The sequence below is a fragment of the Mustela lutreola genome, chromosome 15 (assembly GCF_030435805.1).
Source record: "Mustela lutreola isolate mMusLut2 chromosome 15, mMusLut2.pri, whole genome shotgun sequence".
NCBI classification, from domain to species: domain Eukaryota; kingdom Metazoa; phylum Chordata; class Mammalia; order Carnivora; family Mustelidae; genus Mustela; species Mustela lutreola.
The window spans coordinates 65,377,158-65,449,246 of record NC_081304.1 but is presented as its reverse complement, the minus strand read 5'-3'; the positions used below and the strand labels follow the sequence as shown (position 1 = coordinate 65,449,246).

Sequence of the window (72,089 nt, the reverse complement as noted above, 5' to 3'; positions counted from 1 at the left end):
TAGAGATAGGTTCAGGCTCCCATTCAGTGTCAGGGTTAATGTTAGGTTCAGGGTCAGGGTCATTGTTAGGGTCAGGGTTAGGTTTCTGGTCTTTGCCTGGGTCTGGGTCAGGGTGAAGTCTAGGGCCAGTGTCAGGTTTACGGTCAGGATCAGGTATTGGTTTAAAGTCCACATTCGGGTCAGGGACAAGGTTATGTAGTGGTCATTGTTAGGGTCATGGTTAGGTTTAGGGTCAGGGCCAGGGTCAGGTTTAGGGTCCGGGTCTGGTATAGGCAAAGTTCAGGGTTAGGGTTATGATCATAGTCAGGTATAGGGTCAGGGTTATTGTTAATGTTTAGGGTTAGTTCTACGTTTAGCGTTAGGTTGACGGTTAGGGTGAGAACTTGTTAGGGTCAGGGTCCGTGGTAGGTTTAGGGCTTAGCGTTAGGGTTAGGTTCAGAGATAGGATTCGGGGGAGGGCCCATGTTAGTGTCAGGGTCAGGGTTACATTTAGGGTCAGAGTTAGGTTCAGTCTCACAGTCAGGGTCAGGTTTAGTGTTCAGTTGATTGTCGGGGTCACTGTAAGGGTCAGGGTTAGGTTATCGTCATGGTCTGGGTCAGGGTCAGGGTGAAGTTTAGCACCAGTGTCCTTTTTAGGGTCAGGTTCAGGTATTGGTTTAAAGTCCACATTCGGGTCAGGGACAGGGCTCTGTACTGGTCAGAGTTCGTGTCAAGGTTAGGATTAGGTTCAGAGTCAGGGTCAGGTAAAGGTCAGGGCCAGGGTCACGTTCAGGGTCAGGCTTTGGTATAGGGTCAATGTTCGGTTCAGTGTCACAGTTATGTTTTGGCGGTAGGGTTTGGGATTGGGGTTTGGGTTAGAGTTAGAAGTAGGGTTATGGTGAGGGTTAGGGTTAGGGTTAGACAGCGTAAGGTCAGGGTTAGGGTTTGGTTTAGGGTCGGGGTTAGTGTTAGGTTCAGGGTCAGCATGAGGTGTAGGTTCAGGGTCCTTATTAGGGTCATGGTTAGAGTTACCATTAGATTTAGGGTTAGGGTCAAGCACACTGTCACGGTCAGGGGTGGCGTTAGGGTCCGGGTTAGGTTTGAGTCATGGTTACGGTAATGTCAGAGTTAGGTTTAGGTTCAGGGTCCACATCAGGGTCAGTGTCAGGCTTAGGTTTAGGTTTAGGGTTCAGGTCAGGATCACAGTCAGGGTCAGGTTCAGGGTCAGGGTCAGGGCTTGGGTCAGGTTTTGGGGCAGGCTCACAGTCAGTGTCAGGGTCAGGGTCAGGGTTAATGGTTTCTGTTAGGGTTAGCCCCGCTCCTGGGTCATAGACCCATCCGTTCAGGGTCTCAGGATAAACCCTGGGCAGAAGGGTGTAGACCCTACACCCGATCCCACTTAAGCAGCCTTAAACTGGGGTGTGAACATGACTTGCCCACCAGATATCTAAACCCTCATCAGCCTGATCCTGCTTGGGGCATCTCCACCCAAGATGGCATGGCAAGGTCCTCTTTACACACAGTCACACAGACACCCAGAGGCACTCGCACACACACACACACACACACAGAGACAGGGAGGAGACCTAGGGCTACACAATTGGAAAAGATGTGTGGGACTCTCTGACTCTGAGCCCCCTGGCGTCACCTTTTAATTTTATTAGCCAAAGGGCCTGCGGCGTTGGGGAAACCTGATATGACCTGCCAGGGAGGGGACGTGTCTGGCGGGCGAGCTCTCTTTTCCCTGCATCCTCTCGGCTTTAGTACAGCAGAGAACATGTCGCTTCCTTTAGGATGTGCCTAGAAATGAGCTGGGCACGGCGGTTTTCTCTGTAATGGGGTGCATGGATACGTGGGTTCCCATTCAGTTGGGCTCTGTCGTCAAGGAAGTGAGGTCACCACTGCGTGGGGGCTCCTTACCAAACTTCCTGCACCACCGGAGCTCCCTGAGCCGCCGGTCCCCAAGCTGCTCAAGGCCCACACTCCACTCAATGCAGAGCCCATCCAGTGACCCCCATACAGCCTCCCCCCAGGCCCTGTTGTTCCCGCTGGAGGGAACAGAGCTGGGTTTAGACCAGGTTAGTGTTAGGGTTAGGGTTAAGAATGACTTATGGTCAGGGAGGCCTGGGTGGCTCAGTTGGTTAAGAATGACTTAGGGTCAGGGTTTGGGTAAGACGTATTTGGGGTCAGGGTTAGCGTAAGGTTTAGGGTGGGGTCAGGGTTAGGGATAGGTTCATGGTTAGGTTTAGGGTCAGGATCACTGTAGGTTCAGGGTTAGCATTACGGTCAGAGTCAGGCTCAGGGTCAGTGTTAGGCTGATGCTTAGGTTTAGGGTCAGGTTCAGGGTCATGGTCAGTTTTAGGGTCAGGTTCAAGTTTTGGTTTGGGGGCAGGTCATGTCAGGGTCAGGGTTAGGTTTGGGACAGGTTTAGTGTCAGGGTTAGGGTCACGGTCAGTGTTAGGTTCATGGTCATGGTAAGGTCAGCTTTATGTTTAGGTTCTGTTTCATGAGTAGGTTCAGGATCGGGGTTAGCTTTAGGTTTACTAATCTGTTCAGGACCACGGATTGGGTCAGAGTTAGGTTTACAGTCAGGGTTAGGGTCAGTATTAAGGTCAAGGCCAGGGTCAGGTTTAAGGTTAAGTTCTGACATAGGCAAAGTTCAGAGTTAGGGTTATGATCAGGGTCAGGGAGTGGGTCAGGATTATTGTTAAAGTGGGGTTAGGTTTAGGGTTAGAGGTAGGTTGCGGGTTAGGGTTCGACCGGGGTAGGGTCAGTGTCAGGGATAATGTTAGGGGTTAGTTTTAGGGTTAGGTTCAGCATTAGGTTTCGGGTCAGGGCCCGTGTTAGTGTCAGGGTCAGGGTTACGTTTAGGGTTAGAGATAGGTTCAGGCTCCCATTCAGTGTCAGGGTTAGTGTTAGGTTCAGGGTCAGGGTCACTGTTAGGGTCAGGGTTAGGTTTCTGGTCTTTGCCTGGGTCTGGGTCAGGGTGAAGTCTAGGGCCAGTGTCAGGTTTACGGTCAGGATCAGGTATTGGTTTAAAGTCCACATTCGGGTCAGGGACAAGGTTATGTAGTGGTCATTGTTAGGGTCATGGTTAGGTTTAGGGTCAGGGCCAGGGTCAGGTTTAGGGTCCGGGTCTGGTATAGGCAAAGTTCAGGGTTAGGGTTATGATCATAGTCAGGTATAGGGTCAGGGTTATTGTTAATGTTTAGGGTTAGTTCTACGTTTAGCGTTAGGTTGACGGTTAGGGTGAGAACTTGTTAGGGTCAGGGTCCGTGGTAGGGTTAGGGCTTAGTGTTAGGGTTAGGTTCAGAGATAGGATTCGGGGGAGGGCCCATGTTAGTGTCAGGGTCAGGGTTACATTTAGGGTCAGAGTTAGGTTCAGTCTCACAGTCAGGGTCAGGTTTAGTGTTCAGTTGATTGTCGGGGTCACTGTAAGGGTCAGGGTTAGGTTATCGTCATGGTCTGGGTCAGGGTCAGGGTGAAGTTTAGCACCAGTGTCCTTTTTAGGGTCAGGTTCAGGTATTGGTTTAAAGTCCACATTCGGGTCAGGGACAGGGCTCTGTACTGGTCAGAGTTCGTGTCAAGGTTAGGATTAGGTTCAGAGTCAGGGTCAGGTAAAGGTCAGGGCCAGGGTCAGGTTCAGGGTCAGGCTTTGAAATAGGGTCAATGTTCGGTTCAGTGTCACAGTTATGTTTTGGCGGTAGGGTTTGGGATTGGGGTTTGGGTTAGAGTTAGAAGTAGGGTTATGGTGAGGGTTAGGGTTAGGGTTAGACAGCGTAAGGTCAGGGTTAGGGTTTGGTTTAGGGTCGGGGTTAGTGTTAGGTTCAGGGTCAGCATGAGGTGTAGGTTCAGGGTCCTTATTAGGGTCATGGTTAGAGTTACCATTAGGTTTAGGGTTAGGGTCAAGCACACTGTCACGGTCAGGGGTGGGGTTAGGGTCCGGGTTAGGTTTGAGTCATGGTTACGGTAATGTCAGAGTTAGGTTTAGGTTCAGGGTCCACATCAGGGTCAGTGTCAGGCTTAGGTTTAGGTTTAGGGTTCAGGTCAGGATCACAGTCAGGGTCAGGTTCAGGGTCAGGGTCAGGGCTTGGGTCAGGTTTTGGGGCAGGCTCACAGTCAGTGTCAGGGTCAGGGTCAGGGTTAATGGTTTCTGTTAGGGTTAGCCCCGCTCCTGGGTCATAGACCCATCCGTTCAGGGTCTCAGGATAAACCCTGGGCAGAAGGGTGTAGACCCTTCACCCGATCCCACTTAAGCAGCCTTAAACTGGGGTGTGAACATGACTTGCCCACCAGATATCTAAACCCTCATCAGCCTGATCCTGCTTGGGGCATCTCCACCCAAGATGGCATGGCAAGGTCCTCTTTACACACAGTCACACAGACACCCAGAGGCACTCGCACACACACACACACACACACACAGAGACAGGGAGGAGACCTAGGGCTACACAATTGGAAAAGATGTGTGGGACTCTCTGACTCTGAGCCCCCTGGCGTCACCTTTTAATTTTATTAGCCAAAGGGCCTGCGGCGTTGGGGAAACCTGATATGACCTGCCAGGGAGGGGACGTGTCTGGCGGGCGAGCTCTCTTTTCCCTGCATCCTCTCGGCTTTAGTACAGCAGAGAACATGTCGCTTCCTTTAGGATGTGCCTAGAAATGAGCTGGGCACGGCGGTTTTCTCTGTAATGGGGTGCATGGATACGTGGGTTCCCATTCAGTTGGGCTCTGTCGTCAAGGAAGTGAGGTCACCACTGCGTGGGGGCTCCTTACCAAACTTCCTGCTCCACCGGAGCTCCCTGAGCCGCCGGTCCCCAAGCTGCTCAAGGCTCACACTCCACTCAATGCAGTGCCCATCCTGTGACCCCCATACAGCCTCCCCCCTGCCCCTGGGAGGCCTGGGTGCAGCTGTGTCCCCGCTGGAGGGAACGGAGCTGGGTTTAGACCAGGTTAGTGTTAGGGTTAGGGTTAAGAATGACTTAGGGTCAGGGTTAGGGTTAGACGTCTTTGGGGTAAGGTTAGCGTAAGGTTTAGGGTGGGGTCAGGGTTAGGGTTAGGTTCATGGTTAGGTTTAGGGTCAGGATCACAGTAGGTTCAGGATTAGCGTTACGGTCAGAGTCAGGCTCAGGGTCAGTGTTAGGCTGATGGTTAGGTTTAGGGTCAGGTTCAGGTTCATGGTCATATTTAGGGTCAGGTTCAAGTTTTGGTTTGGGGGCAAGGTCATGTCAGGGTCAGGGTTAGGTTTGGGACAGGTTTAGTGTCAGGGTTAGGGTCAGGGTCATGGTTAGGTTCATGGTTATGTTTAGGTTCTGTTTTATGAGTAGGTTCATGATCAGGGTTAGCTTTGGGTTTACTACTCTGTTCAGGATCACGGATTGGGTCAGAATAAGGTTTACAGTCAGGTTTAGGGTCAGTATTAAGGTCAAGGCCAGGGTCAGGTTTAAGGTTAAGTTCTGACAGGCAAAGTTCAGAGTTAGGGTTATGATCAGGGTCAGGGAGTGGGTCAGGATTATTGTTAAAGTGGGGTTAGGTTTAGGGTTAGAGGTAGGTTGCGGGTTAGGGTTCGACCGGGGTAGGGTCAGTGTCAGGGATAATGTTAGGGGTTAGTTTTAGGGTTAGGTTCAGCGTTAGGTTTCGGATCAGGGCCCATGTTAGTGTCAGGGTCAGGGTTACGTTTAGGGTTAGAGTTAGGTTCAGGCTCACATTCAGTGTCAGGGTTAGTTCTAGTGTCAGGGTTAGACCAGCATCAGGGTTAGGATTAGGGCCAGGTTCTGGATCATTGTTAGGTATTAGTCATATTTATGGTAATGTCAGAGTTAGGATTAGGTTCAGGGTCCATATCAGGGTCCTTGACAGGCTTAGGTTTTGTTTTGGGTTCAGGTAAGGATCACAGTCAGGGTCAGGGTCAGAGTCAGGGTCAGGGCTTGGTTTAGGGTTTGGGGCGCCAATCCTAACAAAGGTGATAGGCTAGGTCAAATATCTACTAAAAGGTAAGTTGTAATTCAGTTGGTCCACTAGCGTCACTGTGCAGCTTTCTCTGTGTGTTTCAATATCATTGGCCACCTGTGCATGACCACGCCCAACCACATGGCCTATGTCCTTAAAAGCTAGTCCGTAAAGGAGAGAGGGGTTGACTTCTCTGTAAGAAAAGCAGCCCTGGCTGGTCAGTTTGATTCTTGATGCTTGGTGCGAAATAAAGCTTTGTTTGACCTTCGCTTTGTATCAGTCTCGCTCTTTTAATCATCGTCCCATTATTGGGGCATAACAGGTGGGACAGTGGAGCACGTACATAGCGGAGGGGACAGCCCACTGTGGGTATCCACCATTCCTTGCCTCCTCATTTGCATGTACTGCTCGCCCTGCCCAGTGAGCACAGCATGGAAATGGACACCTCATGAGTGGTGGTCAACGAGACTCGCTGACCACGTGACCAAGTCAACCGGAGCTCGCCTTCCCTACAGACCAGAGCTTGCTCTGAGCACCGGCAGGAGGCGGTGGCCTCTTGTGAGCAGCCCAGAACCCTGTCTTGTCCTTTCTCACTCATGTCAACTCCCTGTGTTAGCCAAGCCTTGGAAGTGGTGACTTAGGAGGGAAGGGAAAGAAAGGCAGCCCCCGGCTCCTGATCCTGTCAAGTTCCTTACTCATCAGGAAGCCGAGGGAGGCAGGGTCGGTGGAACATGTGTGAGTCCCCAGGTGAGGTAAAGATGGCAGAGCTGGTCTTGTTCAGGATTTCCACGGTTCTGATGAGAAGAGGGCACGTGGGTGTGCCCCAGCTGTGGAATCCCTGCGTGTATTATTTAACACTGACATTGCACCCTGCGAAGATGAATGGCAAGAATCATGCCCATAATCACATTTTAAAATTTTTATTTGCTTGGAATGACATTAAATGCAAATAGAAAACAGCAGCCATGCCCCTTCAGAAGACAGACCATGGAGGAAATGAGCTTTCTATTTTAGTACCTTTAACAAACACTTCCTCCCTGTTTTTGCCCAAAGGGCCCTATATCTTCATTTTGCATGGGGCTTGTAAATTATGTAGCCAACCCTGGGGACAGCTGTGCAGTGTCTCAATGACCCAGTGCAGGGAATGGCAGGAGCCTCCCTCCTTGATACAGTAGTATTACACAAGCCCCTGAAGCTGAAACAGAACTTCAGGATAAAGTCTGGGGGGGGGAGGTCCTCAAATTTCTGAGTCATGGGCTGTCGTAAACAAAATATCAACAGTCAGGTGGCTTAGGCAACATGCAATTTATTTTCTCATGGTTCTGGGCGCTGGAAGTCCAAGATCAAGGTGGCAGTAGGGTTTGATTCCTCAAACGTCTCTCCTTGGCTTGCAGATAGCTGTGTTCTCCACTCTGTTTTCAAACGATTGTCCTTCAGTCTGTACTGTCTGTGTCCTAATCTCTTCTTCCTGTAAGCACAACAGTCCTGTTGGCTTGATGCCCACCCCCAGTGTGCTCGTTTTCCCTTTATCACCTCTTTAAAAATCCTGTCTCTGAATACTGCCACATTCTGAGATGCTGGGTGTTAGGACGTCAATGTAGGAATCTGGGGGCATCCAACTAAGCCCATAACAATAGTCAAAACTGGATCCGAAACTGAAATTTTGACACATTTTAAAATGCTAAAAGTGTATATATATATATATATAATTTTTGTGGTAGGCCTGAGATGGTTGGTAGGCTGAGATGTATTTGTAACCTTTGAGGGAAACATCCTTTGGAATGATCAAAGAGAGCTTCTGTGTAATTCCATACACCCACAATTAAACCCCAGAGCTTTCTAATTTGGAATTTGGCTGTTTTGTGCTTGGTGGCAACCAAAACCAGCCTAGGGCTTTTCTTTTGTTCTGACAGAAAAGTAGGAGGCAGAGGACTTGAGCATTTAGACATCTTGCTGCTCTTTGGTTTAATCATACTCTACTGAGTTGCCTGAAACTAATTAAGCTCTTGGCTCTGTAGAGGAGAGATGATGTTCATTACATGTCATTGGCCACATTGTTCCTTTTTTTAATTGTTGTTAACATTTGTGTTATTTTTCAGTATAAGAGGCAAGCTTTATCTTAGTTTGGGCTGATGTAACAAGAGCACCATAAACTAGGTGCTTTAAAGACATAATTTCTCTCAGTTCTGGAAGCTGGGAAGTCTACGATCAAGACCCTGGAAGATTCCGTGTCTGTTCAAGTGCCCACTTCCTGGGTCACAGATGACCATCTTCTCCCTATAACCTCCAAGGTGGAGGAGGCGAGGGATCTCTGTGGGGTCTCTCTTATGGAGACACTAATCTCGCCCATGAGGACTCCACCCTCATGACCTAAACATCTCCCAAGGACCCCATCTCCTAGTTATGTCCCTTTGGACATTGAGTTTTCAACTTATGAATCCTGGAGGGATACACTGTCTACAGTGAGCTTCGTCAAACATCTTTTATGTTCAAGGCACTGTTTTTTGGCAAAATTAATCATTTCCTACACATCCTTTGAAGCAAGAGTATTCCTGCACTTTGCCTTCCTTTAGAACCTTTCTCTAGAGAGGATCCTAAAAAGTTCAGAAAAGACGCAGAAGAAACCTGCTGGTTAGCTAGTTTTTCACAGTAGAGTAGAATTCATTTTGAAGTAGGTTAATCTTAGAAATCCAGGCAAAGACACTTCGCTTGAAAATCATCTCAAATGATCAGTTTTGTTACTATGAGTAATAGTAACTATAAGATCAATAGAACAACTTTTTGTTCTACTATGGGCCTACTGTGTGCTGGGTACCTCGGAGCATCTGAGTCGAACCATCTCGTGATCCTTTCAACAGCCCACTGAGGGTCACACTGTCTTCTCCTCCATGTTATGGATGAGCCTTAAGTCTGGGCCAGAAATGACACAACTTTCCCAAAGCCATATTGCTACTGAGGGGCCAGCTGGGATCTACGCCCACTCTGTTGCCAGAGCCTGTGATTGCAAACGTGGGCTGCACTAGCTGTTCAGAACAAAGGACTGTTCGTGGAGGTGACACAGCTAACCCATGAGACGCACCACCCTTTTCCCTAGGGTCATCCCGGTACAGCCTGCAGTGATGGCCCGCGTTAAGCATTCAAACTTGGTGCTGCAGAGGGCGTGTTTTAGGGACAAGATTGGTGTTAAGGGGGTCCAATGAAGCCCAGAGGGAATGGGAGGAAACAGGACTTGGGGAAATATCTGGGTCCCTGGAGCAGTGATCTCCTTTTATTACTGTGCACCTCTCTTTCACAAAAATAAATACGTAAATACATACATACATACATACAAAAATATTTGTGTACATACCACCAATTTAAGCAAATTTTTGATAAATTATAGACTCTACTAAATTATTATGCACATTATAAATGACATGCAAAAGCTAAACAGTTAAATGGATGACATGAAATATGAATAAAACTTATAATATTTTCTTCCAGCCCCTTACTGGACTATTTCTCAAACTCCCTTTGGAGAAGACTTTTTAAAGATTTGTTTGTTTATTTATTTATTGAGAGAGAGAGAGAGAAGCACGTGTGTGCACATGTGAGTAGGGAGGTGGGGCAAAGGGAAAAGGAGAGAAGCAGACTCCCCATTGAGCACAGAGGCCTCACTAGGGCTCAATCCCATGACCCTGAGATCATGACTTGAGCCAAAATTTTGAGTCAGACATTTAATCAACTGAGACACCCAGGTGCGCTGAAGTAGACTTTTTAAGAAAGGGATAGGACACTTGGAATTATAGCAATAATTCCTAGAATTAATCTTTAAAAGTGGGAAGATAGAAATGGTTTTTTTTAATTTTTTAAAAGATTTTCTTTTTTTATTCATAAGAGATGGGAGGCAGAGGCAGAAGCAGGCTTCCCGCAGAGCAGGAAGTCCAGAGTGGGACTTGATCCCAGGACCTGGGATCATGACCCTAGCTGGAGATAGACGCTGGAGATACTGATAAACCAAACTTTAGGGAAAAATACTGAACTTTACTGGGAAGATGAAGCAGAACAACAGCATATGGCAGCAACATGAGTTTTAGATAGCTGTTGGTCACCCAGAAGGCTTAAGGTGGAGAGAAAAACAAAAGGCTGTAGTGACCCAAAATTGTCCGAGTTGTGTAATTTGACCCAGGAACTTCCGGGTGACATAAAGATTTGTTTATTTATTTCGCGGACAGCGCCATGTGGGGACAGAGCGAGGGGGAATGAGGATTCCATACAAACGTGTGAGTGGCTCTTCTCCCATCTCCAGGGGGGAAGGAAGAGATTGGGTTTACTCCAGTAAGCATGGTGATGAGTTGGTGAGGTAGGTTGACTAGATGTCTGGACACCTGAAAAAGCCAGCTAAGTCTGGCTTCCTGGCCATCTTGTCAGTGTCTTATTGAAAGCTTGTCATGTGCAAGACTTTCTTTTAATAGGTTGCCAGGTGAATCAGACTACCGGCTGCCATGTGTCATTGCTCAGGTGGTCCATGACACAATGTCCTGCAACTAAGGGGATGCACTTAGCATTACAGACATCGTTCTGTCTTTGATATTTTGAAATTTAGAAAATATCTTATTAATTTGTTCACTCCAAAGAGGCAATTTATTGCTTACTATGACAGTCTTTTGGTAGAAGACACAAAACTGCTTTCTTTGTTATGAAAATCAATGTGTTACACCAATTTTCTGAAAGATGGAAATGAAGTGCCTCCTTCCAGCTGGGTCAGGACATAACTGTACCCTATGTATTGGTTTTTCAATAGAGTCCATTTACAGAATGTACATGTCTCTCAATACAGAAGACATTTGCTCACATTTATGTGTAGAACATTCCCGAACCTGGTCCAGGTTGCGGATGAAACCGTCACTCTGACTGGCAAGGCATAACGAAGTAGAGTTTTCCTGTAAACAATATGTGGTCATGGAAGGAATCAGCACTGCAATTCGTGGCTGATTCCAAAAGCTCTAAGAGGTGGTAGATGCACAGGCAAAGTGGTGACTTTTGCAGAGGAAGCAGGCTGGGGAGAGATAGCAAAACAGAAGTTTGAGAGGGCCCTAAAATCTCCTCCTGTAGGATTATTGGCCATTGAGCTTGAGAAAGGCTATGGGGAAAACTTGAAAGAGCATCAGATCAAACCCTTGGCCACTGGAGGTTGAAACTGACATGAGCAGCACTATCTCTATTCTTGACCCAAGGCCACAGGATGACAAGCTTTGCTTTTTCAATGTGGTCTCATGTCTCTATACTGCCCTATAAAGAAATTAATACAAATAAATGCTGAGAGTGTAAAGTGTAAGCAGAGCTCCCCTTGGCCATTTCCTAAGTTTTGTCCACTCCGAAGTGAGTATCACTTTGGTGAGTGCATTGCCGGAAATGGCCTTAATGATCAATGGCAGACCTCCACTCCAGAGTGACATAAAAAGCAATCTGCACCTCCTTCCTGATTTGTCTGTAATGAAACTTGCTTTCCTCAGGTCCCAGCATTCGAGGCAGATAAATATGTTCCCTTTTGTTGGCTCTTACTCATACTTCAGCAAGATTTCCCATGTGCTTTCCTTGGCTGGCTGGGAAACTGGACCACAATTTATGGCATCTTAGGGGACAGGCGCATAGAATTCCAGTGGGATCCCAGAACAGAACCTAATTGGAGATTAGAGACCATTGCGGTGCGAAGCTTTTCTTTGAGATTGAAAGAGGTGCATGTTATGCAAATATTAGCAAGTGTAAGTTCACACTGTCTATTGAAAATTTATAGACCCATTATGGTCAAGAAGGCTGGAAGATAAGTAGATTTTGGGAAAGATGCAGGTAAATTCAGGGAGGTGGCAAATTACCCCAGGGAAAGTAGAATGGCTAAAGAGTATGGCCCAAGCTTTTTAAAAAGATTTTATTCACTTATTTGACACACAGAGCCAGAAAGCACAAGTGGGGGGAATGGCAGAGGGAGGAGAAGCAGGCTCCCTGCTGAGCAGAGAGGCAAATGTGTGGGACTCCATCCCAGGACCCTGGGATCATGACCTGAGCTGAAGGCAGACACTTAACCGACTGAGCCACCTAGGCGCCCCCTGGCTCCAACTTCCAAAGATGGTGTATGAGATACCTTTGGTGGGAAGGAATGAAGATCAGCAACTGTCCTTGATTCTGCTTCTCAGGAAGGCATTGTGATGTGGTGCCCAGGACTTTGGAGACAGACACACGCTTGGTGCCCTCCGGCTCTGCCGCAAAAGCAACACCTTCCAGAGGGCAGCTGCAGGCACCGGGGGGCGTCACACAGGGTCAGACCCGGGAGGCACTCAGCCACGTACCCATTCCACCATCCTGCTGGGTTTGGAAGAGCGCAATCAAAGTCCCTGCTGCCGAAGGACCATCCAGAGTGACATGTCCCATGGGGCACGCCGGCATTCCTTTACCCCTTCAGGTTATTGGCAGCAAGGCTGGAAATTTTTTTAATTGCCTGGGAAAATGATAGCAAATGGCTCCAAAAAGGAGTTTCAAAACGCAGACTTCATACTATGTTTTGAGTACACTTCATTCATTTGGCAGGTACTGACAGGGTGCTTAAGTGCCAGGTGCTGCTGCATTAGAAACGGACTTGAGGAGTTAACAGGAGGGGGCTCCAGCCCTCAATCAGCACAAAGTCGATCAATGGATGCATGTGACAGACAGAGCACTGTGACGGGGAGTACTAGGTGCTCTCATAAGAAGGGTGTGCTAGAGGGGCGCCTGGGTGGCTCAGTGGGTTAAGCCGCTGCTTTCGGCTCAGGTCATGATCTCGGAGTCCTGGGATCGAGTCCCGCATCGGGCTCTCTGCTCAGCAGGGAGCCTGCTTCCTCCTCTCTGCCTGCCTCTCTGCCTGCTTGTGATCTCTCTCTGTCAAATAAATAAATAAAATCTTAAAAAAAAAAAAAAAAAAGAAGGGTGTGCTAGGAGTTAAGGGAACACTCAGGGAGAGCTGTGGGAAATATGATGGATGCAGATGGCTCCAGGGGAAACCAGAGAACTGCTCCGATCCCTGCTTCTTAACAGCTCCAAGTGCCCGCTGCTTCAGAGTGGGGGCTGGGCGAGCAGGGAGCTGGGGTGGGCGCAGCGATGCCTGATTTCCGACCTCCAGCCCCTGCGCTGTTTCACCTGTCCCTTTAGGAGTACAATGACATAGGATTTCACCAACGGAGGATCTACCCCTGCATCATGGTACTGGAAAAGCACGCGAGGGCTGTGGAACTGAAAGAGTTGGTAGTTCCAGTAATGTGTGCAGGGTTTTAAAAAACTATATACGGGAAAATATCCGGTCTTATTTGCATGTGTTTGTATCATGCACAATTTTTAACTGCAATCCTCCTTTTACCTTCTTCCCTGTTGTTAAGACTCTCCTCTCCTCACCGCTGCCTTTGTCCCTATAATACCTGTTGACAGCCTGGTGCTCATCCATGAGCTCATTCGCCTCTATCCACGCACGCATGGGGCTCTGTCACTGTTTGACAAATATGGGCTCATTTTATCTACCTCTTGATCTAGTGCTTCCCGGTTAATAATCCCTCCTGCATAACGTCCTTCTGTTTTTATCTTCATTTTTATAAAGAATGGCTGCTCACCTTTTATCAGGTGCCTTTATTTTTTTATCAAATGCATTTATTGCTATGGTCTTAAGAGTTTTTTCACAGTTAATTTAGTGATGAGGTAAATCTTATTGATTTTCTGGTCTTGAGCTCCCTTTATTTTCCTGGAATGAATCCAAGTTGGTCTCAGGATATAGTCCTTTGATAGATGCCTGACTTCTGTTATTTGCTAACATTAGTTCAGTTTCTGTTAACTAATCTGTCCTAAGCCAGATTTGTTAATAGCTTCCCCGTTCCTCCCTCTCAGGTTTGGGTATTAAAATTGTGCTCAGCGTCATCAAGTGAATTGACTTATTATTGTTTAATTGCCTGTTGCCATTTAACAGTAGAATGACAGTTATCCAGCTGCAAACCTGTCTGATCTTGGAACTCATCTTCTGAATTTTCCATTCTTGAATCATTTGGATGATTTTGTTTTCCTAGGAAATCATCGTTTCTTCTAGGTTATCAAATTGATTAGTATAAAGTGCCTCGCAGTTTAGTGATTCCTTTTTATTATGCATTTGCTTTTATATCTCTGTTCCCAACCCTTATCTGTTTTGCAACTCTCTCTCTCTCTCTGTCCCCTCCTCCCTGAAACCCCCCTTTCCCCATCCCCCTTCCCTCTCTCCCCACCTCCTCCCACACCCCATCTTCCCCCTCTCTTATCCTTAATAGGGCTTGTGAAGTTTTTTTTATTATTATTTCATTAGTCTTTCATAAAAACAACTTTGAGTTTATGTGCCCCTCATATTTTTTATTAGTTAAAATATTTATCTTTATTATAATTACTTCCTTTCTTTTGATTGAGCTGCCCTTTTCTGATGGGTTTAAATGAGTAGTTTCTTTTATTCAAAAAAATGTTTGAAATTGGAGACATTTGACACTAAAGTCTCCTTAGAGTATAACCTCTGGTGTCTTCTGTAAGTTTTGGTATGAAATAGTCTCCTTTCCATTGCTTTCAAGATTTTCTTCAGTCGTCTTATGATTTCTTCTTTGACTGAAGACTGTATTTCTTCACTTGTATGTAGTTTCAATTTTTTGTTACCAGGTTATCTAATTCTGATTCTACTGGATTGTGATCAAAGAACTGTTCTTTAAATCTTTAATTTGGAAGGCTTGTAAAGGTTTCCTTTGTTGCCTAGTATGCAATTCATCTTTACAAATATGGCTTTCCTTAGGTGTAAGAAAGAAATGTTTTCTGAGGGAAATAAGGATGTCTATTTTCTTTTTTTTTTTAAAGATTTTATTTATTTATTTGACAGACAGAGATCACAAGTAGGCAGAGAGGCAGGCAGAGAGTGAGAGAGAGGAGGAAGCAGGCTCCCCACGGAGCAGAGAGCCTGATGTGGGGCTTGATCCTAGGACCCTGGGATCATGACCTGAGCTGAAGGCAGAGGCTTTAACCCACTGAGCCACCCAGGCGCCCCAGGATGTCTATTTTCTGTGTGTCCTTGTTTTTCCCTCCTTCTAGTAGATACTTCCATTTGAAAAGCTAAAATTTTACCTTGTTATTGCATTTTTAGAGTCTTTAGGTATTATGTTGTTAGATGTATACCTGCTTATACCTATTACATCTTCTTTCCAAACTCTGCCTTTAAAAATGTCCCTCTTCATCTTAGTACCTATAACTTTAGACCCAACTTGTCTGCGATGAATTTTGCCATTCCGGCTTGCTCTTTTGCATGGTATCTCCTCACCTGATACATTCTCAATCCCTTTTGCATTTTAAGTATGTTTCTTGAACAGCGTGGATCTGTAACCCCCTGATAGGTGCTTTAATAGAAAAAGTCAGTCTGTACACATTTAAATTAATGATAAACAGTCATGACTTTATTCCTCCCATCTTATTTTGTTTGTTTTTATTTTCCCCATTTTTGATGTTTTTAATCAAGTTCATTCTTTTTCTACTTGATAAATATAGAAGTTCTTTGCATTTTTCGATGACAGCTTAATTGAGATATAATTCACAGGCCATACCACTCACCATCTAATGTGGACAATTTAATGGCTTTCACTATAGTTAACTATACTATACTGAACTACCTACACATTTTCATCATCCTCAAAAGAAAACTTTAGCCATCACCACCAGTCTTAGGCAACCGCTAATCTACTTTCGGTCTCTGTAGATTTAGCTATTCTGGAAATTCCATATAAATCAAATTATGCAGTATGTGGTCTTCTGTGACTGACTTCTCTCAATCAGCAGAATGTTTTCAAGGCTCCTGTGTGTCGTGGCACATATCAAAATTCTATTCCTTTTCAAGGCTGAATAATATTCCACTGGCTGGGTGGATCACTTTTTATTTATCTCTTCATCAGTTGATGAACATCTGGGTTGTTCTCACCTTTTCGCTATTACGAATAAACCCTAAACCTTCATGCACAAGTTTTTGTGTGGGCATAGTTTTTTTCTTGGCTCTATACACATGAGTGATATTGGTGTGTCATATGGCAACTCTGTGTTCTGCATTTTGAGGAGCTACTAAACCATTTCTAATGTGGCTGCGCTATTTTCCAAGCCCACCAGCAATTTACAGGTTCCAGCTCTTCACATCGTTCCAACACCTGCTTTTGGGTTTCTTGATAGTAGCCATCCACGAGGGTGGGAGGTGGTATCTCACCATGGTTTTGATTTGCATTTCCCGAATGATTAGTGATGTTGAGCATATTTTCACGTGCTTATTGTCCCATATATTTTATATATACCTTATATGTATCTTTAAATATATATATTTCATATTTTATTTATATTTAAATACATATTTAAGAATGTAAATATATTTACATAAATATGTTTATATAAATATATGATAATGTAAAATATATTTATATATACATTTATATATTAATGTATACATTTGAATATTGGAGAAATGTATATTCAAGTTCTTTGCTCATTTTTTAAAAAGATTTTATTTATTTATTTGAGAGATTTATTGAGAGAGATCACAAGCAGGCAGAGAGGCAGGCAGAGAGAGAGGAAGAAGCAGGCTCCCTGCTGAGCAGAGAGCCTGATACGGGGATCGATCCCAGGACTCCGAGTTCATGACCTGAGCCGAAGGCAGCAGCTTAACCCTCTGAGCCACTCCTTATATATGACCTGCAAATATTTTCTCCCATTTAGTGGCTTGTCTTTTGACTTTGTCAATGGGGTCCTTGGAAGCACAAAACTGGGATATTTTGGTTGAGTCCCATTTATTTGTTTATTATTTTTTTTAAGTTGCTTGACTTTGGTGTTTGGCTGAGGAGCCGTTGTTAGTTTCAAGACCACTAACATTTACCTTTGTGTTTTCTTCTGAAAACTTTATCATTTTACTTTATTTTTTTTAAAGATTTTATTTATTTGAGAAAGAGACAATGAGAGAGAGCATGAGCGAGGAGAAGGTCAGAGGGAAAGCAGACTCCCTGTGGAGCTTGGAGCCTGATGCAGGACTCAATCTGGGAACTCCAGGATCATGACCTGAGCAGAAGGCAGCCGTCCAACCAACTGAGCTACCCAGGCATCCCGAACTTTATCATTTTAATGCTTACATTTATGTCTTTGATGCATTTTGGGTTATTTTTTCTGTATGGTGTGAGGCCGGACTCCTGTTTCATTATTTGCATGTGGCTGCTTGGGAGTAAAATACTGTTCTTACCCCCATTGAATTGTTTGGCACCCTTGTCAAACATTAGTTGACTGTAATTTATTTTCCTTTTTTTTTCACATGCCATGTATATTATATTTCTAGGAAAAAGGAATCCCAGGATTTTCCCTCCTGCCTGGATTCTTCCTTCTTCATGGTGCATGATGCCAGAAGAATTTTTCCATGCAGTGAAACCAAACTGAGGGGATGGTAATATTCTGCCACTTTTCTAGATCTTTCAGTTATACAAGTCTAGGGCTGGTCATGCCACACTTGTTTAACTTGCCCGTGAGGTTCACAGCAGTTTTCCCAGCACTGTGGTCATCAATAATTTCAAATTTGCCAATGTACTCATGCTTCGTCATCACAGTGAGGAAACGGGACGATGACTTTGGTGCATGGCCTCCTAAGTACCTGGCCTTCACCCCCCCTTTCAGCAGTGTTAATGTTCTTGAGGGCATCTGTGGGACATTTGTTCACACTGTTACTGCGGCACGGAAAGATGGCAGAAAAAGCTTTTTTCCCTTTTATTAATATTTGGTCTTGTTCTCCTTCCCTTTCTCATAACCGAATGCGTATTTCCCCTCCGTCATTTGAAAACTGCATACTGTTCTCCAGCTGTTTTCCCCAGACGAGACCTTGTGTATCAAGAATCCTTATTTCACGGTTATTATACACAATCTTAAAGATTTATGACTGTCCTCTTATTTTACACATGCATACACACAAAGCACTAAATACGGACTTTATCTGAATGGCTAAATGTTGGCCAAGACAGAAGACAGTTGTAGTGGGGACTTCTAGGATAAAGATATAGTCTGAAGTTTTTGTTCTTTAAAAAAAGCCTTCATGGGGCGCCTGGGTGGCTCAGTGTGTTAAGCCGCTGCCTTTGGCTCAGGTCATGATCTCAGGGTCCTGGGATCGAGTCCCACGTCGGGCTCTCTGCTCAGCGGGGAGTCTGTTTCCTCCTCTCTCTCTCTCTGCCTGCCTCTCTGCCTACTTGTGATCTCTCTGTCAAATAAATAGGTAAAATCTTTAAAAAAAAAAAAAAAGCCTTCATGGGGCGCGTGTGTGGCTCAGTGGGCTAAAGCCTCTTGCCTTCAGCCCAGGTCATGATCCCAGGGTCCTGGGATCAAGCCCCGCATCGGATTCTCTGATCAGTGGGGAGCCTGCTTCCCCCTCTCTCTGCCTGCCTCTCTGCCTACTTGTGATCTCTGTCTTTCAAATAAATAAAATCTTAAAAAAAAAAAAAACGCCTTCATATTTTATTAAAAATTTTAGGTGTCCGAATTCAAAAGGTTAACAATATAGTACAATAATAATAATATATCATTTAATAATAAAATAATAATAATTTCTCCTGCATAGTCACTGCTGCACACTAGTAAAATGAGATGTTTCTTTTCTTTTCTTTTTTAAAGATTTTATTTATTTTATTTATTTGACAGAGATCACAAGTAGGCAGAGAGGCAGGCAGAGAGAGAAGGAGGGAAGTGGGCTCCCTGCTGAGCAAAGAGCCCGACGTGGGGCTCGATCCCAGCCAAAGGCAGAAGCTTAACCCACCCAGGCGCCCCGAGATGTTTATTTTCATTTGGGATTATGGAGGGGCAAGGTGTTTTTGGCTCTCCTGCTGAAGGAGGGACTCAGTCAGTATTGTCTCCACCTTTTTCCCTAATAGTAGCTCTGGAAGATGAAGACGTCCCTCCATCTCCCAGACATGAGGGTTTGACCAGGACATGGGATGGTATAAGCTCATTGACATAGTCTCATGAACTAAGCCCTGGTTTATTGGTCACAGTCGTTCTCCAAGTATTTTCAGGAATAAACTTCAGGTGTTGCCCTTACTCTAATTTTTCTTTCTGAGATTTCTGACTGCAATCACTACTTCCTGCAGTCAATCGAGGAGAAACGAGGCATGTGGCAGCGCAACAGTGTGTTTTTCTTTCAAGATGACAGAATCACTCTTGATTTCTGTACGCATCTCGGATTTTCATATACGAACATGGATTTTGGTGTCTACCCTGAGGAGATAATACGTATGGTGTGAGCTACACTTGTATTCTCATGACACGTCACCTGGGTTACCCAGAACTTTCTGGGCCCGGCAGAAAGGCAGAAACCCAGGTGAATTCCTCATTGTTCCAGCAGGCTGTCAGCTCTCAAAGGCCTTCTGGATGTGTTTGTGCATCGCAGTGTCTGCTGTGTAAGATATAGAAAGAGCACAGTAGTTCAGGGGGAAAATATTTAGGAACACATTTTCCAGGAGGAACCAGGATTCAGTTTGGGTGACTCTTGACCATTTTTCATCTTCTGACGACTGAAAGTGGTAGTTAATCTACAGTCATGGTTTTAACATGCATTTCGAATGTAATGTTAGTTTCCATCAACATAAAACTATAAGAACTGTCTTCCTAAAGGGCATTCATGTAAGGCCCGTTATTTTCCAGCTTGATTAATGAAAACAAAATTTTTCTGTAATGCTTTCTTCCTACTCTGTATTAGTTTTCAGGACTGGATTGAAAGTGATTTATTGTGGATAGGGTTATACCTGGTCGTGGAATTTTTTTCTGTTCCTGGGTTTTTAAAGGTGGCAGAGTTGACTTTCTGATTTTAATTCATCTTCACTAGATGAAGAATTCACAAATAGGACTTTTTCTTGAAATAACCATAGCCTGGGGGCGCTTGGGTGGCTCAGGTCATGATCTCAGGGTCCTGGGATCGAGTCCCACATTGGGCTCCCTGCTCAGTGGGGAGCCTGCTTCACTCTTTGCCTCCCCCTCTGCTTATGCTTTCTCTAATAAGTAAATAAATAAATAACCTTAAAAAAAAGAAGTTTTATTTGACTGGAGCTTCATGTGGAGTGACAGATCAACAGAAAGACAAAGGGATATGAGACAGGAAGCAATGAAGGAAAACACAGAGGCGCACAGTATAGACAGATGTTCCTTGGCTTATGATGGCCTCGGCTTCTAATAAACCCATTGTTCAGCTGGAAATCTCTTTAGTTGAAAATGCATGGAAAACACCTAAGTGACTGAACATCAGAGCTTAGCCCCACCAAACTTAAATGTCTTGAGAACACTTACAGTATTGCACAGTTGGGCAAAATTCTCTAACACAAAGCCTATTTCACAATAAAGCATCTGGTATCTCATGTAACTTACTGAACACTACACTGAAAGCTAGAATAGGACAGTTAAAGTGTGTTGGTTGCTGACCCTCGTGATCACGTGGTTTGCCTGGGGGCTGTGCTTGCTGCCCCTGCCCAGCATTACAAAAGAGGACCCTACTGTAGATCGCCAGCCTAGGAAAAGATCCAAACTAAATGCATATCACTTCTGCACTATTATAAAAAGTCAAAAAACCATAAACTGAACCAAGGTGAAGTCAGGGATCTTCTGTACCAGGTGTGTTAGGGAAGGTCAAGCACTCCTGTCTGGCCAGGAACCATAGTGGTATGGGGGAAAGTTCCACAGTAAAAAGTTCTACAGAGGAGAACCACTAGGACTCAAGCACCAACGGTCACAGGTTGCGCCAGGAAGACTGGATGCTCTTCTGTGGGTGATTAGAAGCCATGAGAGACTCAGGAAGGCTGCAGAGCTCTGGGCAGGTGGGACAGCTGAGGGCTGCAATGAAGAGGGACAGGTGGAGCTGGGAGACCAGGTGGGGAGAGCCCGCTACCCTCGAACAAAAGGCGACAAAGGTCTGGACTGGGATGACGGAGATGGTGGAAGGTAATGGGATATTCATGAAACAGAACGGGAAAGCCATGGAAATGAGATAAGAGAGGGAGGGAAAACCGAACATGACTTTAATTGCCATCAGTATAAAACGTGTTGAATTAAAATGAATTGGTATTTCTAGACCGATGATGACATCACAATAATGGAAGGAAACCAATTCTGATTTTGAACCTGGTTAAGGAGAAAGTATAGACAAGAGAAAAGCAGAGGCTCTGGAGTCACACAAATGTCACCGTTGAGATTCGTCCCCACTCTTCATTCCCTTCCCTGTAAACCCAGGCAAGCGACACCTGCCTCACAGCACTGGTAACAAATAGGGAAGAGCACACGTTTCCACGTTCCCGGGTCAGACAGGACAGCCAGGGATCAGCGGCACATGAGGAGGTGACAGGTGGTCACTAAACTGAGCTCAGGTGCATACACAGCATTTATGTCACCTTGAGATGGCTCCTCCTGTGACCTCTCGAAGAAGGCGGCAGTGGTGAGGAACGAACTCCAGGAGCTTATTAGCATACATGATCTTCAGGCCGTCCGGATGAGACTCAACAATCTGCTCTACAATCACCTAGCAGAAGGAAGAGCATTTTATTTTTATTTATTTGTTTGTTTGTTTGTGTTTTTGTTTGTTTTTAAAGCACCTAAAAGATAAGTATGAACTATACACTACAGAGAAAAGAATCGAGTAAACCTTACAAATGCACTTCGTCCTTCCTCCTCCCCACTCAGTATGCTTTCTAAACAGGAGGTAAGTAACAACGGCATGAAAATCTAGGTCCCGGGATTTGGGAATACTGCTCCAATCCTGGGGGACACAGAGGCTGAGGGACAGAGACTGGCCTGAAGCTAAAACCTCATACACACTCATCTGCTTCCCTTCTGAGCTTAAAAGCGAAATACTGTATCTGCAGACAACAGCTCTGTACCATCTTCACCCTGGCCTTATCCTCTACCGTCTCCAGAACAGGGAAAGGGCTGAGATGGAAAGTGATGGAAGAAAACACATCTTATTTTGCTTTAGTATTTTATTTTTTTTTTGGTGAGGCTGAGTTGCAGGAGGTGAATGACAAGCATACAAACTTAAAATACAAACGTGGCCACAGTTCATTTAACGACACGGAAACGTAAAGTACTTCCTTAATTTAGCATATTAGATTCAGTTCAATGAAAAGGGCATAAATTAAATAACTAAAATGTTTTCATTTAGTGACAAAGAATAATGTGATCTTTTTCACCCCCACAGGGAGAGCTATGAACTATAATAGGATACATACAAAGAACTGACAGATCATTTACTTTTAGTAGTCTTAATGAAGCTGAGAAGATTACTGAAATTAATCCTTCAATTTCACTTCTATCACTGGGATACTGTCTCGTTTTAAAACTGGAAGCCTTTCATCCTGAAGTCATGGTGGGTAGCTTTATACTTACCGGACAGAAAGAACACTCGCACTGGCAGGTGACTGGAAGAAAGCCCTCAAACGCTGAGACTGGCTTCATGACTTCTGTCAGCCTGAACTAGATGAAACCGACGCTCTCTAAGTTGGAAGCTGCTGATTGCTGGCGGCCTCACATGGTGCAGCCCATACTCCGGCTGCTCAGAGGCAGGATACACTGACTCCCTGTATTTAACTGTATCCTTATAGGTCAAGAACACTGGGTAACCAAGTTCCGGACTTAAGGTACTACCCCGCTAACTCGCCCTTCAAAGCCCTTTATCTTTGAATATTCCCTCCCTCCCACATTCCTAGCCTGGCAAACTCCCCCATGGTCTTCAAGACTTAGGCCACATAAATTCTGCAAAGACGCCTCCCCTCACAGACTTTCCCTGCGCACAGAGCTGTCTTCCAGCTCCTCCAGTGGGCACGGGCGCCTTGGTGGGGTCACGCTTTTCGGCAACTTCATTAACGTATAACTTATGGAAATGGAAATTGACCTGAAAATGTTCTGATCCGTACCTTCTTCCTAGGCAAGTCCCTCACCCCTACTAAATTAAGATGATCCCTGAGTTATGGCATCACTGGAAGAGACTAGAGCGCATGCCTGATTCCTGCCATGCTGATGGGCACCAAGCGGGACCAACCTTTTCTTACAACCAGAAGAGCAGGAACTAGGAGCATCTTCAAGGAAGAGCCCTGAGCTCTCTCGCACCCAGTCAAGAAACGAAGCCAGATTAGATGCTCTGTGTTTGTGGAATGAGGTGCATGGGGGCACAAACCTCATCCATGTACGGTTTCACCAGTACTTGACCAACTAACGCCTCTGCATCCCGTGTCTTGTCAATTGTAGCGTAAGTCTGGAGGCAGTGCCGTATGATATCCACATTGGAAGTCTGAAGCCCTTCTAGCAGCAGGCCTCCCAGGGCCTGCTGCAGCATGGCCGTAATGTGGGCTATACGCTGCAAGAACAGAGAGACCAGGAAAGAAGGTCCAGGCACCACAGTTTCTAAAAGCTCAAATATATGTGTATAATTTATATACATATGTGTTATATATATAAAGCGAGCCTCTAATTCTACCAGAATATATGTAAGATTAAAATCCCAACATTTCCTAGAGAAAAACAATGAATCTCTTCTCCCCATGATTGCTTTCTTTCTTTCTTTTTTTTTTTTAAAGGTTTTTATTTATTTATTTGTCGAGAGAGAGCACAAGCACACAAGTAGGCACAGGCAGAAAGAGAAGCAGGCTTCCTGCCAAGCAAGGAGCCCAAGGTGGGACTCAATCCCAGGACCCTGGGATCATGACCTAAGCCAGAGGCAGTGGCTTAACTGACTGAGCCACTGAGGCGTCCCCTCCCTATGATTTCTTTGAAAGTAAGTCAGCTTCATCAAAGTGAAGTTCAGATAATTACTGAACGACAAAAAGTTATTTGCCTCTTAAGCTACGGAGTAAATCTGACAAACGTGCATTTAAACCCAGTCAAGGGCTTTGGATAAATGAACTCTGACTACATCATATGATGTGTCAAGTTACATGAAATTCAGAATTAATTTTACTTGCATAGTTTGGAGACTATGCTTGTGTCTTTACACAAAATCTATCTAGTGTGACATAATGGAAGCAGGGTCCCAAGCAGGAGACACTGAAAAAAAAAAAATTCAAAGCTAGCTTCAAAATCCTGTAGAGTAGCAACTATCAGGGACAATGCTAGGTCAAACCAAAATCATCCAGGAAATTCGCAAACAGCAAATTGAAAATCGAAACCAACACTTGCTGGTCTTACTTTGTCCCGAAGAGGCATGCCTTTGCTCTGAACAGCATGAAACTGTAACTGGTTAAATTCTATGGCAATTCTCTCCAAAATCTGTCTAGTCCAGAGAGGGCTAGTAGAGACAATTAGAGAAATGTAATTCCCAAAGTTAAAACCTGCCACCCCCACCGCCCCCCATGCCTTACAGAGCTCAGGCACATGCACCTGCACGCCATCAATTTTCAGGACAAACTGTCTGTGCAGCAGGCCCCAGGTGCGAGGGGTGAGGAGCGGGGAGGTCATAGAAGCCACCGACGCAGCCTGGCCCGGGCCACAGGGCCCAGGCAAGGGGATGGAGCTATTTTAGGTCAGTGTGGGTACAACTGCATGTTTCCACCACGTTCCTCGGGCTCTCCCATTCGTGCCCTTCTTCTCCCTTCTTCTCCCATTCTCTAACCCCCTCCTCTCTCTTGCCCTGTCCTACCGTTCATACCCGAAGCCCCCTCTTCTTCTCCGCCTGCCTCATTCTCCCTCCCAAGTACCTCCCCAGTACCAACTACTGCTGTCTCCTCAATCAGCTAAAACTGACCGCCTAGCAGCAACCTGGGAAATCGCTCAGAGCAGCGGACTCCAAGTTTACATTTACCCAACGGTAGAAAGAGCAAGCTCGGTGCTCCGGGAGCTGGTGAGAAATCACTCACAGTGCATCTGCCATCAAGTGGACTGGATACACTTCCCTCTTGCCCCCCACATTAGAAAGCGTCAACCCCATTCAAAAGGAAGCCGAACAGTGAAAGAAAAAAAAAAAAAAGACACAACAAAGGCCCCAAAGCCCCTGCTGGGCTCTATGAGGCATCCCACATCTGAGGATGGGCAGTCAGGTAGTGAGGAAACACACTGTAAGGAAACCCAAAATCTCTGGAGACCTGCCACGGTGTGCCCCGTCCCAGAGAATCAGAACTGGTGTGGAGGGAAGGCAAGCGCTTGGCACTAACAGTGCCGAAGCCTAATCCCAACCTCTACTGACTGATCCTATGCGCATTTCCTATTTATCCTTTTCTTGGCATTTCTGGGCCTGGCAGAGCATGATGGATTTACCGTGCGCTGACGCTACTCTGGCTTTCCTGACTCTAGAGCTCAGAGCTGCTCTTCGGGAGAAAAAAGTCCTCCAAGGTAATTCTGAGCAAGAAAGCGCACAATGTCTGTTTATCAAGGACAGTGCTGCAAAGGGACAGGATTGTAGACACAGAGCTCACTGAGGTGTTTCTATCCGAGGAGAACAGCAGCTACAGCAAAGACGGGAAGAACACTGGAGGGCCAGCTCCCCAGGGGCCGAACGTGGACATGGCTGGAGGGGCTGCAGGCGCTGCCAAGGGCCGCAGCGAAGCAGAGCCGCTGGAGACACACGGGCTGCAGAAGGGCCGCATGCAGACTGTCTGCTAAGTGTGGACGAACGGGGCAGAAGCACGAGTGCAACGGGCTAGAGACACAAGCACAGTGGAGGCTGACCACTTAGTTGAATGCCTTGATGTGAAAGGGGGCAGAGACCTAGGACCAAAGAATCGCTTCCTTTGGGATGTGTCCATTCTTAATCTCCATCATGAGACATGTGGAGCATATGGTCTCTCAAGTTCCTTCCAAATTGAAAACCTTAATTCCTAAAATTTAGAAACCTAACTCCACCTGCAAGGGGAGGGACTGTTAGCATCACACAACAGAGCACTCAGGGCACCAGGCGACCTTGACGCAGGCATCCCAGCTGGTATGTGTAGGACCAGCCCCAGCTACTCCCACTGCACCACTGTGAGTCTCACGGTGCTGACAGGACCTAACTACTCATTTTCTGAGTCACTCATCTACCCTGGCTGATTGAAAATTCACACCAGGAAGGGAACAAGACAATCACAGTGTAACAAAGAGAGCCATCATCTTTTTCCTATTTCATAAGTTTTTTCTTTCCTGTTTGTAAATTTCAACTGGATATATCCTATACTGTTTCATAATAATATAATGCTGGTGCAAAATACATCAATGGTAATACTCTGGGCATGTCTAGGAAAAAAAATGAGATGGAGAAAAACCAAGATGAATGGTAGGTATACCTTAAAGATCAACAAGACTTTGCTAGTCCTCAGGGAAGGTGATTCCAAATATACTTTTCCACTGCAAGCATAATGACGTGTTGGAACTGTGGTCTATAACCAAAGGGTTTATAGGAACGTGATATAGATTTCACCATTTCATGCTCTCCACTCTCCTGGAGCTACATTCTAGCCACAAACCTGGATTTTCTTCTTGTTCAGAAATGAATTCTAACTATGCCGTCCACGCCTAATTAGACTGGATGTGAAGTATTAATTTATGTGCTACTTAGTTAAAAAAAAATGCTTACCTGCTTCCTTCTAGTGCAGAGGTTTCTTTAGAACTTTGTGAATTTAAGATTTTTTCAATCTTTTCAACTGATCAAATAACTTGTATAAGCCTCAACACACACATCTATAAAAATAAAAATTAAGCAAACAAAAAACATCACCATCTTTACTCTTAATCATCTTTATTTCCCATGCTAAATGCAGGAAAATATAAGACCAAAAGTTAACTTCAAATATATAGGGCATGCTATATTTTGAATATTTCTATGAAACACAGAATTCTCAAGAATGCCAATCTTAGTTCTAGAATAAGCATACTTCCATATTCTATTGCAAGTTTATAGAGGAAAAAAAAAAACCTAGACTTTGCTTTCTCATATTCTATACTCTTATTTCTTCTTTTCCCCATCCTGAATCTTTCTATGGGCATTTCTTTCCTATTTTTTTAAAAAGATTTGTTTATTTGAGAGAGAGAGAGAGACTGCATGTGCACGTGCAGGGGAGGGGCAGAGGGAGAGAGAGAATCTCGAGCCGACATCCTGCTGAGCACAATGCGGGGCTCAATCTCATGATCCTGAGATCATGACTTGAGCCAAAATCAAGAGTCAGACGTTTAACCAACTGAGCCACCAGGCGCCCCTCCATTTGTTTTCTTATGGCCCTTTATTCATGTTTTAACTTTGGCTTCCGATCGTACTGGCCCTCTCAGTTTACATGTGCATATACCTATATGCCCAAGCACCAAATCATTAAAGGCCTTTTATACTACAAATATTATCAAAGAGGTTGAGGGACATTATGAAAACTCTCATCCTTAAAGAACAAAAAAATACAAAGTCATCCATGCAATAAATAATAATAATAATGAACACCCCTGGGAGCTCGACATTCATTCCGACAGGGGTGGGGGGCACGAGAAAATAAAGCAAGAAATACACCCTGCTCTCACAAAGCTTACTGTTTTGTCTGGAAGTGCACGACAAGCATTCTTTGGACAAAAGCTGTGAGGAGATCCAGAGGCGAATTAAACAGAAGGTCCCTCAAACAGGCTTCTCCCCACTGAGATTTTAAGAAATATGCTAATAATACACATAGAAAACATTGTACAGAGCAGCAGGCGAGAGTCAGAAGCCCAGACTCCCAATGCCCGCTGTGCCCCTACATCGTTATGACCATGAATGACATCGGGGACACTTGAAACTGGAGATAGCACTAAGGGGCACACTCCCGGGGTGAGCCCTCAGATGTACAGAGCCGTTGCCTGTCTCACACACCTGAAACTAAGCCAACACCGCATGCTAACTACTGGGAATCAAAAAAATTAAAGTGAACACCAGAACATAAAGAACACAGGATCAGAAAATAACAACAAACCTACGGCAGAATCCTGAGTTTGCTTTGGAAAGCCCACTTCTCCCCTAGTCTCTAATATAGGCCTATTTTCTTTACAGGGCCGCTGACAATTTATACAGTCGTTAACTGTCAAGCGCTGCACCGACAACAGTTATCACGGTTTCTTGTTCTGGAAAAAGTAGGTGATCTTGAGATCGTGTTGGTACCTCTGAAATTCTGTCTTCCTATTTCAGGTAGATAACGTGACATAATACATAAAATGCACACGCGTGAGAGCTTTGAAAAAAAGCTAAATTAGAAAAAAAGAAAAAAACCTGAATAGTGCTGACAAGTTCGCGGAGACAAGAGGAGAGGGCTTCAACTGGCATGCAGCATAAGAAATCTACTGGAGGGTACCTTTTTCTTCCTTATGTCCTCTTGTTTACACATTCGTTTATCTACTGCCCGAATTCCTTCACTGACTGGTGACCTGAGACTCTTTAAAAGAATAATAAAGAAAACGTATTACAGACATTGTTTTGTCACATTATCAAGTTCCTACATCTCATTCAATTCCACAGAACTTAATACCTGTGCACCAGTACTATGCAGATATTGACCAAAAAAAAATACCATGATATACCAGACACAGTTACTGTTGAGGGGACTCATGATCTGGGGGCATAATGACATGAAGGCAGGGTCGCATGGCCAGAAGAAGAATGACACATATACAGTGAAAGTTATGGGGATGAGGGGGCTTAGAATGGAGAACAGATAATATGAAGCAAAGTACAGGAGAGTCTGGAAATGCGACGGGGCTCGAATCGGACTCTGAAAGCCATGTGTACACAGCTGCCGAGGTGGGGAGGGGATGGGGAGCAGATGTAAGTGCACACACACTCAGGGGCAGGGTCAGACAGGCACACAGCCATGTGCACTGCAGGCTTCCTTCTGGAGAGAAGCAGAAATAGGAATGGAGGGCCAACTTCACTGAGATGAGGTCTTTAGATTCTGCATATTTTGGAGAAAGAAAGAATGTCAAAGCACTGATGCATGATGATGAAATGTGGGTATGGAAATACCAGGAATCAAGAATGAAGAACAGAAGACCAGAAAAAGGCAGAGCACAGAGGTAGAGAAACATGTCCAGAAGCTAATGAATAAAGAGATAATTAGGAATTAGGGCCAAAACAAAGGTTAACAGAAACAACTAGAATGAAGTAGGCATATCACAAAAATTCCACAGGAAGGTGAATTAATTCACTCCATCAACATTATGAAACACCTCCTGGACGTCAGTATTGTGGCAGCCCACAGGGATGCAATGAAGATAGATATAGTCGTATCCCTCAGTGGTCTTAGAATCTCACAGAACAGCTTCAGAGTTGGGACCAGAAAGGCAGGTCAGGCCTGTGGCTGAGCAGGACCAAAGTGGCCATAAAGACAGGCCATGGAAAAGGGAGGGGATACGGTGATGGCAGGGGGTGAGGCGGGACGGGAGCCTGTGTGAGTAGAGCAAATCTGCCTCCAGGGAGGGGGTTCGAGAGAAGAGTGGGAGGCCAAAGGAAGGCTAGGCTTGGGAAACAACACCACTATGAGGCCCCGGGAGGAAGAGGCACACCAAGGAGACAGTGGGAGAGCCCCACAGCGGCTGGTGTGGAATCCAACAGCGGACCATGAAAATCCCTTCCATTCCAAAGAAAAGTACCTTTAACAAGATTTTGTAAAATTCAAATGAGACATAAACCATGGAAAGTATTGGCTACCTCAAGGCACAACTCAAGATTTTTACCTGTTTCACGAACTCTTTCCTGCCTGCCCCTCCCCTAGGCTTCTCAGCACTGATATTTCCATTACTCCGCATTTTTCTTGGTTCTAACCATGTACTGTGTCTTCCCTTAAATTATGTTCTCCTTATATTCTCTCTAGGATGCAGGGACTGTCTTAGGGGAGGGATGCACGAGGCCACTCAAGCTAGAGGAGACACACAAGGAAGGATGGTGCCGTTTATGACAAGTTTACGACAGGGCATCAGAACGGACAGAGGCCAGAAGTCAGGGCACCAGACACAGACGGGGGGGGGGCGGAGGGGGGGAGACAGGGCAGCACAGTTTTCTGTTAGAAGTGATGCCACAACTGCCCCTCCACTGTTCACCCAGGTGGAGTTCCTATTCCCAATGGCTTAGAGGTGGGGAGTCCCATTCCCACAACAGAGATTTTTCTGAGGGAACATGCAAATGTAACATTTATTAAGTATTATATTTTATTTATATTATCCTTCAGTTCCATTAGGGATTACACAGTTTTTGTAGATCAGCCCAGGAACCTAACCACATGTAGATTACGTGGGGTGGGGAGGATATTTACAAGATTACAAACTGTTAAAATACAAGTCATTCGTAAGTTAGAAACCACTTACATATGACCAAAGTGGCATTAATAAGTTGAATTTGGAAATATGCTTCCTCTCCCCTGACATTTTAAGGTTGACTACTCTGAGAATATGTCTTCTTCAAATCGAACATGTTTTTTTAGGTTTTTAGCATATGCAAAAACAAAATCATTTACAAATCTTCTGAAGGTGAATATTATAATCATGAACCGTTAAAATACAACCACCAGTACCACCAAACTAACAGATGAAAAGAGTTCTTAGAGAAAAGCTGACGAGGACAACAGGCGTCACAGCAGACTGTTTTCATTAATTGGGGACTTACCAGAACTTCTCGTAACTGTCCCAAAGGCACAGAAAGTTCATTGAGGGCTTTGTTCATGCCAACCTAAAGGCAAAACCTGGTTGGCACAAACACATCACAATAAGAAGTAATAGTGACGTATCTATTTAACGATCAAAGCAGTACCAGATTTAAGTTATTTTTTTGGCACAACCGTATTTTGCTACATAACTAGCTAAACAACAGAAGTGTTATTTGGCCATTAATGTTCATAGAATATGAAAAAAATCTGTTGAAATACATGGAACTATAAAAATAAGGGAAGTCATGAAAAACGAAAGTTTCCTTAAGAACAATTTGCCTTTAGATGACATTTTAAATGAATGTGAAAAATTTTCACAGAAGGTGAACAGTTCTCTGTCTGTAATTGATGATACTCAGCCAGCTGATGTGAAAGTCTGACGGGCGATGTCTCTCTTAAACATTATTATAAGCCTTGAGAAAAATAGAAATTAAACAGAAGTAAAATTTTCTAGGTTTTTAATCCTATTGGGATATTTATCTTAGTGGTATATTTCCCAAAAGCAAATGTGCATCATTAATTTTAATGCTTCTTGAAATTCCCACGGAGCTGCAACTTTCTGTGCTTCTCTGGACAAACAGATTTAAAACAAAATGAAGCATCAACAAGGAGACTTTTCTGCCAAGTAACAAAATTCAACATTTCTAAATGGCTTTTACAAACAATTGATAAGCTCACTGCAAATCATTCTTATATTTTTATAAAACCAAATTTTTAAATATCAATATTGGCCAATGTTCCCTCAACCTAGCTCTGGCTAACAGATATACCTGGGAGTAAATTAAACATTGTAAGAGTGGTGGACATTTGCTCCTACAAATTAGTCTAAATCAAGGAAGACTTCAGGGTAATCACTTAGCAACTAATAAAACAACCCCTTGGGTATTATTATCCTTTACTTTTCACTGTTGACTAATGAATTTGAAACATAATCAAACTAGAGCAACCTTAAATGAATAAAAACTAAAACAAAAAAATGTATTCCAAAAAGTTTAGTTCTTTTATTAATGAAATTGGTAATTTCTTCAAGTTTCTGGTGGGGTTGGTGGGGTAACCAACTGAAGACTCTGCCCAGACATCTAAAAACTCTGCCCTTTTAATAAATATGAAGGAGAGAGAAAGTGTGTGTGTGTGTGTGTGTGTATGTAGGACTTGTGAATTTCAGGTTTACCAAGTTTGTGGAAAGGTTGACAAAATCTGCATAATCCTTGTTGATGAGCTCGACCATGGCTATTTTAAGAAGTTTATAGTAGAGTTCCAGATATCCTCTTAGTTCCTCCAGCTGGACACGCTTCCTACAGTCAGACACAAAGTGATCGACGTCGAAATCTTCCTGAAAATCAAACCAGAAAGAAAAAAATGATTGCACTGATACCACATTTTACATAGAAAAATAAGATCAGAGAAAGAATAAGAGGCCGTATTACTGCAGGGGAACACACACAGGACATCAGGGGGTCTGCTCACTTCCTAAGATTATGGGAAAGGGGACCCCTCACCAAGACCATTCTCTCCTGTTGCCTAACTCTACAGGCATTTTATTTCTTTTAATTATACATTTCAAAGAGGCTCTTCTCAAAATAGAAATAGCTTTCTCTTCTTAATTTTAAAAGTAACAAATGTTCACTGTCAAACTTTCAACCAACCAAGAAATACTTATGTAAGAGAGAAAAAAAAATCACCCACTCTCGAATGCTCTGCAGTTAAGCATTGTTAATGTTTATTTTTCTTCGCTATTTAACACAGCGATTCACATCCTTCCAGACTTTGTTTTGGTCTTTCTCTTTACTTATTTTTTTTTAAGATTTTATTTATTTGAGAGAGAGAGAGACGGAGAGAACAAGTGGGAGGAGGGGCAGAGGGAGAAGCCGGCTCTCTGCTGAGCTGGGAGCCTGATGCCAGGGTTCATTCCAAGACCGTGAAATCAAGATCTCAACCAAAGGCAGACGCTTAACTGACTGAGCCACCCAGGTGCCATAGTCTTTCTCTTTAAAATATAAATTACTTTTGGGGTGCCTGGCTGGTTCAGTGGGTTAAGGCCTCTGTCATTAGCTCAGGTCATGATCCCAGGGTTATGGGTTGAAGCCCACATTGGGCTTTCTGCTCAGCAGGGAGCCTGCTTCCCTGTCTCTCTCTCTGCCTGCCTCTCTGCCTACTTGTGATCTCTGTCTAATAAATAAATAATTTTTAAAAAAATAAAATATCAATTACTTTTTAAAGAAACTGACATATAATGGACACATGCTAGTTTCAGGTGTACAACATAAAAATTCCATATTTTTATCTGTTGTGAAATGATCACCCTAAGACTAGTTAACATCCATCACCAAACATACACATTTTTTTCTTGTGCTAAGAACTCCTAAGCTTTAGCAACTTTAAATATATAATAATATACGGCACCTGGGTAGGTCAGTGAGTTAAGGCCTCTGCCTTCAGCTCAGGTCATGATTCCAGAGTCCTTGGATCGAGCCCCACATCAGGCTCTTGAAAGACCCGCGATTCCCCTTACCCAAGAATTCAACACTGCCACAGGATGCAAACAGCAAGAGGTTCTTTATTGTAACGCGGGCGCCTGCGGGTGGTCAGCAGCTCCTACTAGCTGAGCACACCAGGCTGGGGTGGTGCAGGATTTTTATAGACAGGTACATACAAGTCCCGGATGGGACAGGGCCAATTGGCTGAGAATTTGAACATTTGAAAAAGGGCATACTTGGTGGTAGTGGATTGGCTTTGGAAGACCCCCTGCGTGCGAAGAAAAAGGCGGGAAGGGGAAAAAAAGAGGGGAAGTTAGACCTTATTACTCAGCAGAAAGACATCCTGTCTATGTGACTATGCAGCCCCCTGCCTACGTAACTAACATGACTATGCAGCCCCCTGCCTACGTGACTAACGTGACTATGCGGCCCCCTGCCTATGTGGTCAGGTATTAGGCCATATTTTATGAGAAGGCTATTTGCAGGGAATGCCATATCTTGCTAAGAAACAGTTATTATGAAACTACCAGCTATCATTGTATTGGGGGAGCCAAGCGGTTACAGAAAGGCAAAAGAGCAGTTAATTAATTATATATCCTAAAAGCCAAGCAGTTACAGAAAAGCAAAAGAGCGGTTAATTCATTGACACTTTGGGGAAAGGGTCTTTCACTCTCTCCTCAGCAGGGAGCCTGTTTCCTCCTCTCTCTCTGCCTGCCTCTCTTCCTACTTGTGATCTCTGTCAAATAAATAAATAAAATCTTAAAATATATATATATATATATATATATATATATATATATATATATATATAATATGCAGCCATCAAAAGAAATGAAATCTTGCCATGTGCAATGACATGGATGGAACTAGAGGGTATGCTGAGTGAAATAATCAGAGAAAGACAATTATCATACAATCTCCCTGATATGAGGAATTTGAGAGGCAAAGTGGGGGGTGTGGGGGGAGGGAAGGAAAAATGAAACAAGATTGGATTCGGAGGGGGGCACCTGGGTGGCTCAGTGGGTTAAAGCCTCTGCCTTCGGCTCAGGTCATGATCACAGGGCCCTGGAATTGAGCCCCACATCGGGCTCTCTGCTCAACAGGGATCCTGCTTCCTCCTCTCTCTCTGCCTGCCTCTCTGCCTACTTGTGATTTCTGTCTGTCCAATAAATAAATAAAATCTTTAAAAAAAAAAGATTGGATTGGGAGGGAGACAAACCATAAGAGACTCTTAATCTCACAAAACAAACTGAGGGTTGCTGGGGGGGGGGGGAGGGAGAGGGTGGTGGGGTTGTGGACATTGGGGAAGGTATGTACTACAGTGAGTGCTGGGAAGTGTGTAAGCCTGACAATTCACAGACCTGTAACCTTGGGGCTAATAATACATATTTCTAATAAAAAATAATAAAATTAATATACAATAATACACAGTATTATTTACTACAGTCACTATGATGTACATTACATCCCCAAGGCTTATCTTATTAACTGGAAGTCTATACCACTGGACCCCTTCATCTATTTCCTCCACAACCTCGCCTCTGGCAACCACCAATCTGTTCTCTATGACTTCATTTTGTTTTGTTTTTTAGATTCCACATGTGAGGGAGATCATACAGTATTTCTCTTTCTCTGTCTGACTTATTTCACTCAGCACAATATCCTCAAGGTCCATCCATGTTGTTGCAAATGGCAAGACTTCCTTCTTTTTATGGTTGAGCAATATTCCATCGTATACACACACATTTTCTTTATCCATTCATCCCGTTGATGGACACTTTAGTTATTTCCAAGTCTTGGTTGTTGTAAATACTGTGATACTCACTACCATGAGTGTGAGTCTTGCTGGCCACTAGAGCCAGGTGATCTAGAGGTATACCCTGGGTAGCAACTGCAAACCTCAGGGCATCATACGAGCATTCAAGCTCCTTTCCAGGAGATACCAGAAAGCAGAAGCGAGGTAGAGGGACAGCGCAAAGATGGTACCCATCAGCTCCATCTTTGGAGAATACCTTACTAGGCTCCCAGATCCATGTTAAATTAGATGCCTGCCCCTCAGGGCTTTAAGATAAGCAAATGAGCCCCTTTCACAGAAATCTGAACCCATTTCAGTCTGCTGCTTCTGTGCTGAGTTCCAGGGTGGGTCAGTCTACTCGCGCGACTGCTTTAAGAACTGTTTCTCAGTTTGCTATAGCCTTGTGGGTCTCATGGGTGCAAGCTCTGATGGCTTTCAAAGATGGATGTTTTGGTGTCTTGTCTCTTAGATGTACGTCTTGGAAGTTGGGGTGCCAGAAGTGGGGCTCAAACCCTTTGCTCCTCAGGGAGAAGCCTGGGGTTTTGAGTACCCTCCCAATCCCAGGTCGCTGTACCAGGGGTGGGGTTTATGGCAAGACTGATTCTTACTTCAACATAGGTTTTTTTCCTTACTCACCTAATGTGTAGAAGTCACTCAGCTAGTTGTAGGGTTTTTTCCATCTTGAATGGAAACCCCAGACCTTCTCTATGTATGTGTGTACACACACACACAAATATTCATGCTCTTCTAAACTATTTCCCATCTAGGGGCACCTGGATGGCTCAGTGGGTTAAGCCTCTGCCTTCAGCTCAGGTCATATCTCAGGGTCCTGAGATCAAGCCTCACATCAGGCTCTCTGCTCAGCTGGGAGCCTACTTTCCCCCCTCTCTCTGCCTGTCTCTCTGCCTCCTTGTGACCTCTCTCTCTCTGTGTCAAATAAATAAATAAAATCTTAAAAAAAGAATAAAAAAATAAAAAATAAAAACCCATTCTATTAAAAAAAATTTCCCATCTAAAAATATAACTTGAATGTCTTTACATAAACACATACATTTCTATTAATATTTTATGTGCATGCTGAGTGTCCTATTGAACAGATGTTCCAAATCTTTCATAACCTATTTCCAAGTATTGGTCTCACAGGATTAGCTATCCTGTGTTTCCCCTTTACAATACTGTGATACCCCGGTAGGCTTATATGCTTAGAGGCAATAAATTACTATCTAATTCCCCTGTGACTCTGCTACTCCATGACCTGTTTAGTCAGCAAGAATCAAATGTGATGATTCCCAAACTAGTTAAGGACACCTACACTTACTTTTCATTAAACACTATGTAAACCAACAAAATATGACTGCAAAAAAAAAAATCACTGTTCTTTTGAAAACTAACACAGCTACTTTGGAAAGATTTGATACAAAGAAATCAATAAGAAAATTTTTGCTAAGTTAGGTATGGGTGAGATGACCAAGTACCAGGCAGGGAGGGAGTGATCACAGGATTCTCACTCAATTCAGTTAAAGAAACTGAAACTGAATGCAAAAAAAGACAACATAGAAAGCTTTTTTTAAAGATTCTTTCTATTTATTTGAGACACAGACAGACAGTATGAGCAGGGAAAGGGGAAACGGGAGGAGATTCCCTGCTGAACAGGAAGTCCAATGCGGGACTCCATCCCAGGTCCCCGAGGTCATCACCTGAACCGAAGGTAGATGCCTAACCTATTGAGCGACCCAAGTGCTGTGATAACTCAGAAATCTAATCTGCAGGCCAGTTTCCAGAGAAAAGACCTGGCACTGTTTCAATGGAGAATAAATGTACATATATTTTTTCCAATTAAATGCTAATAACTGTATGTACCATTCCCTAAGAGTACTTGTTTAAACTGACTTTTTTAGTTAATCAACCAAAGACTGACCCTGCTAGTGTCAGAGAGAAGGACTTCATACCAAACCGTAATTTCACAGTCATCTACAAAGAGCCACCTTCTGGTGACCAAATTAGCCTGGACCTTTCTCTCCTGAGACCATTTCAGACCTTACATCATAGTTATGTAGTACATCACGGGAGGGGGTCTTGGTTCATAATCCTGGCCATCCTACTCACCAACTGTATACCTTTAGGTCGATCACTTTCCCTGCCTCAGTTACACATTGTTGAAGTTCTTGAACTTTATGATGGCATTCTAAATTGTATAACTGGGGTGCCTATGTGGTTAAGCATCTGCCTTTGGCTCAGGTCATGATCCCAGTCTCTTGGGTTTGAGTTCCACATCAGGCGCTCTGCTGAGCAAGGAGCCTGCTTCTCCCTCTGTCCCTTCCTCCTGCCGCACTCTCTCACTCTCAAATAAAATCGTAAATAAATAAATAAATAAATGAATCATATAACTTAGCCTCAGTGAACAAATGCTATTAGGTAATATTAGTACTCAACTTACCATTTATGCATTTGTTCTCAGATAAACAAAAGTTGCATAACACATGACTAAATAACTCAGAACATCTGTGAATACTGGGTTAGGCAGCGTTTGCTGTGAAAAGCAAACCCAAACTCACAGTGCCATAATAGAGACCCATTTCACTTAACCCAGAATGGTTTTACTACTTTAGGAATGGTTTTACTTTATAGTGTAAATTTCCCAAGTATTCAAAAGAAAGTATTTACAACCCATACATTTATGGTCAACTGATTTTTCACAAGGATGCCAAGACCATTTAATGGGGGGAAAAACAGTCTTTTCGAGTGCCTACTACTGGGACAAGTGAATATCTACATGCAAAAGAATGAACTTGGAACAGCAACATTACACATACACAAAAATATAACTCAAAATGGATCAAAGATTTAAATGTAAGAGTAAAAACTGTAACACTCAGAGAAAACAGGTGAAAATCTGTATGACTTTGGATCGGGAAAAGCTTTCTTAGACATGATACACAAAGCAATAAGAAATATTAGATAAGCTGAACTTGATCAAAATAAAAACTTTCGTGTGTCAAAGGACACTACGGAGAATGTGAAAAGACAACCCACAGAATGGGAGAGAGTATCTGCAAATCATTTGTCTGACAAGGACCTAATAACCAGAATATGCAAATATACTCTTAGAACTCAACAACAAAAAGACAAATAACCTAATTTAAAAACAAGCCAAAGACTTTTGAATAGACATTTCTCCAAAGATGATACACAGACGGTCAAGAGCACATATCGGGATGTTCGACATCCTTAGTCATTGGGGAAATGCGAATCAAAAGCACATGCAGATGCCACGTCACACCCACTAGGACAACTATGGTAAAATAAGAAAAAGAAAAAGAGGAAAAAAAAGAAGAAGAAAAGTGCTGGCAAGAAGGCGGAGAAGCTGGAACCCTCCTGTATTGTCGGTGAGAATGTAAAACAGTGTGGCTAAGGCAGCAAACAGCTCGGTAGCTCCTCAAGAAGTTACACATGTACAATTACACAGCAGTTCTACGTCTAGGGGTATGACACCGACAGAACTGACAACAGATGTTTCTGCCACAACCTGTACATGAATGTGCACAACAGCGCTGCTCGTAACAGCCAAAAGAGTATATACCCAACGTCCATCAACTGATGAATGGATACATAAAATGTGGAAGAGCCTCTTACACAACCATAAAAAGGAATAAACTGTTACATGCCACAACACGAGTGAAGTCTGAAAACATTCTACTCTCAGGTTAAAGGAAGCCAGACACAAAAGGTCATGTGTTATACAATTCCACTGATATGAGATGTTCCAGAAAAGTCAAATCCATAAAAACAGAAAGTAGATTCATGATTGCCAGGGAATAAGGGGAGGGGAGAATTGGAACTAAGAGGTTTATTTTTTGGGTGATGGAAGCATTCTGGAATTAGACAGAAGTGACGTATGTACCATATACACAGTGAATATACTAAAAACCAGAGAAGAGTACACTTTAAAATGGCAACTATTATGCTTTGTGAATTATATTTTGATGAAAAATGAAACAACTTAAATATCAACAAGTTAAATGCTAGGATACATTAAAAAAAAATCCAAAGTAACACTAATCACAGGAACAATGGCATAGCTACATGAATTTCAGACAAAGCAGATTTCAGAGAAGGAAAATTATCAGGCATAAAGAGCAGCATTACATAATGATAAAGAAATCGACTGACCAAGAAGACACAATTATCCTTAACGTATGTGTGCCTGATCAACACAGGTGAGACACAACCTAACAGAACTGCAGGGAGAAATAAACAATTCCATTATCACAGCTGGTGACTTCAACACTTCTCCATCATTAATGGACCGATCCAGCAGCAGGGCAACAAGGATCTGACAAATGCGGACATTCAGTCCAGACATGGCACACTTAACACCACCATCAATTACTGTACAACAGATGTACACAGACAATTTCGCCCAGTAATAGTGCAACACACATTCTTCTTAAGCTCACATGGAACACTCATCAAGACAGAATAATTCTGGGCCACAAAACACAACAAATTTTTAAAAATAAAAATTATACCAAGTATGTTCTCAGACTGCAATGGAATTAAAATCAGTAACAGAAGATAGCTGAAGAAGTCCAAAATACATGGAGATTAAATGACACACTTCTAAATGACAGGAGACCAGTCTCAACAAAATACAATGTAGCAAAATGTGTGGAATGCTGCTTAAAGGGAAAATACAGTACTGAATGCAAATATTAGAAAAAAAAAGATTAAAGTTAATAATCTTAGCTTCCATTTTAGGCAACAACAACAAAATCAAATCTAAAGTAAGGAGGGGCTCCTGGGTGGTTCAGTTGGTTAATCATCTGCCTTTGGCTCAGTACATGGTCCTAGGGTCCTGGGACAGCGCCCTGCATCAGAGCTTCCTGCTCAGGGAGGCTGCTTCTCTGACTCCCATTCCTCCTGCCTGTATTCCCTCTCTCACTGACTCTCTCTGTGTCAAATAGAATCATTAAAAAAAAAAAACCCTAAAGGAAGTAGAAAAAAATAAAAATTAGAGCAGAAATTAATGTAATTAAAACCAGGAATTTTTTTTTTAATCAATAAACCCCAAGTCTGTTTCTTTGAAAACATCAATAAAACAGATACACCCTTAGCCAGGCAAACAAAGAAAAAAAGGTAGAAGACATAAATTACTAATATCAGATGAAAGAAGGGAGGGCTACTGCTAACAATCCCAATCACTGTAAATTCAACCAAACATTTATGGAATACTACACAATTCTCTAAAATCTCTTCCAGAAAGTAAAACTAGAAGGAATACTTCCTAAATCATTCTAGGAGATCATTATTACCCTGACACCAAAACCAATACTACAAGAAAAGAAACTACAAACTAGTATCTCTCATGAACACAGACACAAAAATCTTCAACAAAAATTAGCAAATAAAAGCAAACACTATATTTAAAAATTATACACCAGGTTCATGTAGGATTTATTCTAGGTATGCAACATTAGAAGATGTTCAACATTAGAAAATCAATGTGATCCATCATATCAACAGAAAAAAAATCACATGATCATATCAATGAAGGGAGGAAAAAAAACATTTAACAAAATCCACACCTCTTCATTATTAACCCTCAGGAAACTAGGAATAGGAGGACTTCTTCAACTTGATAAAGAATGTCTCCAAAAATCCACAGCTAAAATGATATTAATACTGAGAAAATAGAAGACAGGGAATCAAGGCAAGGATGTCCCTCCTCCTACTACTATTCAATACTATACTGGAAGGCCAAACTAATGAAATAAGGTAAGAAAAGGAAACAAAAGGTATACAACCTGGGAAAGAATAAAACTTTGTTCACAGATGACATGACTGTCTACAGAAAATACAAAGACTTCACACCCCACACCCTCCTGAAACTAGTCAAGTGATTATAGCAAGTCTGCACAATACACAGTTAAAATACAGAAGTCAATTGCTTTCCAATGATGTATCAGACAAGGGCCAGTATTCAAAATTTATAAAGAATTTATCAAACTCAACATCCAAAGAGCAAAAAAAAAAAAAAAATCCAGTCAAGAAATGGACAGAAGACTTGAACAGACCAAAGAAGACATCCAAATGGCCAACAGACACATGAAAAAGGGCTCCACATCACTCAGCATCAGGGAAATACAAATCAAAACCACAATGAGACATCACCTTACATCAGTCAAAATGGCTAAAATTAACAAGTCAGGAAACAACAGATGTTGGCGAGGATGTGGAGAAAGGGGAATCCTCCTACACTGTTGGTGGGAATGCAACTCTGGAAAACAGTATGGAGGCTCCTCAAAAAGTTAAAAATGTAACAACCCAACGACTTAGCAATTGCTCTATTAGATGTTTATCCAAAGTACACAAAGTGATTTGAAGGGGCAAAAGCACCCCGATGTTTATAGTCAAACTATTGAAAGAGCCCAGATGTCCATCAACAGATGAATGGATAAAGAAGATGTGGTATACATACACACACACACACACACACACACACACACACTACTCAGCCATCAAAAAGAACAAAATCTTGCCATTTGCAAGGACATGGATGGAACTAGAGGAAGACAAATACCATATAGTTTCAGTCACATGTGGAACTTAAGAAACAACAGATGAATATAGGAGAAGGGAAGGAAAAATAGAAACAGACAGGGAGGTAAATCACAAGAGACTTAACTACAGGAAACAAACTGAGGGTTACTGGAGAGGGGAAAGTTGGGGTAACTGGGTGAGGGGTATTAAGGAGGGCACTTGTTGGGATGAGCTCTGGGTGTTGTATGCAACCAATGAATCACGAAATTCTAACCATGAAACTAAAAGTACACTATATGTTAACGAGATTGAATTTTAATTAAAAAATTTAAACAGTCAATTGCTTTCGTATATACCAGCAATGTACAAGTGGAATTTGAAGTTAAAAACACAAGACCATTTACATTAGCATACCAAAAAAAATTAATACTTAGGTGCAAATCTAACAAAATATGCACAAGATCTATATGAGAAAAAGTATAAAATTCTGATGAAAGATAACAAGCAAGGTAAGATGTGAAGTGGAAAGAAAGTCCATAATCTTGGGTAAGAACACTCAATACTGTTAAGAGGTCAGTTCTTCCCAAACTGATCGACAGACTCAATGCAATCCCAATCAAAATGCCAGGAAGTTATTCTGTGGATACCAACATGTTGACTCTAAAATTTGGATGGAAAACTGGAAAACCAAGAGTCCCAGAGTAGTCAACAAAATATTAAAGAGCGGGGAAAAAAAGGAAATTGAGGATTGCCAACACCCAATCTCAAGACTTACTATTAAAGCTATAGTGATTAAGACGGAAGGTGCCTGGCAAAAGAGACAGGTGCTTGGAACAGAGTGGAGAGCCCAGAACAACATCCACACACACAGGCAAAGGCAACTCAATGGCAAGGACAGTCTTCAACAAATGGAACCGAACAATGGGACATTGATAAGACAAAACAAACAAATGAAAAGAATAAAAACAAACTTTTCACACCTTTCCCAAAACCTAAACGTAAAATGCAAAACTTCTTAAAGATGACATAAGAAAAAATGTAGGGATCCTTGGATTTGGCAATGACTTTTCAGATATAAAACCAAAAGCATGATCTACGAAAGAAAAAAATGGATGAGAGGGACTTTGTTAAAATTAAACTTCGCTGTAAAAGACACTGTTAAGAGAATGAAAAGACGGGACGCCTGGGTGGCTCAGTTGGTTAAGCAGCTGCCTTTGGCTCAGGTCATGATACCAGCGTCCTGGAATCGAGTCCCACTTCGGGATCCTTGCTCCGCAGGGAGCCAGCTTCACCCGCTGACTCTGCCTTCCACTGTCTGCCTGTGCTCACTCTCGCTCGCTCTCTCTCTGACAAATAAATAAATAAAATCTTAAAAAAAAAAAAGAGAGAGAGAGAGAATGAAAGGACCAGTCACAGAGTAGAGAAAATATTTGCAAAACACACCCATGGTAAAGGACTTAAAATGTGAAAAGAGCGGTGGCTAGGAAACCCAGTCAGTTAAGCATCTGCCTTTAGCTCAGGTCCTGGGACTGAACCCCACACTGGGCCCCCGGCAGAGAGGAGCCTGCTTTTTTCCCTCTCCCGCTGCCTGCTGCTACCTCTCCGTGTGCTTGTGCTGTTAATAAATAAATAGAATCTTTAAAAAAGAAAAAAAAAGGGATCTGAAAAGATGCTCAACTTTGTATGTCATTAAGAAATTGCAAATTTAAACAAGGTACTATTACATATCACGTAGAATATAAAAAATCCAAAGCACTAGTAATACCAAATGCTAGCAAGGATGTGGGACAACCGCACTCTCATTCACTGTTTGGTCAGAATGCAAAATGGGAGGCACTATGTGAGACAGCTTGGCAGTTTCTCACAGAACTAAACACATTCTCACTATAAGATCAGTAATTGTGCTCCTTTGTATTTACCCAAAAGAGCTTAAAACTAGTGTCCACACAAAAACCTGCACATGGATGTTTACAGCAGCTTTATTCTCTGAAGTGCCAAAACTTGGAAGCAATCCAATCTCCTTCAGTAGGTGAACAGGTACACTGTGCCACACCCACACACGATTATTCGACAATTAAAAGATGAATTATTAAGCCACAAGACTTCGAAGAACCTTAAATGCATATTGCTAAGTGAAAGACCAGTCTCAAAGGCTAAATACTATATGATTCCAACTCTATGGCATTCTGGAAAAGGTAAAAATTAACCAACATTTTTATTTTTATTTATTTTTTAGGTCATCTCTATGCCCAATGTGGTGGCTAGAACTCACAACCCCGAGATCAAGAGTCAGATGCCCTAGCAACTAAGCCAGCCAGGTGCCTCTGAAAAGGTAAAACTCTAGACAGTCAAAAGATCCCGGGCTGAGGGGTGAGCGAGGAGGGTGCAGAGAGAGGAGAAGAAACAAATAGATGAGGTACAGGGGTTTTCAAGGCAATTAAACTAGGCTGTAAGATACCAACAGTAGGTAAATAACATTATACATTTGTCAAAACCCACAGAACTATAGAAAGAGGAGTGAACCCTAATGTAAACCATGGATTTTAATTAATACTGTATCAATGCTGGTTCATCAGTTGTAACACATGTACCACAACAATGTAATACATTAATAATAGGAGATAGTGAAGTTAGAAGAAAAATATCTTCTCTTTGTACTCAGGGGTATTTCCTATCTGAACCCAGTTCAAGTACAAATCCCCCAAAAGGCCAGAAGTTGGGAGATCACAAGAGGTGTTGGAACACAGGAAAATAAATGAGCAAACCAGACAAGCTGCAGGTAGTTAAGAACCATTAACCATGAGAGAAGCAGTGACATCACTCAAAATTAAAACCAAGTAGAGTTTAAAAGTTTAGCTACTTTACTAACTAGCTGCAATCAGGGATGGCAAACAAAGACTAATTCAAAGTAACCTGGGAATTAATCATTTAAAACTTACCAATAATCTGAAATTAGTAGCTTTAATGCTATGAAAATTACATGGAATTTGGAAAGATTGAAGTTCTCTAAACTTCCAAGAAGTAAAGCACTCCTTCCCAGATACATGGACTTATAAAATCACTATATACTATCTCCATGAGAAGCAGAATCCCCAGAACCATCACTCTGTAAAGATGAGAAGTACTAAGAGGGCATATGAAATTTATGAGCTCTGACCTGAAACATGTCCCATTTTATCGAGACAAAAAACCAAAATAGTTAAGCACTAATCTGCACACTACAGAGGGGTTGAAAGACATAGAAAGATTGTGTGAGCTCACGTATGTGTGTGTTTCCAACCATTCTTGAAAACAATGGACAACAGAGATGAATAAATGTCCCTGTATATCCCATAAATATTCCTCAAATATTTATCATGCAACTCCAGCTCTGCTCTAAAACCTGGGGACATAGTCATGAAAAGAAAAGACAAGGTCTCTGCTTTTAAGGAGCAGATATTCTAATGCAGAAATGAGAAAATAAATATGTAAACAAACATTATATTAATGAACAGTGATCAAATAGTGATTAATGAATAGTGATCACAGCTAAAAAGAAAACAGGACACAGTAAAGATCTGAGTGACAAATGGGATGTATTTTAACTTGGATGAACCAGGAAATATAGAACAATGAGTTGAGATCCAAATGACACAAAGGAGCTAGCCACAGGAAGTGTGGGAAGAGTGTTCCCGCCCAAGGTATCAGCATGTATACAAAAATGTCCTTGGAGCTCTTCCCTCCAGCCCCTGCTCTCAAATCTCTGACCCAGCTAGGTGGGGACATAATCTAGGACTTGTGTCTCCCAAAACTCATTCTAAATCTTTGTTCGGTGACTAAATTATTCAAGCTTGAGAAATTAAAAACATATGCTAACAAGATCTTCCCACCATATACAGAGAGATCATCTTAAAAGCATCATGAAACAGTAACACTGAAATTCTAAAAAACTTCTGTTCTAACATTTTCATCAATTTTATATCAAACTCCTTTCTTGAATTTATATACCCATTTGACATATTTATGAAGAGACAAAAAAAAAAAAAAACCCTACATTCCGTAAATGTATTTATCCATCTAACAAATATTTGAGTACCTAATTACACTCTGTTCCAGCTGATTTCTTCTCTTTATCTCTTTTTTCCCCTCAATTTAACACCAATCATAATCTATGTAGGCTTTTAGTTTGCTTTTCAAAATTAATTTCTTGAGCTATTTAAAGGAATTATCCAGTGCTAGAGTTCTCAACACTGGTCACACATTAGAATCACTTAAGGAACTTTTTTTTTTTAAGATTTTATTTATTTACTTGACACAGAGAGAGAGATCACAAGTAGGCAGAGAGCGAGGGAATCATGCTCCATGCTGAGCAGAGTGTCCCATGCAGGGCTCGATCCCAGGACCCTGAGACCATGACCTGAGCTGAAGGCATAAGCTTAACCCTCTGAGCCACTAAGGCAGCCCCTCACCTGAGGAACTGAAAAACAAAAAGCCCAAAGGGCACCTGGCTCGTTCAGCCACTGGAGCATGCAGGTCTTGATCTCAGGGTTGTGAGTTCAAGTCCCATGTTGGGTATAGAGATTACTTAAAAAAAAAAAAAAAGAAATAAAGAGCCCAAGTCCCAGTTTGTGATTAATTTGTTTAAATGTTTCAAGAAAATTGATGCTAAATGTTGTAAGACTAGTTAAATAACAAAAAGATATATTTACATAATACTTCTTGCTCTCAAATTTTGAACAAAGAGCTTACTAATAATAACTTAGTAGGCCAACATTTTATTTAAATAAGTTTTATGGTTCTACAAAGAGTGAATTAGAAAATCAAAAGCAAGGAGAAATGGGCATGATGTTAACATGGGGAAGCAAGAGAAAGCAAGAAAGTATGTGACTGGGAAGCAAATGCTTAGCTCTGAGATCCTTCTCTGAGAGAAGAACAGATTAAAACCTAAAAAGAAAGAAAAGAAGGATCCCATGCACTCAAGGAAAGAGAAGTCCCCCAACATCCCTCCTGCTTTTTCCAATATAAACACACAGCTGGGCCGACTTACCACATCCTGGTTGGTACCGACTTTATCAACTTTTCTATTTAGGCCAAACTTGACCGGTCAATGATGGACGGGCTGTGTGCCAAGTGTACCAATTGTACAACTGACTGTGTAATGGATGAAACTGAGAAACCGGGGTGAAAGTATCAAGAGGCTCTAAGGATAGCGAAAGAGCCAAGACTCAAACGATTACCACGTACACACAAGACAAACTATGCAGATGACTTCTCAGTACAGAAGTAATTCAGAGTGTTACACTGTGGCATCAGCTGACCCAGACCCAGAAGATTGCTGGAGTTCCCATCATGGACATCTCTAACCATATAGACGACACTGAGCGAATGCCAGATGATGATGGAGCCCCTCACTCCTATGTCTTAATAGAGTTCCTCAGCTCTCCTTTACCAACTTTTCCTGTTGCCAGTTCATACAAGCAATTCTCCTTACCCAGTTCCTCTGTTCTGAGCTATGGCTAAAGACACTCACTTTTTTATGTTTTGAAACTGATTATCTTGTACCATTTTACTTTTTGTTGCATCTTTTTATAAATCAGATGACCGCTCACAAGACAAAAAAAAAAAAAAAAAAAAAAGGAATGGAAAAGATCAAAAGGGAGGACAACAACAACAAAAAAACAGTTCTTTTTTGCCGGGAACCCTTCTTACAAGTGCCAATCAGATAAACTATATCTGATGTTACATCGTCACAACTCCTCTATCATCAGGGAAAGTAGTTCACATAAGAAAATATCTCTATAAAATGAGTTCCAGGCTTACATTCCATATTTGGATAATTAGAATTTCATTACGATGTCTGTCTCAAACTGATGCGGAAGAGAATGGAATCTTGTCATCAAGACGTGACATCGAACTAAGAACCCACAGGGTAAGCACTCAGCTCCTGTGATACGAAGACAGCTCCGGGGGATGGGTGACCCTGGGCAACAGTGGCTGACCTGCGGGCCTGCGGCTATCTGCCATCTGTCACTCTTCCCTCTTCCTCCTCTGTCAGCTGCTATCTCCAGCCGCCATCAACAAAGTCCACCTCAAACAGCCATCACTTCCCTCTGGTCCCATTTACCGTAGATAAGCTCCAGGCCAGGCATCAAGATCACCAGCCCTGTGGGAACTTCTTCTAAGGTAAGAGGTGGCCCTATTGGTGAAATGCAGGTGCCAAGGCATGCAGACATTGTGCCATCTTCTGGGCTATTCTTAATGTTCTTATTGTCCCACTTCCCTCAGTTCCCACCTGTGGCCTCTGGAAAGGAACATATTACAGTAGGATTTCCAAGGACTGATGCGTGGGGGTCAGGAGATCTGGCCTGTGATTGGCCCCAACTAGCTGTGTGGCTTTAAAGGAAGTCATCACACCTCAGGCCTCAGTTTCCTTATCTGCAAGCCAGGATGGACTGGAGTCTTTTCAGAGGAGCTGGCAAAGATCACATAGATAAGCACCACCTCATTATACTAACAAGCAAACAGAAGGCCGGAGGCGAGTGATTTGCCCCAAGTCAGACATAAGCAGGCAGAGAGCAGAGCCGAGGATGGGACCCACATCTGCAGGTCACAGCTAATCAGCCAGCACAGTACAAACAGATCTGAGCAGCTGCTCATTCTTCCCCTTTTCCGTTTTGTCCATCAGAATGCATGCTCCCTGCAAACAAGGACACACAGGACCTGCTGCCTGTCTCAAAATTCCCAGTTCACCCAATTAGAACAGGGAGGAGCCTCAAGGACTTACCCCCCCACCCCCACACACGGTTCTTTTACCTATGGAACATGAGGGTACATATATTCACCGTCCAGAGGGCTCCTGCCTTCACTTCTCATGGAAAAGGTCATCATGTGCCTACCCGGGGTGCCAACAAAGCCACAAGTTCCAGAGAGGAACTGACACAGAGAAGTTCGAAGGAGGCAGACTGGCTCAGCACAGAAACAAACTGTCTACCAAGGAAAACTACCCCATGGGGGACTGATTCTTTTGAAATACGTTCGAGTGCATGGGAAAATGGTTTTTCAAGAGCTGGTGGACTGACCAGTCACCTGGTACATACAAGATCACATCCGCATTCTGACAAGAGTGGCTTGCCTGCAGTGTAGACCAGGGGCCAGAAAGACAAGAAAGACGCATGGAGACTGGGTGAGAAGCTTCTACGGTGTGATGGCAAGGGCGCACTGCAAAGGTACGAGAAGTGATGGAAAGATGTATATGGACTCAAGAGGTTTAGGAAGCGAAATCCACAGGACTTGGTGTGACAGACTAGATTTTGGAAAGGTGACAGAGTAGGAGTTGACTTCTGGTTTCCCGACTCCAGGCTAAACGGATGAAGTGTTTACTGAGAGAGGCAATAGAATAAGAAAGGTGGTTTTCAGTGGAGGAGGTGCTCATGAATTCCGTCTTGAACCTGATGAGTCTGAGGGGCCACAGACACATCTGAGAAGAAAGGTCAGCAAGTCCGATACACAGAACTGGTGCTCAGGAGGCGTGTGGGCCAGAGACAGGAATCTGCCTGACCTGCTGATAGGTGGTCATGAAGCTGCACAAAAGGTCACCTAGGGAAAGAAAGGAACACGGGGCTGAGCCCATAATTAGCATTCAGTGGCTACCAGGAGCATGACTTTGCACAGGAGACACATCAGAGAGGTAGAAGAAAGACAGGAAGCAATGCAGAGCATTTGGTCTACTGCGATGTCAAGTAAGGAGACAGAGAAAGGTCAGGTGCGCTGACTTAGAAACAGTTTTGGTAAGAACTCTTTAGTGGAACGACAGGGCCTGAAGGGTGGAAGGTGGGAAAGTCAAGTCAACCCCTGAGCACTGGCTGTGATGCGCGACAGTGACAGGGCAATACCTAGAGGTGGGGCAGTCAAGTGGGAGAGAATCAAACAGGAGCGCATGATGGGAAGGAGTGCAGGGGAGAGGATCCTCGCAGGCTCCTGGAAGGGCGGGAGGGCATGGACTCCGAGCCAGAGTGGAGACTGAACCCGAGGAGGAAGGAGAGCCCCTCCCCGTACCAGGCGAGGAGGAGAAGGGGACAAATACAAGAATGGGCTCATGATCAGCAGGATGGAGGAGGTCCCGTGGGATGGCTGCTAATTTTTCTGTAAAACTGGAGATGAAGTCATATGTTGAGATGGAAGAGGAAGGCTACATGTGATGTCAATAGCACACACCCATGTAAATGGTCTAATTTATCTGTTATGCCACTTTCTCCCCTACTACCAATACCTTATGTCCTGCTCATCTATTATTTGGCTGTCAACCCAAAGGATTTTCATATTTCTAAGCCGAAAAAGTATGATGTTGCCAGTGCCTCTGCCCCAGGTGACCCTTCCCATCTGCCATTCCTGCACTTTGATCACCTACCTCTTTTGCATACCTTTCCCCGTCTATTTCTCATTAGATCTCATAAACATGACTTTTTAAGTAGTCTCCTGCCACCAGTCAGCTCGAACTCAACAGATATGACCATGCAACTTCCTGCTGTAAACCTGACTGCAGCTCTACCGTGAAGACTGCATCAACGTGGACCCCTCAATGTATGCAGTGTCCAAGGTGCAACCGCAGCCCCACCCCATCTGCCTTTCTACCATCTCAGTCTCATTCCAAAATGTGCCAAACAAGACACCTATGTAGAAATACAACCCCGACAGCAAGCTCTCCACTCATTTCTGCCTCGGAACTGTAACTTAACAAAACATCTCTCTGACGGAAACACAAATTGCATATAACCTTTATCTCCAGCTCCCACATAGAAGATCAATACCACTTTACACAGAACAGCTGTTCCATGTATTTTCCTTCTATGTATGAAGGGGTCACGTTCATTAACACTACAAATTGTACATTATATTCAGAAATGTCAGAGCCTTGAAAGAATATGGAATTGCTGGCATTCTAGCCACTTTCCCAGTTTGCTCTCTTCCTACCTCTAAGTCCTACTTTAGAACTGCTATTTTGAGATTTCTATTTTCCGAAGCTGCTTTGACCAAAGGCATTCTGTCAGCTCAGAGTGAGAAAGATGGCGGGGCGAGGAAGTGCGAGAAAATGCTAGGGTTAGGCCCAAAGAAAGCCTGACGAAGTCCAAAGACAGACAAGCTAAAGAGACTTCCGTGCTTTGACGTTCTTTAAGTCTGTGTGTGTGCCTTTTCTTCTTCCAATGACCTCTCTCCTCATCAATCACGTGTCCTTCGTTAACAAAAGGTTTCTGGATCTGAGAATTCACGCTGTGCTCTCCTTCAGACACTCCATTCAATTTACACCTTTTATTACAGTGGCTTAACATCACCATACAAAAACAAGAGTACAATATACCTTCGTCTAGGCATCCCTACATATTAAAAATGATATGGCCACACCGCAGAGGATCCAGACATAAGCACTTTTAAAGCCAGAGTTTGGGAGATGTGATCTGAATGCAAGTATCAAAAAGGAACTAGCTGGTTAACCCAAAAAAGAAAAAAACATATTATGACTTGAAGCCATAAAAAAGTAAGAAATTCAAACTCTTTTCAGAATTTTAGGTACCTACAGAGCCAAAACTTTTTAACACTGAAACCAGCTACTAAATCCCAATCCTTAGAAATTAAACATATACGTTTTGATTGTTTAAGTACAGACCCAGAGGGATACAGAAAACAGATAAAGCTCCTCCTGGCTCTGATTCAAACCTTGGGACATTTTCAAGGCTATGTCTGATGAACCTTTCCTGTCAGTAAAGTCTTTTCAGTTTAAATTTCTATTCTGTAAGTTTATGTCCTACAGTTATCTGCTGCCAGCTTCAGGCTGACCTCACCAAGAGAAGTAGGGCAACTTTAGAAAAGGAGCTTGGTATGCTTTGTAGTACTGGACCAGAACCAGTAAGGACAGTGCAGTCTTTCAGATTTCTCATTCCGGGAGCTTAAGACAAAAGTCAGGCATAAACGTTAGGTTAAGTGCCTTTTTGACCCGATTCCTGGTAAGTACTTGTGTTCAGAGATGTGTTCAACGCACAGTCGCTCAGCTTCTAGGCACAAGGCACTGGGAGGCTTCTGGCAGGCCGGGGGAGCGGCGGTCTGACTGTGCCGCACGGTACCAGAGGCGGGTCCTACGGGTCCGGGGCTTTTATGTTTAGCTCAAAACCACTTGCCCTGAACTTTCAGGCCTTTTCATTCAATGTGCACGATTTCACAGGAGTGCTTTCTCCAGGCTGCACCTAGCCCACCCGAGGCCAAGAGACTCACTGTGAAGTGCAGTGAGGTCCCCGCCGAGGACCCGTCCGGGGCGGGGACAGCCCAGGAAGCCCACAGGAGAAGCCCGAGGAGAGGCCCCGGAGGGCCAAGGAGGGCAGGCCACCCACGGCTCGGCTCCGGGGAGCGGAGCCCAGGCGTGCACCTTCATGAACTCGTCCTTGTCGAAGCAGAGCGTGTCCGGCCCCTTGGGCAGGTTCATCCTACTTCTCTCCATCCCGCCGACCGCCGCCTCTCAGCACCAACACTCGAGCGAGGAGGAAAGGTAGGAGGCTGCGCTCCCCGACGCTACCGGTGAAGCCACAGCATTTCCACCGCACAGAAGGCACCGCTTCCTCTAACATGGCAGCGCCCCTGCCCGGCCAATGAAAGAGGATGCCACAGGCCCGCCTCCGCCTGCCTCCGCCTGCCTCCGCCTGCCTCCGCCAAGAGAGGCGCGCGGGCCGCTACCATCGAGCCAGCAGGTGATGCTGCCCCCGTGCAGCGGAGGGCGACACTACAACCTCGCCTACGTTTCTGCAGGGCAGCCCCGAGGCTGTTGATGCCCCGGTGAGCGGGAGAAGGGAGGGCGGGGAGGGTCAGGGGCGCTCCCTCCCCACCTCGCCCTTTCCCTCGGAAAATCGGCCTGCGAACCTCTTCCAGGACCTTCTCCCGAGATTGTCCCGCGGGAAGCATAGCCGTGGCGGGATGCTGGCCCTTTACTTCTGCGGCCGGTTGTCCAGAGAGGGGGGCGCGTCCGGGTGTCAGGCCTCCGGTCCCCAGGCGCCGCCGCTGCAGCCGCCTGGGCGCGGAGGCCTCTCTGGGAACCCGGCTTTCGCCCTTAGCCCCGGCACCCACCTGCGAGCTTGGCTTCTCCCCCGCTGAGCTTGGCTCCAGCGATCTGTAGGGAGGAAGGTGGTCAGCTGGCAGCCTCGGGTCGTCTGGGCCGCTCCCAGCTCCACTTCAGCTCAGCTGCGGGGCGGCCACAAGTTTGGGTTCTCAGAGCTCTTAAAGAATCACCTCGCTACCGGCCGGCCGACAAAACGCAGCCGACAACTAGATGTGCGAGCATGTTTATGTCCAGTCCGCTCTAGAATGGGCGGAATCGTGTGTTTGTGGCTAGCGTTGGTTCGATCGCCACACCTGCCCCCAATTTCCGAGACCCCCTCCTCCTCCTGCCGTCCACCCCACATTTATTTTGAGATTTTTCTTTCCTCTTCCTTTGCTCTTTCTCCCACTGTCCTCCCCTTTAGTGGGAATGTCATGGTCAAATGATGATTCATTTCTCTTTTTTTTCTCCGTGAGACTCTGACAGCTCAAACCACAGATCTCACACGCGCCCTTCAGGCTGCAGCTTTGCTGTAATAGCCCAGGACTGGGCTTCCCCTCCCAATGCTGTGATCTCCCAGAGATAGCATGAGCAGTCCTTAGAAAGGGATGGGACACAGCAAGACAATGGCTTACAGTGAGTCTTACATTCCAGTCACTCCAAACGGGAAACTGGTCACTTTTTAAAAAAAAAAAACTTGAGTACAGGGACGCCTAGGTGGCTCACTTGGTTAAGCAGCTGCCTTCGGCTCAGGTCATGATACCAGCATCCTCAGATCGAGTCCCACATGGGGCTCCTTGCTCAGCAGGGAGCCTGTTTCTCCCTCTGCCTCTGCCTGCCATTCTGTCTGCCTATGCTCGCTCTCTCCCCCTCTCTCTCTGATAAATAAATAAAAAAAAATCTTTAAAACCTGAGTACATAATCTGAAACAATACATTCCCTAGCAGTGGGCCTGGCAAGGCTTTGTTGAGGAAAACGTGCCCAGTCAATATCCAGAGACTATGACAGGTAGGATGAGAGCTGGAATCTTATTTGGAGAATCAGAATAAATTGCCAGGGGAGCAACTATGCAAGTGCATTCTATGCCCTGTTGTGGTCATTTGGATATAGGGAATGAAATCCTCATTATTTGGTCTTTGTTTGTTTACTCTTATTATGAAAATTCTCAAGCATACACCAAAGTGTGTAGAGCAGAAGGATCCCGGCCCTTCCGAGTACTTATCACTCTGCTTCCCCAACTGTTTCATAGGCCCTCCTCCTTCTACTGCCCCCAAAGTGCCTGTATTTTTGTTTTTGGGAGAGAGGGGAGGTCTGAATATATTTTAAAGTAAATCCCAAACATCACATCATTCCCTGCTCCCCAAATACCTTGGTTTACACATCAAAGAAGGAGGAGGAAGAGGTGGAGGAGGGGAAGACTGAGAAGGAGGAGGGATGAAGAAGAGAGATTGCCGCACAGGCCTACTATGCCAGAGTCAATACGTCTAATAAGCTATTCTGATTGGCTCTGAGAGGCATGACTTTTAGCCTCTCAGACTTGTAGGGCCACAGTGCTAATAAGCGACAAGGGCAAATTCAGGCAGCGTAAACAGCAAGGCCCACACTCATCACCAAGGCACCGAGAGGGGGGGCAAGGGTGCCAGACTGACGGAACAAAGTTTTCTGGGAACCTCCCTGCCCTAGAAGTCCAGATGAGCGAGTAGTTGAACTGTTTTTTGCCTTCATTGTCATTCCTTTCTGAAATTATTGCCGGCCTTTGGTAAAGACATGAACCTGAGCTTGTGCAGCCTGGGGTACTGATCTTGGGGTTGCTGAAGAGAGTAGGTTCCAACAAAGAATGAAAATCCCTGCTGCCTGTTCTCCTTCCGAGAGTCAGGAGGGAACAGTCAAGAGCCCATACAGTTCACTGCCACTTGGAGCCCTGGCTGTGGCAGTGGCGTGGCCCACCAAAGCCAGGAGCAACAGGCAAGACCCCAGACCCCAAATGCTAATGGAACACCCTGGGGAGGATGAAGGAAAGGCAGAGAGTCAGCGGAAACCTTCCCAAAGGACATTTCCCTCAGTTTCATCTGGGAGCTGACACTCAGCTGGTACACACCCCTTCAGCCACACAAAGTTTGGTAACTAGCCTCTGGCCAGAACCTGCTGTGTGTCTCCCTACCCTGAACCCTTCCCAAGATCCCTACCATGGCCTCGCGATCCAGGCACTGGGCGTGTAACACTTGACTCTGCAGGGGTCCCCGGGCCAGCTTTTGGTTAGTTAGTTGTCCACGCTGTTAAAGATTTGACTACTGTTACATGTTTGACTCTCGTCTTTGGTGATGGTACCTATTTCATAGGAAATAGAAGCTGGAATCCAGGAAACAGGCTGGAAGATGAAATTAAAAAGTGGATACAAAGCTTCTAATCAGAGCCAGACACAATCAGCGATCAGCTATATCCCAGTCTCTCCCCTCTTCTCTGATCTGTACTTTCCTTAATGAGGAATGAGACTTTAAGTTGACTTTTTTTATCTTCAAGTCTCTCTCTCTCTCTCGATTCCCTAACTTCCCTCTCTTGCCTTCATTTCATCCTAGAACTTGTGCCCACGACTTCTTTTCTAAGTAAATATTAACCCCCTTTGACTCTGAATCTCTGGAAGATTCTCAGTTCCCTATTTTTGCTGGCACTGTGACAGGTCCTCATTTCTCCTTCCCACTCCTCTCTATTTATAGTTTTCACATTTTTTTTGGCAGGTTGGCTACAGAACACTCAAAAATTGCAAAGAGAAATATTGTGTTCTGGACATTCGCCCGAGCATTTTTTTCCAATATCGTCCTTATGCTCTTCTGATCCTCTCTTGAACTGTTGGACTAAAGCAGCTGACGCTTCCACCAGCAACCAGAGTCATCCTGTCCACTACTGTGGGAACAGAGGGTTTCCATTTGGAACTGCAGACTGAGCCTAAAGTCTGGTGGCCCTTTGGTGACAGGATAGCAGGTATGGGACGGGTGGGACATGGAGGACAAGCATCATGGTAGAGGTCTCAATTCGACCAGGAAAGCTCACAATGAGCCAACAGGTCCATTTCAACATCTTCTGTATTTTCCTTATAACCTGTTTAATTCCAGAGTGGATTTGGGATCATTTAGTTTGATTCTTAAATGTTTCCCATTCAAACCGGAAACAGACTCATCCTACGGGCTCCCAAATTCTGCCTCATCTTCCTAATCAGTTAGTACCCCAAATTGGGTATGATAGTGCCAGAACATTCTTCCATGTGTATTTTATAACAGACTAGTATTTTATTAGTTTTTTTTTCAAACTAATAAGAATGATAAGGGTAACTTTTTTTTCTCTTTTAAAGCATAGGCAAAATCATGAAAGACATTGAAATGAACCTAAAAGATTATAGTGTCTTCCAAGGGAAAACAGGTGTTGTCTCATGTACCCTTCTGGGCTGACCAATTCTATGGGATATTCTGTGCCTTTCTTGTCTTTGAGCTATTTTGCAACTCTATAGATTGTACATAATTGATGTGGATGCAGATGATCTTGTCTAGCTATATGTAAATGAATTTTGTCCACTGGAAGTACAGTTGACCTCCTTTCCTTTGGTAGAAGGCAGTTTTGCATCCATTTGCATTCTATTTGCATATCTATTTGCATCTATCAAAGCAAATTCGTTTAAGTATTACTGATTGTATATGTGTCTGCCTTGAGATTCTTGCTTGAAGTGGTGGTAACATCTTAGTGGTTCCCGAGCTAATGAATGAATTAAACAAAATCCCTTCAGGCATTCATCTCATATTTGTAAAATGGTCCTTATTTAATCTTTTCGAGAAAATGATACACTATCAAACCATGACAAGATTCTGGTAAATGAAAAGTGCAATGAAATCAAATCGGAATGAATTTTAGAATTACCTTCAATGTGGCCCACGCTATGCCAGAGGCAGAGAATGAATGAATCTCAAAGACATGGCTTCTGGCCCCCAGGAGTTACAGTAATCTGTGTCAACATTGGCATGCCTGAGAAATGCATGTGACATTCCCATCAGGGTTTCCCCGGGGGTTCAGTTAACCTTTCTCTTCCAAGCTACCCTCTCTTGTAGTGATATCAACTGTGCCCTTGGTTTCAGCTCCCATTCCCTAGCCAACATCTCTCCCACTGATACATAACCATCTGTTTCTTTCCTACCCACCAGGCCCGTGTAACTGACTACCTACTCATGCTATTTCACTGATGCCCCACCTGTGCCTCAAAACCCAGCATGTTCAAAACTTGATTCATCATCGTTTGTGAAAGAATGGCTTATCCTCTTTTGCTTTGTTTCTTTAGAAATGATTCTACCAATGCCAGCGGCATGCACCAGAAACCAGGAAGGAATCATACAGCTGAGCCAACCTGCTGTACTTTAAAACACTTGACCACAATTATCCAGTGGATACTCAACCCTGGCTTCAAACTCCCTTGTCTCTCCGGTGAGTTTGCTTTCCCTCCTTCAAGACTTGCCTCAACAATCCCTACCCCCACCTCTTCTGAACTATGTCACCTCACTCCCAGCTCCTGTCCTAGGGATGAGGGAGCAGAAGGCAAGCTTAGGACAAAGCAGAAGCTGGCGCCCTACACCCTCTCCCCAAGCCATATGTGTAACATTCCTCATGCACTCCTGGCTGCCCTAAAGGAAAAACGATGCTTAACTGATAGAGATCCCAGTCCTGCAGGACAAGAGTATCCCTCCATCTACGAATGTCCTAGTGACTTACAAGGAAGGAAGAAGATTTCTCATCAATAGCCTGACTTCCAGAGACCCATACCTCAGTTTCCGGAAGCCCTAACATCACCCTCCCCTCCATAAAATTGAGGGAGGCTAAGGGGGAGGGAAGTGTAATAAAACTGAATTTCTGCTAAGCCCAAAGGTCACTGACAAGGATGTGTGATAGGAGGAAAGTAACATATCTCCAGGAAACTTCCGACTGTCTTCATGCTTTCCCACATTAGAGGCAAAAACAGCCTTGACTTGACAATAACCAGGTCTCCCTTATCCTGAAATTCTTCTTTATCATATGACAGTCCTTCTGGACACCCCCTTTGTCCTCACCTTCCTCAGCTCCCAGTCAACCATGCCTCTGTCTGAGCAGCTCTTTCTGCCCTTGGGTCCTGTCCCTGTGTTTTAATAAAACCACCATTTGCACCTAAGACGTCTCAAGAATCCTTTCTTGGTCATCGGCTCTGGACCTCACCCCACCAAACCTCACCTGTGTTCCAAAACTTCATCACTAGTGTGACACTTCAAGAAAATAAAAGCCCTTTGTGCAGGAATTCCCTTATCTTACCACCACCCAATCAAATCTATACCTACATTTGTATCCATTTTTAATTTGTTTTTAGACATTTACTCAACAAATATTTAGTCAGTACCTACTGTGTGCTACAGAGTGCCATGAGTGTTTGTAAATCTGTGGTGAACGACACAGAAAAGTCCCTGGCATAATGGAATTTACATGGTAATTGGAGAAATGTACAAGAAACACAGAAAGATTTGAAGACAGAGCAGGTTTATTGAGAAGAGCAGACATCTCCAGCTAGGGTTTGTTCTTCCTTGTGCCTGGGATTTGTTCCTTCCAGCCCTCTCCAGGACTCCACTCCCAGGGTCAATATCAAATTCTTGTTCCAATGGATCCTTCCAGTCAGAAGACAAATGACCTTTTTCTTAAAAACAAAAGGAAAAAACCCAAAACAAAGACTTCCTTTAACCTTCTACCTTCCTATAACAACCTCCATATTTCTCTCCCCACCTCATTCCCAGCATAGCTTGTAAAATATTTGTCTACACCTGTGGGTGTAGGGTACCATGTCCCCAAGGGTAGTTGAAAAATCTCTATAACGAATCCTTATGTGCAGATCATTTTAAGGGAGTCCATTTCCAGATCCAAACTCCATGTGTACTCTGTAGGATAGGTGATATGCCCATTCTTGGGTCTGATATCAGGATACTCCTCTCCTTCCTGGAAGATCAAGACACTCCTCTCAGATCTTATTAGAGTGTAGGACTTGGGCTGATACCAAAGTTGAAATACCAGTTTTGTTTCAAATAATGCCCTTCTGAGGGCAGTCCTGGGGCTCCACCTTTAGAGCTTACTCTCCTTATTAAGGGTAAAGGTTAACATCGGAAAGGGGATTAGGGCAGATGTTGGAAGTGCTCAGAATAACAATCAGTTTTGGTTAGTGACACTCATTCCTTCATATTTAAATTAAACTACATATTTTTAGGGACATAATAGGGAAAAGCACAAGTAAGGATTTTAATGGTTTCATTCCATTCTAGTATGGTTTGGGAAATAAAATAACAGAAAATGAGACTGTTCTGCTTTAAAAAAAAAATCAACTTGTAGCAGGCAAATGTTATTCCAATGAACTCGATCCTTTTCTTTCTCATTTTCTTTTTAAATATTTATTTATTTATTTAGTAGACACACACACACACACACACACACACACACACACAGAACACAAGTAGGGAGAGCGGGGGAGGGAGAAGCAGGCTTCCTGCTGATCAGGAATGTGGGCCTTCATCCCAGGCCCCTGGGATCATGACCTGAGCCAAAGGCAGCTGCTTAGTGACTGAGCCACCCAGGTGCCCTCTATCTCATTTTTTAAATGTTTAATATTTTCAACACCTAGTTAATAAAATATACATATATTATGATGAGAAGTTTATGATTAAAAAGTTCCAGATGTCCACTTAAAAATGTGCAAGGTGTGTGAATTCTCATAGGCGGTCCATGCACCATACACGCCTATCACTAGCAAACGTGAATGTACTCGGTGTCTCTAGGTTCCCGCTTCCTTAGTGCCCTCTTAATCACATGGTTTCTCTTCCTACCATCCTGGACCTGTATTCTCAATTTGCTTCTCTATTTCATCTCTGCCCCTTTGAAGAGCTTGATTCTGGGTCTTCTGTAGCTATGCGTTCGCTCTCTCTCGCTCTCTCTCTCTCCCTCGATCAGGCTTTCACAACCTAGCACTATTGATACCTGGTGGGTGATTCTCTGCTGTGGGGCTGTCCTGTGCCCTGCAGGACAGTTAGCAGCATCTCTGGTCTCTAGCCACTAGATGCCAGCAGCACCCCCCCCCCAAGTGGTGACCACCAAAAATGTCGCCAGATATTGTTCAATCGGCCCTGGGAGCAAAACTACTTGCCTCCCAGCCCCAGTTTTAAAACCACTGCTTTGGCCGATTCCATTCAGCATCATTGATTTAAGTTCTTTGTAGAAGCTGAAGGCTCTGAAGTTAACGTCTTTAATCCTAACCCTCCCTTGGAGCTGATAATCACATGGCCAGCTGCCTGCAGCATATTTCTCCATGAATATGTAACAGGAGTCTTATTTTCACCATGATTTATATCCTGCTCCCTCCTCACCTGCTCCTGTCCCAGTCTCCCCATCTTAGTAAACAGCATCCCCACCTCCTACTGACTAAAGCCTCAGCCCCTGGGATAAATTCCCCCTTTCCCTTTTCTCGTATCTAATCCATCAGCAAAACCAACTGATTTGACCTCCAAAACAGAAGTCAGACTTGCTCACTGCTCTTTATATCCATTGCTCCCATTTGAATCCAAACCCTGAAATTTTTTTTGCACTTCAGACACTGTTAACAGTCACTGGTCCCACGACTACACCTACACAGATATTTTACAAGATCGCTAATCACCACCAAGTTGCCAAATCCAATGATTAACTTTCAGATCCAAATGAATCAACCTGTCAGTCCTATAGACATAGAACTCCCTCCACTTCTCTGGAAATATTCTATCTTTTTCATCGTGATGTTGGCTCTCCCTTCCTCTTCCACACTGGACAGTGATGATGGCTCCTTTCCTGGCTGGGTTTTTTTGAGCTTCCTGACCTTTAAACATCAGTCCTGTTTGCTTTGTGTGGGATGCTCTTCTCCAAACAGCACAACTGCTTGTTCCTTAATTTCCTCCAGGTCTTTCCTCAAATGAGGGAGACTTCCCTGACACAGTCCCATAGAAAATACCAACCTGCTCCCCTAAACCCCACACCCCATGTCCACTCACTCAGCTTAGTTTCCTTCCTACCCCACATCAACCCCTGATATGTATGTGTATTTATTTGCTTCATTTCTCACTCAACAACTAAAATGAAAACTCCAAGAGGACATCAAATTTATTTTGTCTCTTGTTAACTATTCTGTCTTTAGGGTTTAGAACAGTACCTGACACATAGTAGATGTTCCGTAAATATTGGAGAATGATTTGTTACTATCTTTGCCTTTTCTCTATCCATTCTTTACACAGCAGCCAAAAATGACATTTTAAAAATGCAAAAGGAATCCCATGACCACCCTCCACCCACCAGTGTAAAACCCTTCAACGGCTTTTTGTTGTGCTCAAGCCGCAGCTGACATTCTACAGCCCAGGCCAGATTAAGATTTCAGAGTTCTTAATCACTGGAAAGACGATGGTGTTGTCACCACCAGAGATATTTAAATATTTTTGAAGATTAGATCCCAAAGTAAGTGTGCTAAAAGCCTAGCAATATCCGATTTCACAAACTCAGATTTCATAAAATCTCATTAGTCTTCTCACCTTGTGTAAGTTTAATCTTTCCTCGGCCCCCTTTTCTCTTCTGTTTCAGGCACTCACCATACTTTGCCAGAATGACCATAACGGCCTTCCAACCTGTCATCTCATCTTCAGGAATATGCCCCTTTCCCTCCCCTCCTCACACCAATTCATCCTCTAAACTTATTCTAAGATGATCACTCTAAAATGTGCATCTCACTGTGTCCTTCCCCTACAGGAACTTACTCAATAGCTCCTAAGGACGTGTGAATTTCCTTGGTGTGGTATTTTTACAAGACCCTTTGCTTGCAAGTGGCAGCAATCCAAAGAAAACTGGAGGAACCAAAAGGGAAAAGGAAGCAAACAAACAAAAAACAAAGGAATGTCCAGGTTCCTGTAGGGGTGGATACCACAGAAGTTCATAAAAATCCAAAAGAAGATGGGGTACCTGGGTGGCTCAGTGGGTTAAGCCTCTGCCATCGGCTCAGGTCATGATCCCAGGGTCCTGAGATCGAGCCCCACACCAGGCTCTCTGCTCTGCAGGGAGCCTGCTTCCTCCTCTCTCTCCCTACTTGTGATCTCTGTCAGATAAATAAAAAAATCTTTTTAAAAAATCAAAAGAAGAGCTGCAGAACTAAAATTTCAGAATCATGAACTAGGGACTGGAAAACGGCAAAACACTTTTCTCTTTGTCCATGTCTCATGTTTACTCGTCTCCATATGGCTGCTTTCTTTTCTGGTCAGACTCTTCAAGTGTCCAGGAAGATGGTCATGGCCAGCTCCTGAATCCCATCCAGCAAGACCAGTCACTCGCGTAAAGAGAGAAATTTGTCTTCCTGTCATTTACATATCAATCCCAGGGAGACTCTGATTGGTCCTATTGGTCTCAGGTGGATCAATCACTATTTGGGTTTATATGTGTGCCCATCCTCCCCCAGACTGCATAAAGCACAGGTAAAATTTTTTTTAATTAACATATAATGTTCTATTTGCCCCAAGGGTGCAGGTCTGTGATTTTCTGTGTTACACATTTCACAGAACTCACCATATCACATACCCTCCCCAATGTTCATAACCCGGCCACCCGCTCCATCCCTGCAAACCTAGGTTTGTTTTGTGAGATTAAGTGTTATGGTTTGTATCTCTCCCCAACCCATCTTGTTTCATTTTTTCCCTTCCTACCTCCCATGACCCGTTACCCTGCATTTCAAATTCCTCATATCAGACAGATCATATGATAATTGCCTTTCTCTGATTGACTTACTTCACTTAGCATAATACCCTCTAGTTCCATCCAAGTCATAGCAAATGGAAAGATTTCATTTTTGATGGCTGCATAGTATACCTGTGTGTGTGTGTGTGTGTGTGTGTGTGTGTGTGTGTGTGCCTCTGGGTGTCTGTGTTTCTGTGTGTAAAGAGGACCTGGCCATGCCATCGTGGGTGGAGATGCCCCAAGCAGGATCAGGCTGATGAGGGGTAAGATGTCTGGTGGGCAAGTCATGTTCACACCCCAGTTTAAGGCTGCTTAAGTGGGATCGGGTGTAGGGTCTACACCCTTCTGCCCAGGGTTTATCCTGAGACCCTGAACGGATGGGTCCATGACCCAGGAGCGGGGCTAACCCTAACAGTAAGCACTAACCCTGACCCAGACACTGATGTGAGCCTGCCCCAAATGCTAACCCAAGCACAGACCCGACCCTGACCCTGACCCTGACTGTGATCCTAACCTGAACCCTAAACCTAAACCTAAGGCTGACACTGACACTGATGTGGACCGTGAACATAAACCTAACGCTGACGTTACCATAACCATGATTCATACCTAACCATGACCCTGACCCTGACCCAAATCCTAACCCTGACCCTAACCCTAACCATGACCGTGACTGTGAGCCTGAACCTAACTCTAACCCTAAATGTAGCCCTGACCCTGACACTAAAACGGGCCCTCCCCCGAATCCTATCGCTGAAGCTAACCCTAACACTAACCCATAACCCTGCCAGGGACCCTGATCATAACAAGTTCTAACCCTAACCATCAATCAAACACTAACCCTAACACTAACCCTAAATTTTAACAATAACCCTGAGCCTATACCTGACTATGATAATAACCCTAACCCTGAACTTTGCCTATACCAGACGCTGACCCTAAACCTGACCCTGGCCCTGACCCTAAACCTAACCATGACCCTAACAATGACCACTATATAAGCCTGTCCCTGACCCGAATGTGGACTTTAAATCAATACCTGATCCTGACCATAAACCTGAAACTGGCCCTAGACTTCACCCTGACCCTGACCCAGGAAAAGACCATAAACCTAACCCTGACTCTAAGAGTGACCCTGACCCTGACCCTAACACTAAACCTGATACTGAATGTGAGCCTGACCCTAACTCTAACCCTAAATGTAACCCTGACCCTGAAACTAACACGGTCCCTGACCCGAAACCTAATCCTGAACATAACCCTAAAACTAACCCTTAACATTGTCCCTGACACTAATCGAACCCGGTCTAACCCTAACCCTCAACCTACCTCTAACCCTAACCCTAATCCCAATTTAGCAATAATCCTGACACTCTCCCTGACCCTGTTCATAACCCTAACTATGAACGTTGCCTATGTCAGACCTTAACCTTAAACCTGACCCTAGCCTTGACGCTAACCCTGACTGTAAACCTAACTCTGACCCAATACGTGAGCCTGAACAGAATCGTAACCCTAAAGCTAACCCTGATCCTGAACCTACTCATAAAACAGAACCTAAACATAAAGCTGACCTTACCATAACCATAAAGCTAACCCTGACCCTGACCCTAACCCTGACACTAAACCTTTCCCAAACCTAACCCTGACCCTGACATGAACCTTGCCCTCAAACCAAAACTTGAACCTGACCCTAAATCAAACCATGACCCTGAACCTGACCCTAAATCTAACTGTCAGCCTAACACTGACCCTGACCATGACTCTGACCGTAACGCTAACCGTGACCCTACTGTGAGCCTGACCCTAAACCTAACCATGAACCTAACCCTAACACTGACCCCTACCCTAAGCCTTGCGCTAACCCTGAACCCAATGACGTCTAACACTAACCTTGACCCTACGTCTTTCTTAACCCTAACCCTAACACTAACCTAGTATAAACCGATCTCTGTTCCCTCCAGCGGGGACAACAGCTGAACCCAGGCTTCCCACGGGCTGGATGGAGGCTGTATGCGGGTCACTGGATGGGCCCTGCATGGAGTGGAGTGTGAGCCTTGAACAGCTTGGGGACCGGTGGCTCAGGGAGCTATGGTGCAGCAGGAAGTTCGATAAGGAGCCCCCAGGCAGTGGTGACCTCAGTACCGTGATGACAGAGCCCAACGGAATTGGAACCCACGTATCCAGGCACCCCATTACAGAGAAAACCCCCCTACCTAGATCATTTCAAGGCACATCCTAAAGGAAGCGACATGTTCTTCTGCTGTACTGAAGCCCAGAGGATGCAGGGAGTAGAGAGCTCGCCCTCCAGACACGTCCCCTCCCTGGCAGGTCATATCAGGTTTCCCCAACACCTCAGGCCCTTTGGCTACTAAAATCAAAAGGTGACACGAGGGGGCTAGGAGTCAGAGAATCCCACACCTTCTGATCCACCGGTGTAGCCCTTGGTCTCCTCACCGTCTGTGTGTGTGTGTGTGTGTGTGTGTGTGTGTGTGTGTGTGTGCCTCTGGGTGTCTGAGTGTCTGTGTGTAAAGAAGACCTGGCCATGCCATCGTGGGTGGAGATGCTCCAAGCAGGATCAGGATCAGGCTGATGAGGGGTTAGATGTCTGGTGGGCAAGTCATTTTCACACCCCAGTTTAAGGCTGGTTAACTCGGATCGGGTGTAGGGTCTACACCCTTCTGCCCAGGGTTTATCCTGAGACCCTGAAGGGATGGGTCCATGACCCAGGAGCGGAGCTAACCCTAACAGTAACCACTAACCCTGACCCTGACACTGACTGTGAGCCTGCCCCAAACCCTAACCCAAGCCATGACCCTGACCCTGACTGTGATCCTGACCTGAACCCTAAACCTAAACCTAAGCCTGACACTGACCCTGATGTGGACCCAGAACCTAAACCTAACTCTGACATTACCGTAACCATGACTCATACCTAACCATGACCCTGACCCTGACCCTAATCCTAACCCTGACGCTGACCTAATACTGACCCTAAACCTGACCGTGACTGTGAACCTGACCCTAACCCTAAACCTAAAGGTAACTCTAACCATGACCCTAATTCAGACCTTGAACCTAAACCTAACGCTGACCCTGACCCTAACAATAACCCCTACCCTAAACCAAACCTTTACCCTGACCTTACGCTGTCTAACCCTAACCCTAACCATATCCCTACTTCTAACTCTAACCCTAACCCCAATCCCACACCCTATCGCCAAAGCCTAACAGTGACACTGAACCGAACATTGACCCTAAGCCAAAGCCAGACCCTAAGCCTGACCTTGGCCATGACCTTCACCTAATCCTGACCCTGAGCCTAATCCTAACCATGACACTAAACTGATCACTACATAAACCTGTCCTTGACCCGAATGTGGACTTTAAACCAATACCTGAACCTGACCATAAACCTGATACTGGCGCTAAACTTAACGCTGACCCTGACCCAGACCATGACCATAAACCTAAGCCTGAGCCTAACAGTTATCCCGACCCTGACCTGAACACTAAACCTGAGCCTGACTGTTAGCCTGACCCTAACTCTAAACCTAAATGTAACCCAGACACTGACACTAACACGGGCCATACACCGAATCCTATTGTTGAAACTAACTCTAACACTAACCCCTAACCTACCACGGACCCTGACCCTAACACATTCTAACCCTAACCATTAAACTAACGCTAACTCTAACACTAACCCTAAACTTTAACAATAACCCTGACCTTATATCTGATTGTGATCATAACCCTAACTCTGAATTTTGCTTCTACCAACCCTGACCCTAAACCTGACCCTGGCCTTGACCCTAAACCTAACCATGACCCTAACAATGACAACTACGTAACCCTGTCCCTGACCCGAATGTGGACTTTAACCCAATACCTGAACCTGACCGTATCCTGACACTGGCCCTAGATTTCACCCTGACCCTGACCCAGGCAAAGACCATAAACCTAACCCTGACCCTAACAGTGACACTGACCCTGACTCTGACACTAACGCTGGCACTAAATGGGAGCCTGACGCTAACTCTAACCCTAAACGTAACCCTGACCCTGACACTAACACAGGCCCTGACCCGAAACATAAACTGAACCTAACAGTAAAACTAACGCAAAACATTATCCCTGACACTGACCCTAACCCGGTCTAACCCTAACCTTCAAACTACCTCTAATCCTAACTCTAACCCCACTTTAACAATAATATTGACCCTCTCCCTGACCCTGATCATAACCCTAACTCTGAACTTTGCCTATGTCAGACCTTAACCTTAAACCTGACCCTGGCCTTGACCTTAAGACTGACCCTAACCATGACTGTAAACCTAACTCTGACCCAATCCGCGAGCCTGAACAGAATCGTAACCCTAAAGCTAACCCTGATTCCGAACCTACTCATAAAACAGAACCTAAACATAAAGCTGACCTTACCATAACCATAAACCTAATCATGACTTTGACCCTAACCCTGACACTAAACCTGCCCCAAACCTAACCCTGACGCTGACATGAACCTTGCCCCCACACCAAAACTTGAAACTGACCCTAAATCTGACCATGACCGTGAACCTGACCCTTAACCTAACCGTCACGCTAACACTGACCCTGACCCTGACTCTGACCGTAACGGTAACCCTGACCCTATTGTGAGCCTGACCCTAAACTTAACCATGAACCTAACCCTAGCCCTGACCCCTACCCTAACCCTAACGCTAACCCTGACCCCAACGATGTCTCACCTATCCCTGACCCTAAATCTCTCGCTAACACCAACCCTGAACCTAACCCTAACCCTAACCCTAACTCGGTCTGAACCTATCTCTGTTCCCAGAAGCGGGGACAACAGTTGCATCCAGGACTCCCAGGGGCTGGGATTGGCTGTGTGGAGGTCACTGGATGAACAGGGCATGGGGTGGTGGGTGAGCCTTGAGCAGCTTGGGGATGGGCGTGCTCAGGGTGCTCTGGTGGGAGCAGGAAGTTCAGTAAGTAGCACCGAGGCAGTGGTGACCTCAGTCCCTGATGACATAGCCCAACGGAATTGGAACCCACGTATCATGGCACCCCATAACAGAGAAAAAACCCTGTGCAGCTCATTTCTAGGCACATCCTAAAGGAAGCGACATGTTGTGCTGTACTGAAGCCGAGAGGATGCAGGGAGAAGTGAGCTTGTCCGCCAGAAACGTCCCCAACCTGGCAGGTCATATCATGTTTCCCCAACGCCTCAGGCCCTTTGGCTAATAAAATCAAAAGTGACACCAGTGGGCTCAGAGTCAGAGAGTCCCACACCTTCTGATCTATGGGTGTAGCCCTAGGTCTCCTCCCTGTCTGTGTGTGTGAGTGTGTGTGTGTGTGTGTGTGCCTCTGGTTGACTGTGTGTCTGTGTGAAAAGAGGACCTGGCCACGGCATTGTGGGTGGAGATGCCCCAAGCAGGATGAGGCTGATGAGGGTTTAGATGTTTGGTGGGTAAGTCATGTTCACACCCAGTTTCAGGCTGCTTAAGTGGGATCGGTTGTAGGGTCTACACCCTTCTGCCCAGGGTTTATCCTGAGACCCTGAATGGATGGGTCCATGATACAGGAGCGGTGCTAACCCTAAGAGTAACCACTAGCCCTGTCCCTGACACTGACTCTGAGCCTGCCCCAAACCCTCACCCAAGCCCTGACCCTGACCCCGTACCTGACCCTGACTGTGATCCTGACCTGAACCCTAAACCTAAACCTAAGCCTGACACTGACCCTGATGTGGACCCTGAACCTAAACCTAACTCTGACATTACCGTAACCATGACTCAAACCTAACCAGGACCCTGACCCTGACCCTGACCCTAATGCTAACCCTGACACTGACCTAACCCGGACATTAACCCTACCCCTGACCGTGACAATGTGCTTGACCCTAACCCTAAACCTAATGGTAACTCTAACCATGACCCTAATAAGGACCCTGAACCTACACATCATGCTGACCCTGAACTTAACACTAACCCCTACACTAACCATGACCCTCTTCGGACCCTAAACCTAAACCTAAAGCTGACTGTGACCCTAACACTACTCCTACCCTAAACCAAACCCTAACCCTGACCTTACGCTGTCAATCCAAACCCTAACCATAACCCTATTTCTAACTCTAACCCTAACCCCATTCCCCAACCCTACCGCCAAAACCTAACTGTGACACTGAACCGAACATTGACCCTAAACCAAAGCCTAACCCTAAACCTGACCCTGGCCCTGACCTTCACCTGACCCTGACCTGTCCCTAATCCTAACCATGACACTAACACTGACCACTACATACACTGTCCCTGACCCGAATGTGGACTTTAAACCAATACCTGAACCTGACCCTAAACCTGAAACTGGTGCTAAACTTCAGCCTGATCCTGACCCAGACCATGACCATAAACCTAACCCTGACCCTAACAGTGACAACGACCCTGACCTGAACACTACACCTGTCCCTGACTGTGAGCCTGACCCTAACTCTAACCCTAAATGTAACCCAGACCCTGACACTAACACAGGCCATACCCCAAATCCTATCGCTGAACCTAACCCTAACACTAACCCCTAAACCTACCACGGACCCTGACCCTAACAAGTTCTCACCCTAACCGTCAACCTAATGCTAACCCTAACACTAACTCTAAACTTTAACAATAACCCTGACCCTATACCTGACTATGATCATAACCCTACCCCTGAACTTTGCCTATACCAGACTGTGACCCTAAACCTGACCCTGGCCCTGACCCTAAACCTAACCATGACCCTGACAATGACCACTATATAACCCTGTCCCTGACCCGAATGTGGACTTTAAACCAATACCTGATCTTGACTGTAAACCTGATACTGGCCCTAGACTTCACCCTGACCCTGACCCAGGCAAAGACCAAACCTATGCCTGACCCTAACAGTGACGCTGATCCTGACCCTAACACTAACCCTGACACTGAATGGCAGCCTGACCCTAACTCTAACCCTAAATGTAACCCTGACCCTGACACTAACACGGGCCCTGACCCGAAACCTAATGCTGAACATAACCCTAAATCTAACCCCTAACATTATCCCTGACTCTGACCCTAACCCGGTCTAACCCTAACCCTCAACCTACCTCTTACCCTAACCCTAACCCCACTTTAACAATAATCCTGATCCTCTCCCTGACCCTGATCATAACTCTAACTCTGAACTTTGCCTATGTCAGACTTTAACCTTAAACCTCACCCTGACCTTGAACTTAAGACTGACCCTAACACTCTCTGTAAACCAACTCTGACCCAATCCGTGATTCTGAACAGAATCGTAACCCTAAATCTAACCCTGATCCTCAACCTACTCACAAAACAGAACCTAAACATAAAGCGGACCTAACCCTAACCCTGACACTAAACCTGTCCCAAACCTAACCCTGACCCTGACATGAACCTTGCCCCTAACCAAAACTTGAACCTGACCCTAAATCTGACCATGACCCTGAACCTGACCCTAAACCTAACCGTCACCCTAACAGTGACCCTGTCCCTGACTCTGAGCATAATGCTAACCCTGACCCTACTGTGAGCCTGACCCTAAACCTAACCATGAACCTAACCCTAACCCTGACCCCTACCCTAAGCCTTATGCTAACCCTGACCCCAATGACGTCTAACCCTAACCCTCTGCCTGTCCTCCATCCACTTGTGATCTCTCTCTGTCAAATAAATAATAAATAAAATCTTAAAAAAAAAGAATGACTCTACTTTTAAATAATAGCTTAAAAGGGGCACATGGGTGGCTCAGTGGGTTAAGAAGACATGTATACCAGTGGATTAGAGTAGAGTGCCCAGATATGGACCATCAACTCTATGTTCAAAAATCTTTGACAAAGCAGAACAAATTACACAGTGGAAAAAAGACAGCCTCTTCAATCAATGGTGCTGGAAAAATTGGACAGCTATGTATGGAAGAATGACACTCAACCATTCTCTTATATCATACATAAAGATAAATTCGAAATGGACAAACGACCTCAACGTGAGGCAGGAATCTATCAAAATCCTAGAGGAGAACATAGGCAGTAACCTCTTGGACACTGGCAACAGCAAATTCTTTCAAGACATGTCCCCAAAGACAAAGGAAACAAAAGCAAAAATGAACTTTTGGGACTTCATCAAGATCAAAAGTTTCTGCACAGCAAAGGAAACCGTCAACAAAATGAAGAGACAACACACTGAATGGGAGAAGATTTTCACAAAGGACATTACAGATAAAGGGCTGATATCCAAGATCTATAAAGAACTCCTCAATCTCAACACACAAAAAAACAGATAATCATGTCAAAAAATGGGCAGAAGACATGAACAGACACTTCAACAAAGAAGACATACAAATGGCAAACAGATGCATGAGAAAATGTTCATCATCATTAGCCACCAGGGAGATTCAAATCAAAAGCACATTGGGATACCACCTTACACAGTTAGAAGGGCCAAAATTAACAAGGCAATAAACAACAAGAGTTGGAGAGCATGTGGAGAATGGGGGACCCTCTTACACTATTGGTGAGAATGCCAGTTGGTGCAGCTACTTTGGGATACAGTGTGGAGACTCCTTAAGAAATTAAAATTAGAGCTACCCTATGACCCTGCAATTGCACTACTGAGTATTTACCCCTAAGATACAGATGCAGTGAAAAGAAGGGACATCTGTACCCTAATGTTTATAGCAGCAATGGCCACAGTCATTTAACTTTGGAAAGAACCAAGATGACCTTCAATGGATGAACGGATAAAGAAGATATGATCCATTTTTACAATGGAGTATTATGCTTCCTTCTGAAAGGAAGGATACCCAACTTTTGTATCAACATGGGTGGGACTGGAGGAGATAATCCTGAGTGGAATAATTCAAGCAGAGATTGTCAATTTTCATATGGTTTCACTTAATTGTGGAGCATAAAGAATAACACAGAAGACACTGGGTGATCAAGAGGAGAAGTGAGTGGGGGGAATTTGGAGGGGGGGACAAACCATGAGAGACTCTGAGAAACAAACTGAGAGCTTTGAGGGGAGGGGGCAGAGGGTTGGGTAAGCCTGTTAATGGGAGTTATGGAGGGCACATATTGCATGGAGCACTGGGTGTGGTGCATAAACAGTGAATTTTGGAACCCTGAAAAAAATAAAATAAAAATGACAACAACTCCTTTTCCCAACATGTGGTAGGAGTCCCCCAAATGATTGGAAGCAGCCTCCATTAGAGATCAATCCACTGCATGTTGAAGGTCCTCCCACTTCAAAAAGACCAAGAAATATCCAATCCCAAAACAAAGTAAGGGCCAGCTCCACCTCATGGAATACCACCTGCTCTCCCTTAGATAGTGTGCTGTTGCTTTAATAAACCCGCCTTCTGCTTTCACTTGGGCATTGATCTCTAATTCTCACGGGCCAACAATAAAAATAATGATGGTTTACCATTACAATTCATAGAAAAGGAGGTACAGGGAAATTGAATGAAAGGGAATAACAAAGTAGGTTCATAAGTCAATCTTCCTTGTAAAAAAATTAACCTGAAAGTGCGTTTCTGACACCTCTCTCCTGTTTGATATGATAAAGAATGACCACGATACATGAATTATAGTTCGGGATTTTGAAAAGCATAATAGCTTTATACCAACACTTGAGCTTTTATTTATTTATTTATTTATTTATTTATTGCTAACAAGATAGCTCGATTTGATATGCGGTTCCTGACAACCAACCTCAGAAGTAATTCCATCTTCATGAGAAGTCAGAAAGAACCACAAACCAAACCTCTAAATAGATGCAAAGAGAAAATACTCTTAAAAAAATTTCCCTTCCTGGGGCA

General features: G+C 44.3%; 1 protein-coding gene across 1 annotated transcript; it reads right to left on the bottom strand.

Annotated features, from left to right (window-relative positions):
• Window positions 1-20,758: 20,758 nt before the first annotated feature.
• Window positions 20,759-51,963, bottom strand: LOC131816170 (conserved oligomeric Golgi complex subunit 2-like). The gene is made up of 7 exons (XM_059148626.1): window positions 51,777-51,963; window positions 31,743-31,904; window positions 30,532-30,594; window positions 28,229-28,309; window positions 23,134-23,313; window positions 21,356-21,483; window positions 20,759-20,801 (listed from the first exon to the last, which is right to left on the bottom strand). The coding sequence occupies exons 1-7, from the start codon at window positions 51,846-51,848 to the stop codon at window positions 20,759-20,761; spliced, it is 729 nt and encodes a 242-aa protein (XP_059004609.1). The 5' UTR covers window positions 51,849-51,963.
• Window positions 51,964-72,089: the final 20,126 nt, after the last annotated feature.

Excerpts from the sequence above, each read along its gene's own strand:
- LOC131816170 (XM_059148626.1), bottom strand. The coding sequence starts at position 51,848 with ATGGAGAGAAGTAGGATGAACCTGCCCAAGGGGCCGGACACGCTCTGC. Across the intron at positions 30,595-31,742 it reads TCAACCTTTCCACAAACTTG|GTTGGCATGAACAAAGCCCT; the intron begins GTAAACCTGAAA and ends TTTTGCCTTTAG. Across the intron at positions 23,314-28,228 it reads AGGACATAAGGAAGAAAAAG|CGTATAGCCCACATTACGGC; the intron begins GTACCCTCCAGT and ends CTGTTCTTGCAG.